The 67,871-nt window shown below is 46.3% G+C and overlaps 4 protein-coding genes across 4 annotated transcripts; 2 read left to right on the top strand and 2 right to left on the bottom strand.

Moving 5' to 3' along the window:
* Window positions 1–10,409: 10,409 nt before the first annotated feature.
* Window positions 10,410–14,903, bottom strand: LOC100655852 (metallothionein-2). The gene is made up of 3 exons (XM_003416299.4): window positions 14,794–14,903; window positions 14,188–14,253; window positions 10,410–13,460 (listed from the first exon to the last, which is right to left on the bottom strand). The coding sequence occupies exons 1-3, from the start codon at window positions 14,819–14,821 to the stop codon at window positions 13,369–13,371; spliced, it is 186 nt and encodes a 61-aa protein (XP_003416347.1). The 5' UTR covers window positions 14,822–14,903; the 3' UTR covers window positions 10,410–13,368.
* Window positions 14,904–20,095: 5,192 nt separating this feature from the next.
* On the top strand, window positions 20,096–21,887 carry LOC100656139 (metallothionein-2-like). Its single transcript, XM_003416300.4, has 3 exons — window positions 20,096–20,212; window positions 20,812–20,877; window positions 21,667–21,887. Exons 1-3 carry the CDS (start codon window positions 20,185–20,187, stop codon window positions 21,756–21,758), a joined length of 186 nt encoding a protein of 61 aa, XP_003416348.1. The 5' UTR covers window positions 20,096–20,184; the 3' UTR covers window positions 21,759–21,887.
* A 4,678-nt stretch (window positions 21,888–26,565) lies between these two features.
* LOC100656426 (metallothionein-2-like) lies at window positions 26,566–34,478 on the top strand. The gene is made up of 3 exons (XM_003416301.4): window positions 26,566–26,704; window positions 27,311–27,376; window positions 27,863–34,478. Exons 1-3 carry the CDS (start codon window positions 26,677–26,679, stop codon window positions 27,952–27,954), a joined length of 186 nt encoding a protein of 61 aa, XP_003416349.1. The 5' UTR covers window positions 26,566–26,676; the 3' UTR covers window positions 27,955–34,478.
* LOC100656710 (metallothionein-2-like) lies at window positions 34,471–35,419 on the bottom strand. The gene is made up of 3 exons (XM_003416302.4): window positions 35,279–35,419; window positions 34,911–34,976; window positions 34,471–34,707 (listed from the first exon to the last, which is right to left on the bottom strand). The coding sequence occupies exons 1-3, from the start codon at window positions 35,304–35,306 to the stop codon at window positions 34,616–34,618; spliced, it is 186 nt and encodes a 61-aa protein (XP_003416350.1). The 5' UTR covers window positions 35,307–35,419; the 3' UTR covers window positions 34,471–34,615.
* Window positions 35,420–67,871: the final 32,452 nt, after the last annotated feature.

Genomic DNA, 67,871 nt, shown 5'->3' on the forward strand with positions numbered 1-67,871 from the left:
CCCCTGAAACTTGGCTGTCACTGCTCTTAAATATTATTCATCTTAATAATTTCCATGGAACTTGGCTTCTGAATAACCATGTTAGCGGGGCCCAGATGCCAGGGAGGCAGGAAGTGGCATAAGCCTGGCAACTCAAGGAAAGTCAGCACGTGGAGTCACCATAAGCAATACCGTGACACAAAGGTTCACACAGGGACCACCTTGCTCCTGACAGTCAACTGGAAGTTCCCACTCTGGACCTGTTGCATCCAATTTGTATTTCTAACAAGCTTCTTGGGTGTTTCTTCTGATCAGACAAATTGTGAAAACACTGCTTTGATACAAGATGCCCCCATTTTATGGCACCCCAAATGTGTCTAACTACCTCCAAGAGTAATGAAAATTTCAAAAACAGCTCGAGAAATAATCCAAATGCAATCATTATGAATTAGAAATACATTCCAAACAGGACCTTCAGCACTAGGAAAGGTGGGAAAGGTTGGGGCAAAGTGAGTGTTCTGAAAATTCAAGCTAAGGTATGCCCTAGAAAAACTGTCAGGGTGCTGCTGTACTGGCTCATGCTAACGTCCAACTACTCTCCCAAGGGCCTGCTGTATACCTTTCCCACTGTCTTTGCTGTGAGCTCCGGAACTGCTTTCTAGCATCTGAGGAAGAGAAGTCTGAATGTTTTAACCTTTTGCTATTATTGCTGGTTGGCTAGAGAAAAGCAGCCCTGGTGGCGCAATGATTAAGAGCTCAGCTGCTAAGTGAAAGGCTGCAGTTTGAACCCACCAGCCACTCAACAGGAGAAACATGAGGCAGCCTGCTTCCGTGAAGATTTACAGCCTTGGAAACCCTGCGGGGCAGTTCTACGCTGTCCTATAGGGTCGCTCTGAGTCAGAATCGACTGCACAGAAATGGATTTTTTATTTTTTAGACAATAGCCTGTTGCCAGTCGAATTGATTTGGAATCGACTCGACTGGCAACAGGTTTTCGTCTAAAAACAAACAAACCCGTTGCACTCCAGTCGATTCCTACTCAGAGCGACCCTATAGGACAGAGTAGAATTGCCCCACAGGGTTTCCAAGGAGCGGCTGGTGAATTCAAACTGTCAGCCTTTTGGTTAGCAGCTGAGCTCTTAACCACTGAGGCACCGGGCTCCGAGTTTTTGACTAGTGAAGCGGAACTGGGTTTCCTCCAGCTTGCAATGAAGAGAAATGACCACCAGGTGTCAGCAAAAATCCAGTAAAACAATCCCGTGGCCATCGAGTAGATTCTGACCGCAGCGATCTTACAGGACAGAGTAGAGCTGCCCCCATAAGGTTTCCTAGGAGCCACCGGTGGATTCGAACTGCTAACCTTTGTTTAGCAGCCGAGCTCCTAACTACTGCGCCACCAGGGCTCCAAAACTCCAGTAAGTGAAAGCAATTCCTTTTAAAAATATTGGAATACTCAGACTTGCAGATTTGAAAAAAGCTGGAATCTGTGACACTAGGGGACAAACTAGGGGACAGAGGTACTTAAAATTCTGGGTAATCATAGCTAAATTATAGAGAAAGCATTGCCCTGGAGCTGGGGCCCTGAATTCGAACTTCTAGCCTCCTAGACTGTGAGAGAATAAATTTGTTAAAGCCATCTGCTTGTGGTATTTTTGTTATAGCAATACTAGGTAACTTAGATAAGTACCCAGGAATAAATCTGACAAACAATGTTTAAAATCTCTACAGGAAACCTTATAAAGCTTTACTAAGCCCTGGTTACGGTTGCTAACCGAAAGGTAGGTGTTTCTAACCCACCAGCAGCTCTGAGGGAGGAAATGTGGCCATCTGCTTCAGTGAAGATTATACAGCCTTGGAAACCCTGCGGGGATGCCCTACACTGTCCTATAGGTCGCTGTGAGTTGGCATGGACTCGAAAGCAATGGGTTTTATTAAAGAAGATCTAAATAATGGAGAGATATTGGATGCTGGGCTGACCTGTATTGGCTTACAAGAGTCAATTGTTTAATTTTCAGGAATTTTGCAAGCTGGCTTTTAACCTAGCCATTAAAAAAAAAAAAAATTGTGTTGTGCATTAGGTTAAAGTTTACGGAACAAATTAGTTTCCCATTTGATAGTTTGTACAATAAAGTGTTTCATGACATTGGTTTCATTCCCCCAGAATGTCCATCCCATTTTCCATCCTAGAGTCCCCATTTCCTTTCATCCTGGATTGTTACCCCTTCCTGCCTTCTCATCTTTGCTTTGGGGACAATGTTGCCCTTTTGATCTTGTATAATTGCTTGTTCTAAGGAGCATGTTCCTCTCTGATGTTGTTGTTTATTTTATGGGCCTGTCTATGGTCTGACTGAAGGGTGGTCTCTGGGAATGGCTTTATTTCTGGTTCAGAAGGGAGTCTTAGGGCCATAGTCTCAGGGGTTCCTCCAGTCTTTGTCAGACCAGTAAGTCTGGCCTTTTTGTGGACTTGATTTTTTTGTTCTGCAGTTTTTCTCCCTCTCTGTCCGAGACTCTGTTGTAATCCCAGTCAGAGTGGTTGGTAGTGGTAGTTGGGCACCATCTAGTTCTTATCATCTCATGAGAAGAACATCAAAACAAATCCCATTTGAGGGGCATTCTGCAAAATACCCGACCAGTACTCCTCAAAACTGCCAACGTCATCAACAACAAGGAAGGTCTGAAAAACTGTCAAGCCAGGAGGAGCCCGAGGAAACATGAAGACTAAATTCAATATGGTGTCCTGGCTGGAATCCTGGAACAAAAAAAAAGGACATTAGGTAAAAACTAAAGAAATCTTCATCAAATGTGGACTTTGTTGCTATTATTTGCCATAGAGTTGATTCCAACTCATGTGTGTGCAGAGTAGAACTGCTCCATAGGGTTTTAAGGCTGTGACCTTTTGAAAGCAGATTGCCAGGCCTGTCTCATCTGGGTGGGTTCATACCACCAACCTTTCAGCATGTAGTCAAGCGCCTAACCGTTTGCACCACCCAGGGACTCCAAGTGGACTTTAGTTAGTTAAGGAAAAAAAAAAAAAGGGCTCAAGATGTGGGCATTTCTCAGAAAAGGAGACACATGTGGCAGTACATGTTTGAAGAGATGTCCCACATCATTAGTGATAGAGAAGATGCAAATTAAAGCCAAGATGAGATTCCATTTTGTACCCACTTGATTAACAGAAATTGAAAAGCACAGTGGTACCAAGAGAAGACGTTGAGTCCACAGGCTCTCCTACAGCCTGGTGGGCTGTTGTAAGAATTGGGCTTTTACACTGAGCAAGACGGAGACCAAAGGGGGATTTGGAGCCGAAGATCCCTCTGGCTGCTGGGCTGAGAATAGACTGCAGGGGGGCAAGGGCAGACCAGGTAGGAGGCTAGGGCGGCAATCCAGGGGAGCCAGATGGTGGGTTGGAGTTAGCTTGACCGCACACTGCCTCCTCGTCACTCAATGTTGAATTTGTTTTTGCACTTGATCCTCCCACCACACTCCTACCTTTGACTGAGAACCCCAGGAGGACAAGGACTGTCTTATCCATCTGTTATTCATCATTATTATCTAGACCTTGGCAAGGCCCAGCACAGTAGAGGTAGCCAGGAATAAATAAATGAGCAGCCCCAATCATGTCGTCCCTTGCTCCTTAACCCTCTATATTGTTGTTGTCGTTAGGTACTATTGAGTTGATTCTGACTCATAGTGGCCCTATGTACAACAGAACAAAACGCTGCCTGTGTGCCACCCTCACAATCATTGTTATGCTTGAGCCCATTGTTGCAGCCACTGTATCAGTTCTTCTCGTTGAGAGTCTTCCTCTCATTTGCTGGCCCTTTCCTTTACCAAGCAAGATATCCCTCTCCAAGGACAGGTCCCTCCTGATAACGTGTCCAAAATATGTGAGAGGAAGTCTTGCCATCCTTGCCTACAAGGAGCATTCTGACTATACTTCTTCCAAGACAGATTTGTGTGTTTTTTTTGGCAGAGCATGGTGTATTCAATACTCTTCACCAACACACCATAATTCAAAGGCGTCAATTCTTCTTCCATTTTCTTTATTCTTCGTCTAGCTTTCACATGCATATGAGGCGATTAAAAGCACCATAGCTTGGGTCAGGTCCACCTTAGTCCTTAAAGTGATATCTTTGCTTTTTAACACTTGAAAGAGGTCTTTGCAACAGATTTTCCCAATACATCATTTGGTTTCTTGACTACTGCTTCCATGGGTGTTGATTGTGGATCCAAGTAAAATGAAATCTTTGACAACCTTCTGTGTCTCCCCATTATCTGAATAACGATCAAACAAGGCTGTCTTTCCTATATCCAGGCCTTCATTTATATTCGCCCCTCCTCCAGGAGAGACAAGGGCCTGCATTGGGGTGGGGGTACTGTAAGGGGATCAAGGGTGCCAGGGACCCTGCACACGTGCCTTCTTTGGGCACTTTCTCACTAGGGGAGATTCCCTTTGGAGATTTTGGCTTGGTTTTTTCATCTCTACTTAACCCCATGTGACCCATAGGGATATAAGGACTTACTTCTGACAGGCGCAAACTTGGAATCCCTGCCAGGAAAGCAACAGTTTCCCAGGCCTGAGAGTGACAGGCCCCAAGGGCAGGAAACGCCTACCCGCCCAGAGAAAACCTCTCCCATGAGCATCTCACAGGCCCAGGCAAGGACCATAGCCTAGGATGGGAAGTGACATCCAGTGCCCAGGTACTAGTTTTCTCTCAGAGTCTTGGGTACATTGCCAAGGAGGAAGCTCCTCCACCCCACCAATATCTTCCCCACCAAAGGGGGTCTCCTTGATTGCAAGCAATAATTTATATAAGTGTCATTCACTGGAAGGGTGAAAGATTTCGACTTTTTCCTGGCCCCCTCCCTCCTCCACAGTGAAAGACTGTACTGGGGACCCAGGCTTGGGGAGCAGGTAGGAGCCAAGGTAATGCCATAAGGTTGGGGCACAAGATCCATAGGCCTCATAAAAAACATGTTGGGGCCCAAATAATTTAGCTGGGGCATGAACGTTCTGTATTTGGATTCCCTTGACACTTATCCCACCCCGTGTCTCAGAATCCCAAGGGGATCATCCAGCTGGCAGGGACTTCCTGAACACAAAGATCTGACCCTCCAGCTTTTATAGCTGGCGTCAGATCTCTGGACTCCCTCCCACCAAGGCTGGGCACAATGGGAGTAGGGGGAATTCTTCAAAAGGAAATTACGGGGTGCGGAGATGGATGCCAGATGGCCAGACTTGGCCAATGTCCACCACAAACCTGAATCCACCACCAGCCACTCCTCTGGGTGAGGATTTGCTCATATGGGGGAGGGGGGAATTCCTTCAAGACAAAGTAGACTCCAGAGGGTCTGGTTATGGCTGTGATCTCCACCTCTCAGCCTGGGATGGCTATGATGTATCGGACAGGCCAGCTTTGCAAGGCAACCTCTGCACTCCCCAGGACTAGGACCACTGAGTCCTTCATTTCACCCAAGGAGCTTTGATGACAGCACCCGCTGCCCTGGCCTCTGCCTCCACCTCTTCTCTTGAGGACTTGAGAATCACCAAGTCTACCCAGCATGGGGAGAGGCTCAGAGGGGGATCTCTGACCCCAAAAAGTCCCCACTGCTGGCCTCAAGACAAAACACCAACGAAGTACGTCCCTGGGAAATTTGTGACGTACTTCAATCTCTCTCTACTCAGATCCCTAAAGGGCTTTAAAAAAAAAAAAAAAAAATTTTTTTTTTTTCCCTGTAAATATAAGTGTTCTGTTGCAAAAACACTGTTGTCTGCAGAGGGAAGGAGAAAGTCCACCATGGAGGAGGGAAGGGGCCAGACCAGAGCTCAGTGTGGCCCTGGGACAGGAAGGGGGACTGGGGTCAGCCAGCCTCCCTGACTTCTCAGCTTTGCCTAGCTGCCCAGGACAGGAGGCGGGTATGGCCTTTAGCCAGCCAGGGGAGGTCCGAGTTACCACCCTGAAAGGTGGCTCGGTGAGTATTGTGATGTCACGGGTGGAGCCAGGTGTGTGCCTCACGGCCCTGGGAGGCAGCGTGATTCAGGTTCTGCCTCTACTTCCCAAGGGGCTCTGAGCAGACTTGCCCCGCCACACCTGCAGACAAGCTTTCCAAGAGACCTCAGATAACCCCCTCTCCTACTCCCCCCATACAGGGCTTCCAGAAACAAGCTGGTCCTGAGCCCACCTAGGAAATGCTCCGTCATCCCTGACCCTCCCTCCCTCACATCCTGTGACCCGAACCCACCCCTAGATTCCATCCAGTCTTCCAGGGTGCAAGAAGCGACGCCCAGTGTTTGTTGATGGGGACACATCCTATTGGTGGGTGTGCTGGGCATTTCCAGACCTACTCTCCATCCTTTCCTTCCTCTGCCCCCAGCATGGGAGTGGGTGGGTGGGTGCTGTAGGGCAGTATCTGGCTGAGTTCAGCCAATGGGAGCACTGGCAGGATATGGGCAAAGGGAGCCAGGAGGTCACGGATATAGTAGGACTTTGTCCTACTGAAGGTCACGGCTCCTGCTGGGGTACCCTCTCCTACAGCTACAGCTGCTCTCTGTAGGTTCCAGTGACTGCTCCCCAGTCTTCAGGCCTAGGCCTAGTAATGGCCCCCCACTGTTGCAGGCCTGGGAATTCTTCACCTCTCTTGTGGCTTTCCCTTAAATCCTTCCTACTAACAACCCGTGAGTGGCCATTGAGTTGATTCCGACTCATGGCAGCTGCGTGTGTTTCAGAGCAGAACTGTACTTCATAGGGTTTCAGTGGCTGTGACATTTCAGAAATAGATTGCCAGACCTTTCTTCTGGGGCACCTCTGAGTGGATTCAAACTACCAACCTTTTGGTTAGTAGCTGAATGCTTAATCGTTTATGCCACCTCCCCCCCTCCCCAAAAATAAAAACATAGCCGTAGAGTTGATTCTGACTCATAGCTACCCTATGCAGACTCCTTAATCCTTTCTACTGCTCTGTGAACAATCCCTTTATTAATCTCTTCCCCAGTTACTTACAGATTTCCTGCTGGGACCCTTACTGGTGCAGGAGGAAACCCCACAAGGCAAGTCTGGGGGGTATGCTGCATTCTGTGGGGAAGGTGGCCAGGCAGTGCTCCTCCCCACCCCCAGCCAGCTGGACTTCCTGGGACTTCGGGCCTTGAGTGAGGGGTGAAGAGCTCAATGGCCAGAGTGGAATTAATTCACAGTAGCAGTGGTCAGTGGCAGTTGTGGGGGTGTCTGAAGACAGTAGAAGCAGTGGTGACAGTCATGCCACCTGAAGCAGCCCAGGTTGACGGTCTTACAGCCTGTCCACCCAAGACTCCTGCCAATTTTCTGAGCCTACATCTTTATCCTTTCAGTTCATTCCATGGGTCCCCAATATCCTGCCAGTAAATTTCTTTTCTACCTAATTTAGCCAGAGTACATTTCTCTGTTGCTTGCACCCACAGAACTGAGACAGGGTTTGCTTTCAGAATTCAAACAGAGGTAAAGTGTCATTGGAACCCTTCTCAGCAGACAGTCAGCCTCTCAGGTTCCCTAGAAGACTAAGATGTACAGCTGTTCTCACAGAAAAACAGATACGTAAGTTGGTGTAATCATCCTCATTGCTACCATTTAGGGTGGGTTCTTTACTGTTCTCGTGACATCGTTCCAGTTATAGCATGAGCTCCAGAGACACCTTGAACTTATACTTCTCAGATGTCATGGATTGAATTATGTCCCCCCAAAAACATGTGTATCAATTTGGTAAAGCCATGATCTCCAGCATCGTGTCATTGTCCTCCATTTTTATTGTAATTTCATGTTTAAAAGGATTAGGGTGGGATTGTAACATTACCCTTACTCAGGTCACTTCCCTGATCCAATATAAAAGGAGTTTCCCTGGGATGTGGCCTGCACCACCTTCTATCTCACAAGAACAGAAAGCAAGCAGAGAGTGGGGACCTCATATCCCCAAGAAAGCAGCACCAGGAGCAGAGCGCGTCCTTTGTACACAGGGTCCCCATGCCTGAGAAGCTCCTCAACCAGGGGAAGATTGAGGACAAGGACCTTCCTCCAGAGCTGACTGAGAGAGAAAGCATTCCCCTGGAGCCCATGCCCTGAATTTGGACTTGTAACCTACTAGACTGTGAGAGAATAAATTTCTCTTTGTTAAAGCCATCCACTTGTGATATTTCTGTTATAGCAGTACTAGATGACTAAGACAGAATTTGGTACCAGGAGTGGGGTGCTGCTCTAACAGATATCTAAAATGTGGAAGCGGTTTTGAAACTGTGAATGGATAGAGGAGCGGTAGTGACAGAGAAGCAGCAGCAGCAGAACCAGAAGACCAGTGCCAGACACAGCTGGAGCCTACCCACAGAGTGAGAGAGTTAAGTGTCTGTATGCAAGAGGCTTTCTGGCAGAGTGAGGTGCCTCTGGGCACTTATTGGCGGAGCTACAGAGCTTTGGAACACTTGCCCCAGCAGAGCTGATGCAGGTGTGAGGTCCGAGTTGCTGAGAGGCCAAGAAATCAGGAAGCTGAAGAGACAAAGAACGTAAGAAGCCAAGATGCTTTGGTCTCAAAAGGTATGGCCGTGACCTCAGGTGTTTCAAAGGGTGGAGCCTCTGGTGTTTCTAAGGGCGGTACTAGATGACTAACACATTGGTAGAGAGGATCTGATTGGGTCACTTTGCCTTCATCCAAAACTGAGCATCCAGATCAAGCAGGGTGTCATGCCAGTCCCCTCCTGAAGAGTTAGCACGTACTTGTCCAGTCCACCCACCAATGAGCCAACCATCTGTGGCCAAGAGGCAACCATGTGACTGAATGATTGAATGCCATGAATGAATGACTGAATGGGGCTTACTGCTGGGCTGTTGGTCACACTTTATCACGCTCCCTTCCAAGACTTCCAAACCTCTGTCTTATCTTGTCTCACACATGGCCAAGTCACTCTTCTCCCAAAAGAAGAGGTGTTCAACTCTGTAGCTGTCTGCCCCCTGCTCAGCAGCTGCATCTTGAAGTGGTAAATAAACACTTCCTGAATTTAACAGAGACTTGAATAAGACCTCCTCCAGCAAAGGGATTGGGTCTTCTTTATATGTTATCTTCTCTCTCTGTGCCCAGCACAATGATTTACAAACAGCATTGACGTTAGCTGCCATGCAGTCAACTCCAACTCATGGTGACCTTATGTACAACAGAATGAAATGTGGCCTGGTCCTGCATCATCTTCATGATCTCTGGCATGTTGAGCCCATTGCTGCTGCATTTGTGTCAATAATATTGATGTGTTGTTATCAATATATCAGGCAATATTCTGTTGTGATCTGTATCATCTTCATTGGCTAATTTTCAAGAAGTATATCACCAGGTCTTTCTTCCTAGTCTTAGTCTGGAAGCTTCACTGAAGCCTGTCCACAATGTGTGAGGCTGCTGGTATCTGAAATACTGGTGGCATAAGTTCCAGCATCATAGCAACAGGCAAGCCAGTACAGTATGACAAACTGACAGATGGATGGTCATTACATACAGTTGGGGTCTAATAAATGCTCATTGAATTGAGTAGAGAGCATTTATGGAGCACTTACAGATTGTCAGATACTCTGCTTGGCCCACAGGGAAGTAGCACTCACTCAGCACTTGATATGTGCCAGGGACTGTGCTAAACACATTTAACCTCATAACAACCCTATGTATACATGTATAGGTGTTATTATTATTTTGATACTTCATTGTGTTTTTGGAAATCCCAGTGGTGTAGTGGCTAAGAGCTACTGCTGCTAGCCAAAATGTTGGCAGTTTGAATCCACCAGGTGCTCCTTGGAAACCCTGTGGGGCAGTTCTACTCTGTCCTACAGGGTTGCTGTAAGCCAGAATCAACTCGACCACAGTGGGTTTGGTTTTTTGGTATTGTGTTTTTGGAGAAAATTTACATAGCAGATTAGGTTCTTATTCAACAATTTCTATACATATTATTCAGTGACGTTGGTTAGACTTTTCATATTGTGTCAGCATTCTCATTAATAACTTCACAGTTGTTCTATTTCCATTAATCTAGCTTCCTTGTCCCCCCTTGCCTTCTCATCTTTGGTCTAGGGTAAATGTTGACATTTGGTCTCATTTATATGATTGTGTACAGTACTCACATGTGATATTGTTTATTGCATGAGCCACTCTCTTTTGGCTGATAAGTGGCCACTGGGAGTAGTTTGAGTTCCAAGCTTAAAGGTATCCCAGTGTGGTAGCCTCAGAGGTTATCAGAGTCTCTGCTGGTCGGGTAAGTCTGGCCTCTTTTAGGAATTTGGGTTTTGTCCTACATTTTTCTCCCATTCTACCTGGGACCATCTATTGTGTCCCTGGTCAAAGCAGTCAGTAGTGGTAGCCGGGCACCATCTAGTTCTTCTGGTCCCAAGGTAGGCGAGGCTGTGGTTTGTGTGAAACATCAATCCTGTAGGCTAGCTTCTCCTTTGAGGCTTCGGTTTTTTTTTTTTCTCTCTCTCTGTTTTTCTCCAGACATGTGTTATTGTTTCTTAGATGGCCCCTCGAAAGCTTTTAAGATCCCAGTCACTTCTTACCAAACTAGGCTGTAGAACATTATCTTCGTGAGCTATGTTATGTAATTTACTGGGTTACCCCCCGAGACTATGGTATTAAACCCTCAAGCCCAGTAGCCCAATCCTGCAAGGTGTTTGGTTATGTCTAGGAAGTATCCATAACTCTGTCCCCTATGTGCTTTATTTTATATATGAATATGCATGCAGCACTCACAAACATATTCATACATTTGCCTACAGAAACACCTATCCATGTGCACCCGTATATTCCTCTGTGCTGGCCCATAGGTGTATAAGCACAGATATCTACCTATGTAACCTCTCATGTATTTTTTGGTTGAGAGGTTCTTACTGTTGTTGCAAATTTGTACACGTTGTGGCTTTTACCAGAATCGTCTGTTGGACAGATTAATCTACAGGAGTGACAGTAATAGTGTCTACCCTTATTCTTCTGGGCTTTTTAGGGGTACAGATGAGAAATGTGAGGTGTGGAGAGGCTACATAACCTGCTAGGCAGTCTGGCTCCAGAGCTGACGCTCTTAACTGCTTTACCAGGCTGTTTCACAGTAGTGTACTTGGCACTGAAACTTCTGGAATTAAACAAGCATTCCAATGCAGCCACATCAAATGTAAAAACACAAAAACCTATTATAAATTAATCCGTCCAACAGACTCCATAATGGTCATGGGATGGGGGTAAGGGATGGAGAAAGGATGCCACTTCACACGCGACGTGGAAAATTAAAAGCTGCAAGTCAGATGATTGTGTTTGTCAGGCCCTGTGGAAACATAGTGTACTCTTCCCCCTAGAGGTTTGCCAGCTGAGATGCCCCAAAGCAGAGTTGTGAAAAAACAATGGCTTGGTATATTTGTGGCTTTGACCCCACTGCTTCCAGACCAAGTTGGAAATAAGCACGGCAGCACCCACATCACTTTGGTACCCAAGCCTGAAAAGGTTCATGGCAGGAAACAGCATCTTGGACACCAGCCCACTCACCCATACTGGGGTGATATTTCCACAGCAAGCCCCCCAGAGGGCTTGGACTGTCCTCTCAGAGAGGCTTGGTCTCTGCCAGGACACATGTCATATCCTGCATGGTGAGGCCTGCCAGTTTCCTCCTCCACAGCCAGACAGGAGTTGGATACCTCCAAGTTCTCTCAGCCCTGGGGCAGGCAGCCACAGCTTGGAGGAGCTGGCTGCAAATACCAACTGGGTGGAACTATTTCCCAGCCTTGGACCAGAGAGGACATGGCAGAGGCTCATTTCATTTCACCAAATGATTCCATGGGACTGCCTATTGCAGTGGATTACCGCCTTGTTGTTGTTAGGGGCAGTCGAGTCAGTTCCAACTCATAGCAACACTCTATGTACAACAGAATGAAACACTGCCTGGCCCTGCGCCATTCTCACAATCATTATTGTGCTCGAGCCCATTGTTGCAGCCACTGTGTCAATCCATGTCTTTCAGGGTCTTTCTTTTTTTCACTGACCCCCTACTGTACCAAGCATGATGTCCATCTCCAAGAACTGGTCCCTCAAAATAATATGTCCAAAGTACATGAGATCAAATCTGGCCATCCTTGTTTTTAAGGAGCATTCTGGCTATTCTTTTTCCAAGACAGATGATTTAGTTATTTCTGGCAGTCCATGGTATATTCAATATTCTTCACCAACACTGTAATTCAAAGGCATCAATTTTTCTCCAGTCTTCTTTATTCTTGTCCAGCTTTCACATGCATATGAGCTGATTGAAAATATCATGGCTTGGGTCAGGCACACCTTAAACCTCAAAGTGACGCATTTGCTTGTTAACACTTTAAAGAGGACTTTTGCAGCAGGTTTGCTTAATGCAATACATTGTTTGATATCTTGATTGCTGCTGCCTTGGGCATTGACTATAAATCCAACCTTCTAAAACCAAACCCATTGCTGTCGAGTCAATTCTGACTCAGCGACCCTATAGGAGAGAGTAGAACTGCTCCATATGGTTTTCGAGGAGCAGTTGGTGGAGTCAAACTGCTGACCTTTTGGTCAACAGCCAAGCTCTTAACCACTACAGCACCAGGGCTCTACATCCAACCTTAGGTGCTTATTAAAAATACAGGTTCCTGTGCCCATCTCAGACCTAAGAAATCACAATGGGAGCAAGACCCTGTCTTGAGCACTTTTTCAACCTTTCCAAGTGATTCAGTTGTATAACCAGGTTGGGAGCCATCAGAGACGAATGAGACACAGGGTCTCTGCCCTTCCCACTCCAAAGGGACCTTGGGCCACACTCCCTTTGCACACAACGCCCCAGACACACCTGCCTTCTGTTTCCTGAGCACACCAAACTCCCCCTAAAGGGCCTTTGCACAAGCCATGCCCTCTGCCAGGAATGGAGCTCTCAGGCCTCAGCGGAAGGGCTCTTCACCCAGGCTTTCTGCAACTGTGTTCTCAGGCACACACCTACTCTGATTCTTTTTACAGGACTCCTTATTCCGAAATTATCTGTCTCTCTCCAGTGGTCTGTAAGCTCCAGGTCTGTTTCACTCACCACTGAGACCCAGTGCCTGGCTGTGTGTGCAGTGTGCATGATCAGCAGCTGTTGAGTGAATATCAACCTGAGCCTTAGCTCACTGAGGAGAAAGCCAAGGCCAGACAAGATCCTAGGAAACTTACACCCCATTTTCCACTCTCCTGTCTCTCCTCTTCATCTCCCATACTCCCAACACACCAAGATGCAACTAGACCAGAAGGGTCTGGATGTATTTATTGTCATTTGCAAATTTCACAGAAAATGGAATGTATCAAATGGGTCAGGGTTGCATGAAAAGAAAACTCCAGCTTTGTACAGGTTGCTCTGGGCGGGGCTCTCTCACGTCAGGCACAACAGCTGCACTTGTCTGATGCCCCTTTGCAGATGCAGCCTTGGGCACACTTGGCACAGCCCACAGGGCAGCAGGAGCAGCAGCCTGGGAAAGAGAGAGGAAAATGAAAGGTTAGATCAGACCAGGCACCTCCCTTTTCCAACAACAGGCCTGGCACAAACTCTGCCCCAAACCGGAGGGACCAAAATATTGGAAGGCATCCTCTGTTCCGAGACACCAGGTAGGACATTTGGGTCTGGGTCCCACTAGGAAAAGGCTGCTCGGTCCCCTCTGAGCCCAGGGTCTACTCAGGAAGTGACAGTGAGCAGAGCACACAAGCCTCAGGGGGCAAATGAAGGCCAGTGCCCTAGAACCATATGCCAAATGAGCAACTCCTCAAGATCAGAGAGGAGGACAACCACTGACAAAGAATTGTCTGGGCCCATGGAGGCCCGGACTGCCTCTACAGAAAGGGCTGCGTTAGCAGGTCAGAGAAACCATGCTTGGTCCAGAAGTTCATGCTTCTGATCGTGGGGGGCTAAGAAAGTTGCATAGGGTGGAGTGCGGTGGGAGAGAGCCAGCACCCAGAGATTAGTTTCTACTTGCAGCTCTGCTAGTATCTGAAACTCTCTGGATCTCAGTTTCCTCCTTCTAGAATGAAAAGTTCAGATTCAACCACCTCTAAGGCTCTTCTAGCTCTGATTCTGAGTCAGGTGCTCAGAGGAAGGGATGGGCAGAAGCCTGGTCATTGACCTGCTCCTGCCTGCTGAGCTCTGGGTCCAGCCCCTCCTCAGCCCAGGCCCCAGATTCCCAGGGAAGGCCCCACACTCACTCTTCTTGCAGGAAGTGCATTTGCACTCTTTGCATTTGCAGGAGCCAGCGCAGGCACAGGAGTCTCCTGCAAGGAAGACAGAAAGACAGGCAGTGAGCAATGAGTGTGATGCAGGAGATCCAGGAGTCAGTCAACAAACGCTCCCTGCACCTTGCTCTGTGCTGGGCTCAGCCCTGGGAGCTCCTGAAGTTTAGCCCCCTCCTCTCTCCCCTCATGGTGGACAGGGTAGTGTGTCCCCCTGTTTTTATCACAAAAGGCCCCCAGCCTCCAGACCTAGCCCAGGCAAGTTTGGCCAGTCCAGGAAGCTCAGAGGCCTGGACACAGCACTGGAGCCCAGCGAGCAGCCCCTGACCACCTGGTTGATGTCCAACATGATGGCTTCAGCCTCACTCCTGAGGTCTCTGACCTGGCGGGACACTGGGAAGATTCAACTGCTCTAGTTGCAGGGAGGTGAAGGCGCTTGGCAAGGGAGAAAGCACTAGACTTAAAACTAAGGATCCACCTTAGCTCAGACTCAAAGTGCTGCCTCCTCCACCCCCAGGGACACTGAGTCCCGCCTCTGACAAAAGGCCGGCACCAGGAGCCCAGAAGCCAGGCGTCCCTTACCAGCGGCGCAGGAGCAGTTGGGGTCCATTTCGAGCGAGGCGAGACCAGAGGTCGGAAGGCAGATGACGAAAAAGATGCGAGGCCGGTGGAAGGCTTGCTGCAGCGCACGAGGCAGCCCGCCACTTTATAGGCCGAGGGGCCGGCCCGGGCGCAAAGGCCCCGCCCCGTGATCACGCCCCTGAGTCCGCACCGCCCCCCGCGCCCCGGGCGGGCTGAGCGCAGCGAGCGGGCCGGGCGCACTGCTCCCTGCGTTTGGCTAGGTGCGCACTGCCGGCCGAGCCTTTGCGCCCCCTCCCGAGAGGGCCCGTGCGCCGTGCGAAACTCGGGGTCCCAGCTGCCTGCACGTCTCTTCCCAGTTTTCCCGTGACTGTCTGTTGTTGGCTGCTCCCAGGTGTTCCCGGAATTCAGCCATGGGATCACTTGTCCTCCCACCCCCCTGCGCAGTTATCCTCAGGTTCGCCCTTTCCTGGAACCCGTGTGCAACCCCAGCCTCGAGCACACACGTACCCGAATCGTGCGGTAGTGGGGGATCCGAGCGGGGGTGTGTGTGGTATGCAGAGGACCGGCTGTGACTTGGACTTTGCCTCCCTCTCCCTGTCCCTTCGCAGCACTCTCCCTGTCCCTACCCCGGGCCTTTGCCCCATTTCTCCAGTGCACAGTACACCCTGCTCGGCCTGCCTTCCTTGGTTCCATTCACCCTGCCAGAAGGAGTCTAATGGGCTCCCCTGTAGCCGGCCCTGCTTTACTTAGAACTGTTCAGAGGCTCACTACAGCCCAACCCAGACCGGGACAGTGTTTCCCAAAGCGTGGGATGCTCTCAGGGGAATCATTATTTTAGGTGATAGGCAGTCTCTGCAATAAAAAGCATAACAATTTTCCTGACAATTGCATAGCATTTATGTGAAGAATGTGCCAGGCTCTGTTTTAATCACTTTCACTCTTTGAACTCTCACAACAACCCTGAAGACGAAGTACTATTATTTACGAGCCCATATTAACGAATGAGAAACTAAGACACAAGGAGTGTAACTAACTTGCCCAAATCACAGAGCTAAAAAGTGTTGCCTCTGGATGTGAGTTCAGTCAGCCTCCCAAGGGTAAGAGAAGTTCAAGGATAAAGCTACCATTTGGCCCAAGTAGGCCTTCAACACCTCTGTACACCTTGTAACCTTTTAAACAAGAGTCAGCTATCCTCAACTTCAACTCAAGACAGGGACAAAAATGATGTAGAAATGAATGAGTGAAAAAAAATGCACGCACACACAGAAGTTTTGTGGTTACCCTCCATGTGTGAAAGTAAGATTAATTCTCATTTTCAGGAATGAGAGAGTTTGCCTTCCATAGGAATAGATTTTTGAAAATATGAATCATTTGAAGGAAAAATATGTAAAACCCTGGTGCCGGTTGTAGCAGAAATGGCAGGTGTTCTTCTGTACCTACATAAGGACATGTTTGGGAACCAAAACCCAAATACTTGAGAGGAATGAATGACCCTGTCTAGGTCACAGGTCACATACCCACACTGATGAGGATGCCACTGGATACACAATTAAGCACGCCAGATCTGTGTTTTTTTTTTTTTTTTTTTTGGTCTGGAGGTAGAAAAAAGTATCTGAGCTTAAGTTACAGCTGACCTCACATCCCGGCTACAGATCATTTGTCCCTGAGTACTAAACCCCACCACTCACGGCCTCTCACAGTTGAGAGAAGAAAGGGCCAATTCTATCCTGGGCTTGACAGATGAGAAACAGAAGCCCAGAGCGGTCAAAGACCTATGCAGACAGACCCTGACTCCCAGCTCAGTCTCTTTCCACTGGGCCTCTGGGCCAGGTTTTCAGTGTCCTGGTCCTTCACAGGAAGTGGTGGTGGGGTGGTGGGTGAGGGTATGATGCTGTGGTCAGCTTACGTGAAGGCATATCTCACTTCTGTTGCCTATAGGTTTGTGACAATCTCCCTGCAGTTCAGTCTCCTCCACTGTAAAGGGGGCATAATAATAGCATCTGGCTCATAGGACTAAATGAGTTGGTACATGCAAAACCTTAGAATGGTGCCTGGCACATGAGTGCTCTGTAAATATGAGCTAATATCTATTAGGAGTCCCTGGGTGGTACAAACAGTTATCGACTATTAGCTGAAAGGTTATCGGTTCGAAATCACCCAGGGGAGCCTCGAAGACAGGCTTGGTGGTCTGGTTCTGAAAGGTCACAGCCTTGAAAACCCTATGGGGCAGTTCCACTCGGAACACATGGGGTCACCATGAGTCGGAATGGATTTGACAGCAACCAACACAACAATAACATTTTATTATTATCATTAATAACATAGGGGACATTTTTTTATCTCCTTATTCATGTACCAAAGGACGTCTGCCATTTCTGCTACCATCTGCACCAGTATTTTGCTGATATTTTCCTGTAAATTTTTTTATTACTTAACATTTTGCCTTTAAATGATTCATACTTTCTGAAATATATCCACATGAAAAGTAAATTATCACTACTAAAAATGAGAATTAGTCTTACTTCCAGAAATAAAACATGTGGAAGTATGTTTTTCATGTTCATTTATTTCTGGAGCTCGTTTGCCCCTGCCCTGAGTTGTGCTTGATGGTAGTAGCTCTTATGTAAAAGATTTTTTCTTTTTACAATTTTAAAGCATAATTTATTTAACCAATTTATTTTTTTGAATCTCTTCTGGACAGCTTCTAATTCTTATTAAAAAAAAAAAAAAAGCCAAAGTGAGATTCTCGGTGCATATTGTTTTTTCTCATCTTTTGAATTATTTCTTGAGGAAAATTCCCAGGAGTAGACTATCTGATTCAAAGATGTGAACATTTTTATGGTGCTTGTCCCATACACTGTTCAACACTAGCAGCAATAGGTGAGGTGCCATTTTTCCCCAGCCTTGCATTGGGTGGTGTTATGGATTGAATTGTGTCCCCAAAAAATATGTGTCAACTTGGTGAGGCCATGATTCTCAGTATGATGTAATTAACCTCCATTGTGTGACCTGATGTTATTATCCTTGAATTTGTGATCTGATGTCTTTATCCTATGTGTTGTAAATCCTAACCGCTGTGATGTTAATGAGGCAGGATTAGAGGCGGTTGTATTAATGAGGCAGGGTACAATCTACAAGATTAGGTTTTATCTTGAGTCAATCTCTTTTGAGATATAAAAGAGATTAAACAACCAAGCAGAGAGGGGGACCTCCTACCACCAAGAAAGAGAAGCTGGGAGCAGAGCGTGTTCTTTGGACCTGGGGTCTCTGCACTGACAGCCTCTTAGGCCCAGGGGAAGATTGATGCCAAGAGACATGGAGATCTCCAAGGAATGCTGGACCCACAGATGTTAAAAGGAGACAAGGACTTCCCCCAAAGCTGACAGAAAGAGAAAGCCTTTCCCTAGAGCTGGCACCCTGAATTCAGACTTCTAGCCTCCTAAACTGTGAGAGAATAAATTCCCATTTGTTAAAGTCACCCAGTTATGGAGTTTCTGTTGGAGCATCACTAGATAACTGAGAGGTGGTCTCTTGACTTGTTTTATTTTTTGCTGATTTAATAGGTGTGACATGGTCCCATACAGTTTTTTTTTTAAACTAGTTAAGCTTAACTACTGTTTGGTTTTAAGAAGACTTCAGGTGACATTTTTGACCTAAGTTTTAAAGTCTATCACAGAAGAATAATTCCAGGGGTTCATCCAGCTTCCTTGGCTCCAGAAAGTCTAGAGTCCATGAGAAATTGAAATTCTATTCCGCATTTTCCCTCTTTAATCAGGATTATTCTATAGAGCCTTTGATCAAATTGTTCAGTAATGGTACCCAGGCAGCATCCAGTTCTTCTGGTCTCCCAACAAACAGGGCAGTAGCTTATGGAGGCAATTAGCCACACACTCCATTTCCTCCTCTTATTCCTGACTCTTTCTCCCTCTGTTGCTCCAGGCAAATAGGGACCAATTGCTGTGCCTTGGATGGCTGCTTGGAAGATTTTAAGACCCCCAGGAAAATGCAACAAAATAGGAGGTAGATCTTGTATAAAAGATTTGAAAGGAGTAGAGAGGTGCCGAAGATATACTTATTTCAAAGGGTGGCTTTAGTTTTGAATTCTCTTTCCCTTGGTAGGCAGACTGGATTCACATCGACGGAAACCAATTCCTAACTGTGACCTTGGGCAATTTACACTCTTTGTGTCTTAGCTTCTCATTAGTGATACAGGATGGTAAATAATAAAACCACTTGCCCTTCAGTTCACTTGACTCACGGTGAATCTATGTGTGTCGCAGTAAAACTGATAGCAATATGAGTTTTCAATGGCTGATTTTTGGGAAGTAGGTGGCCAGGCCTTTCTTCCAAAGAGCCTCTGGGTGGACGTGAACATCCAACTTTTTGGTTAAGTAGCTACAGTCTTAACTGTTTACACCATCGAGGTACTCCTCATAAGTAATAGCATTTCCCTTTTTGGGCTGTTGTGGATTCAAAGAACAAAAGTGATTAAAACAGAGCACTGCGCACTCTAAGTATCATGCACTTGTCAGGAAAATTGAAAGGGAAATAATCAATTCTCTTGATACCTTATTTAAATATCGAGACTGCCTATCACCTAAAATAATCACTCTCCCAGGGGCATCCCATGCTTTGGGACACACCATCCTGGACCAGGTTGGGCTGTAGCCAGCCTGTGAACAGCTTTGGGCAAGCAGGGCCTGCGACAGGAGATCCCATTTAATACCTTCTTGCCTGGCGATGGGATGAAGGGAGACCGAGCAGCTGTTGCTGTGTACTAAAGAAATGGGACCAAAAGGCAGAGCTATCGGGCAAGGAGAGCGCTGCGGGTGGGGGGCGAAGGTCACCAATGGCCTGTCCTCTGCACACACCACACAACCCCCGGGGCTGATACCCTGCTACCGCCCGCTCAGGGCACCTGAGAGCGAGGCTGGGGTTGCACACGGGTTCCAGGAAAGGGCGAACCTGAGGATAACTGGACAGGGGGGTGGGAGGACAAGTGATCCCATGGCTGAGTTCCGGGAACACCTGGGAGCAGCCAACAACAGACAGTCACGGGAAAACTGGGAAGAGACGTGCAGGCTGCTGGGACCCCAAGTTTCGCACGGCGCACGGGCCCTCTCGGGAGGGGGCGCAAAGACTCGGCCGGCGGTGCACACCTAGCCAAGCGCAGGGAGCAGTGCGCCCGGCCCGCTCGCTGCGCTCAGCCCGCCCGGGGCGCGGGGGGCGGTGCGGACTCAGGGGCGTGATCACGGGGCGGGGCCTTTGCGCCCGGGCCGGCCCCTCGGCCTATAAAGAGGCGGGCTGCCTCGTGCGCTGCAGGAAGCCTTCCACCGGCCTTGCATCGTCTTCGTCATCTGCCTTCCGACCTCTGGTCTCGCCTCGCTCGAAATGGACCCCAACTGCTCCTGCGCCGCTGGTAAGGGACGCCTGGCTTCTGGGCTCCTGGTGCCGGCCTTTTGTCAGAGGAGGGACTCAGTGTCCCTGGGGGTGGAGGAGGCAGCACTTTGAGTCTGAGCTAAGGTGGATCCTTAGTTTTAAGTCTAGTGCTTTCTCCCTTGCCAAGCGCCTTTGCCTCTTAACCTCCGCGCTGTCCCCTCAACTAGAGCATTTGAATTATCCCAGCGTCCCCTCAATTCATGTTGGACATCACCTAGGTGATCAGGGACTGCTCGCTGGACTCCAGGCCCTGAGCTGCCTGGGCTGGATGGAAGACAGGGAACTTTCGTTACCTTTTTAGGGCTCAGGACATAAGATCATGGCCTCCACGCCTTGGGCTTTGTGGGTTGGTTCTGGAGCCTGGGACCTTCCCTGTGCAGTAAAAACAGGAGGAGGCACTGCCCCTCCCACCACAAGGGGAGAGAGATGGTGACAAGACTTCAGTCTGCCCTGAGGTGGCAGGAGCTCCCAGGGCTGAGCCCAGCACAGAGCAAGGGGCAGGGAGCGTTTGTTGACTGACTGCTGGATCTCCTACATCACACTCATTGCTCACTGCCTGTCTTTCTGTCTTCCTTGCAGGAGACTCCTGTGCCTGCGCTGGCTCCTGCAAATGCAAAGAGTGCAAATGCACTTCCTGCAAGAAGAGTGAGTGTGGGGCCTTCCCTGGGAATCTGGGGCCTGGGCTGTGAGGGGGCTGGACCCAGAGCTCAGCAGGCAGGAGCAGGTCAATGACCAGGTTTCTGCCCATCCCCTCCTCTGAGCACTGGGTTTAGAATCAGAGCTAGAAGAGCCTTAGAGGTGGTCGAATCCCAACTTTTCATTCTAGAAGGCAGAAACTGAGGTCCAGAGAGTTCTTCAACCAGGCAGGGCCAGAACCAGAACGAGAACCTATTCTCCTGCTTCCTAATCTAGCGTTTTTAGCCCTCTTGGGTTCTGAAGTCACACTATAGGGTTGCTATGATTCGGAGTGAACTCGACAGCAACAGCTTTGGTTTTTGCGTTGGGCTCTGAAGCACTTTATGCATGTGAACTTATGGACATGTGTGGTTTCTCTGACCTGCTAGCGCAGTCCTTTCCTATAGAGGCAGCCGAGGCCTTTGCTGGCCCTGCCGGACACTGCTCTGTCACGGGTTTTCCTGCTTGATGATCTTGAGGACTTTTCTCACTTCGCTGTGTGGTTCTGGAGGCTGATTTTCCTTTTCTGGAAGAGTCCCTTGTACTTTGCTTACTGTCCCTGCCTCACCAGGCTTTCTACCCAGAGCTTAGATGGGACAGGGCAGCTGCTTCCTCATGCAAGCTGACCACAAAAATCCTAGCAGGGGTCTGAGGACATAGCAGGCCCTCTAGTATTCAGGGCCCTGCTGCCTGGCCTGTTGTTGGGAAAGGGAGTTGCCTGGTCCGATCTAACTTTTCACTTCCCTCTCTCTTCCCTAGGCTGCTGCTCCTGCTGCCCTGTGGGCTGTGCCAAGTGTGCCCAAGGATGTGTCTGCAAAGGGGCATCGGACAAGTGCAGCTGCTGCGCCTGACGTGGGAGAGCCCTGCCCAGAGCAACCTGTACAAAGCTGGAGTTTTTCTCATATCGTACAACCCTGATCCGTTTGCTACCTCCTTTTTTCTATGAAATGCATGAACGATAATAAATGGTGTTGACTTTATTCTGGCATTGTTTTTCTTCATGTAGGGTGGAAATAAGGGGTAATGTGATCAGCACAGCTGGCTGTGGGACTGGATTGGGAGTCCAGAAATCTGGGTTCTGGGCCCAAATGTTAGCCCCTACTAAACTGAATGCCTGAGGCTAAGGCAGGTCAGGCTACCTCTATGGGCCTGAGTTTCTACAGCTGTAAAATGGGAAGAGCATTGTGCCTGATATTCTAAGGGGTGGAGCAAATATAGCCTACCAGCACTGCCCCAACATGCCCACCGGGAACCATCAGCCTTGGCTTCCCCACTGCCATTGGCAGGTCACTCAAGACCCCCTGTTCTGGGTTGGCTCTGAATCTTTGGAAGTTCCTCCTAAGATCATGCCAAAATCTGCCCCTTCCTATTCCAGCCCTTGGCTCCTTCAAGCCAGCAAAGTGGCTAGGGATTTGGAGGGAATTGCCCGGTCATTTCCCAGCAAGATGGAGCGTAGGTGAGAAATGGATCCAGATGAAGTAGGTCTGCCTGTGCAGGTACAATGGCGGATTCTGCTATAGGGAGGGCGTGATGGTGGTTATTAGGCAGGAGTGGGGCCCAGAGTGACTAGTAATTAATGCTAACAGTCCCCCTGGCTATTTGTTGAGGGAATTGCTATTTGACGTTCAGTTAAAGAGGAAAATGAGTCACGTGGCCCAGGAAGTCAGGACCAGGCTTGCCCACTGAGTTCCTGTGTGAAGAGGGGATTTCGGAAACCAACATGAGGTTTTGCACTCAAGAAGTCTAGATTAATAGCCCACCTCACCGCTTAGAGGCTGTGTGTGTGACCTGGTCGAATGGTACAACTTCTCTGACCCTCCTGTTAACTCATTTGTGGAATGGAGATTATATCTCCATGTGGGGATGAAATGAAATTGAATGACTCCTGGTTAGGCCTTAATAAACTGTGGCCACTGGGATTATTCTGTTCACATTGACATTTTTGAAGAGAATCTTCTTAAATCCCAACAAGCTTTTGGGGAAAGGCCTGTCTGGAAGCATTGTTCTGGGCTGGAGCCTGGGGTGGGAGTAGAACCTTGCTGATCCTGCACCCGGGGGAATGTGGGTGACCTTCTGCACAAACCCTACCAGACAGATACAGTCTTTCCCACCCTTCATGTCGATTATCTTCATACAACCCAGTGAGAGAGAGACAGCAAGAATGCAGGGGTTGAAATGATCGTGCTGTTGTCCAGACAGATAGAGCAACCTGGCAAAGTCACACAGCTCAGAAGTCAGAGGTTGATCCTGTATATACTACAGCTGGCCTCATGCCCTGGCCACAGCGGGCAGATCATCTGTCCCTAGGTGATAAATCCTGCCTGTCACAGTTGAGAACCAGAAAGACCCTAGAGACCATCCAATTCCAACCCTGTCTTGATAGATAGGACACTGAAGCTAGGAGAGGTCACAGAGCTATGCAGACAGATCCTGACTCCTAGCTCAGTGCTCTTTTTTTCCACTGTGCCTCAGTGCCAGGGTTTCAGTGTCCTGGTCATTCACAAAGGAGCTCTGGTGGTACAGTGGTTAAGCGCTCAACTGCTAATTGAAAGGTTAGCAGTTGGAACACACCAGCCACTCAGTGAGAGATGTGGCTGTCTGCTTCCCTAAAGATTACAGCCTTGGCAGTGCCATAGTAGCTCCATAGACACATCCAAACTCCCTGAGGGATCGAATTGCTGGGCTAAAGGCTGTGGGGACCCTGGTCTCAGGAAACATCTAGCTCAAGTGGCATAACCAAGTTTATAAAGAAAATGTTCTACATTCTATTTTGGTGAGTAGGGACTGGGGTCTTAAAAGCCTGTGAACGCCCGTCTAAGATACTCCACTGGTCTCGCCCCTTTGGGAGCAAAAAATAATGGACAAAACTAAAGATAAAAGGGAAAAATTAGTCCCAAGGACTAATGGAACACATCTACCACGGACTCCACCAGACTGAGTCCAGTACAACTAGATGTTGCCCGGCTACCACCGCTGACTGCTCTGACAGGGATCACAATAGACGGTCCCTGACAGAGCTGGAGAAAAATGTACAACAAAATTCTAAGCCAAAAAGCAACACCATACTTGCTGGCCTGATAGAGACTGGAGAACCCTGAGAGTATGGCCCCCGGACACCCTTTCAGCCCAGCAATGAGGTAACTCCTGAGGTTCACCCTTTAGCCAAAGATTGAACATGCCCATGGAACAAAACAAGACTAAAGGGGCACACCACACCTGGGGCAGGGACTGGAAGGTAGGAGGGAACAGGAAAGCTGGAAATAGGGAACCCAAGATTGAGAAGGGGGAGTATTGACATGTTGAGGGGTTGTTATCAAATGTCATACAACAATGTGTGTACTGACTGTTTGATGAGAAAGTGGCTTGTTCTGTAAACCTTCATCAAAAGTTCAATAAAAAAAAAACTTTTCATTAAAAACAAAACAAAACAGCCTTGGGAACCCTATGGGGCAGTTCTACTCTGTCCTATGGGGTTGCTCTGAATCGGTATTGACTCGGCAGCAATGAATTCGGTTTTGGATTTTGGGTGCTTTACAGAAAGAGGTGGTAGTGTGGTGGGTGAGGGTATGATGCTGTGGTCAGCTTGCATGAGGGCAAATCCCACCTCTGACACCTACAGGCTGTGAAGCTTAACCACTCTATGGCTCAGTCTCTTCCACTGTAAAAGGTGGCATGAAATAGCATCTGGATCAAAGGACTAAATGAGTTAGTACACACAGAGAATTAAGAATGGTGCCTGGGATGTGGTGAGTGCTCTATGAACATGAGCTATTGCTGTATTATCATCAATGCCCTAGGGGATGTATGTCTTCCTTCAGACAACTAAGCTTGGCCTGGTGTGCTTAGCCATGTGTCATTTCCTACCTCATCAACTAACCTGTGGCCTAGAGAAAGTTGCTCACTTTTCCCATGAAATTGGGATCAGGACTGTGCACACACACCTGAGGCTCCGCCCTCACACAGGCACAGAAAGACACCTGCACCATATTTTACTGAACATTTTTCCTTTAAATGATTCATATTTTCTGTAACATATTCAAATGAAAAACAAATTCCCTATCACTCCTGAAAATGAGAATTAATCTTACTTTCAAACATAGAAGTTAGCCATAAAACATATCTGTGTGTGTGTTATCTTTTTCATTCATTTCTGTTATCACTTGTGTCCCTGCCATGACTTGAGCTTGAGACTTGCTCTTGTTTAAAATATTTTTAAGCAAAGACGGGGCGGGGGGGGGGGGGAAAGTCAAGCGGTAGAGAGGTACAGTAGACACGCTTGGACCAAAGTTCACCTTTATCCTTGAACTTCTCTTTCCCTTGGGAGGCTTAACTGTGTTCAGATCCGGAGACACTACTTCCTAGCCCTGTGACCTTGGGTAAGTTGGTTACACTCTTCCTATTTTAGTTTCTCCTTAGAATCAACCAGTGTACCTCCAGTCGATTTCGACTCACAGCCACCCCACAGGACAGAGTAGAACAGCCCCATGGGGTTTCCAAGGCTTAATCTTTACAGAAATAGACTGCCACATCTTTCTCCCACAGAGTAGCTGGTGGGTTCAAACCACCGATCTTTTGGTGAGCAGCGAGCGCTTAACCACTGCTCCTCCAGAGCTCCTTTCATTAGTATTACAGGCTCAAAATTAATAGTATTTCCTTTTTAGGGTTGTGAAGATTCAAAACTGATTGAAATAGGACCTGGCACATACTAAAGCCGCCCCTGGTGGGGCCAAGGATTAAGCCTAAACTACTAACTAAAAGTTTTGCAGTTCCAGTGCACCCACAGGCACTTCAGAAAAGGCCTGGATCACAGCTATTGAAAACCCTGTAGAGCGCTGGGGAAGGCCTGCCAGGGGGTCGCCATGACATAGGGTCACCATGAGTCAAAATCAACTCCATGGCAACTGATTTGTTTTGTTTTGGATTGGCACATACCAAATGCTATGCAATCTTGTGGAATACAGAGACTGCCTATCACCTAAAATAATCACTCTCCCAGGGGCATCCCATGCTTTGGGACACACCATCCTGGACCAGGTTGGGCTGTAGCCAGCCTGTGAACAGCTTTGGGCAAGCAGGGCCTGCGACAGGAGATCCCATTTAGTACCTTCTTGCCTGGCGATGGGATGAAGGGAGACCGAGCAGCTGTTGCTGTGTACTAAAGAAATGGGATCAAAAGGCAGAGCTATCGGGCAAGGAGAGCGCTGCGGGTGCGGGGCGAAGGTCATCAATGGCCTGTCCTCTGCACACACCACACAACCCCTGGGGCCGATCCCCTGCTACCGCCCGCTCAGGGCACCTGAGAGCGAGGCTGGGGTTGCACACGGGTTCCAGGAAAGGGCGAACCTGAGGATAACTGGACAGGGGGGTGGGAGGACAAGTGATCCCATGGCTGAATTCCGGGAACACCTGGGAGCAGCCAACAACAGACAGTCACGGGAAAACTGGGAAGAGACGTGCAGGCAGCTGGGACCCCGAGTTTCGCACGGCGCACGGGCCCTCTCGGGAGGGGGCGCAAAGGCTCGGCCGGCGGTGCACACCTAGCCAAGCGCAGGGAGCAGTGCGCCCGGCCCGCCCGCTGCGCTCAGCCCGCCCGGGGCGCGGCGGGCGGTGAGGGCTCAGGGGCGTGATCACGGGGCGGGGCCTTTGCGCCCGGGCCGGCCCCTCGGCCTATAAAGTGGCGGGCTGCCCCGTGGGCTGCAGCAAGCCTTCCACCGGCCTTGCATCGTCTTCGTCATCTGCCTTCCGACCTCTGGTCTCACCTCGCTCGAAATGGACCCCAACTGCTCCTGCGTCGCTGGTAAGGGACGCCTGAGTTTTGGGCTCAGGATGCCGGCCTTTTGTCAGAGGCGGGACTCAGTGTCCCTGGGGGTGGAGGAGGCAGCGCTTTGAGTCTGAGCTAAGGTGGATCCTTAGTTTTAAGTCTAGTGCTTTCTCCCTTGCCAAGCGGCTTTGCCTCTTAACCTCCGCGCTGTCCCCTCAACTAGAGCATTTGAATTATCCCAAATCCCAGCGTCCCCCCAATTCATGTTGGACATCACCCAGGTGATCAGGGGCTGCTCGCTGGACTCCAGGCCCTGAGCTGCCTGGGCTGGATGGAAGACAGGGAACTTTCGTTACCTTTTTAGGGCTCAGGACATAAGATCATGGCCTCCGCGCCTTGGGCTTTGTGGGTTGGTTCTGGAACCTGGGACCTTCCCTGTGCAGTAAAAACAGGAGGAGGCCCTGCCCCTCCCACCACAAGGGGAGAGAGATGGTGACAAGACTTCAGTCTGCCCTGAGGTGGCAGGAGCTCCCAGGGCTGAGCCCAGCACAGAGCAAGGGGCAGGGAGCGTTTGTTGACTGACTGCTGGATCTCCTACATCACACTCATCGCTCACTGCCTGTCTTTCTGTCTTCCTTGCAGGAGTCTCCTGTGCCTGCGCTGGCTCCTGCAAATGCAAAGAGTGCAAATGCACCTCCTGCAAGAAGAGTGAGTGTGGGGCATTCCCTGGGAATCTGGGGCCTGGTCTGAGCAGGGGCTGGACCCAGAGCTCAGTGGAAAGGAGGAGGTCAATGACCAGGCTTCTGCCCATCCCTTCCTCTGAGCACCTGACTCAGAATCAGAGCTAGAAGAGCCTTAGAGGTGGTTGAGTCTCAACCTTTCATTCTGAAGGCGGAAACAGAGCTGCTGGTGCAGCCCTTACCTACAGGCACCTCCTGTGGGCCTGCCAGATGCTGCTCTGTCATGGGTCCCCCCACCCACTCTGGTATTGAAGTCTTTCCTCACGTCATTGTATGGTTCTAGAGACTGATATTTCTTTCCCCCAAGGCCTGTGTGTTCTGCTCGCTGTCACTGCCTCACAGGCTTTCTGCCCTATCCTGGTCTCAGAGGGGACAAGGCAGCCTCTTCATAGTGGAACCCAAACATAGCAGGGCTCCAATACCCTAACATCTCACTTCGCTCTCTTTTCCCCAGGCTGCTGCTCCTGCTGCCCCGTGGGCTGTGCCAAGTGTGCCCAGGGCTGCATCTGCAAAGGGGCATCAGACAAGTGCAGCTGCTGTGCCTGACATGGGAGAGCCCTGCCCAGAGCAACCTGTACAAAGCTGGAGTTTTTCTCATATCATACAACCCTGATCCATTTGCTACCTCCTTTTTTCTATGAAATACACGAATGATAACAAATGGTGTTGACTTTATCCTGGCTCTGTTTCTCCATGTGGGTTGGAAATAAGGGGTGCTGTGATCAGCATGACTGGGTGTGGGACTGGACTGGGAGTCCAGAGACCTGGCTTCTGGACCCAAATGTTAGCCCCTACTAAACTGAATGCCGAAGGCAAGTCAGGCTACTTCTCTGGGCATGAGTTTCTTCAGCTGTAAAATGGGAAGAGGATTGTGCCAGGGGCTTTAAGGGCAAATACAGCCTCCCTTATCTTCTCATGTCAAGTGTGGTTGGCAGAGAGACTGACATTAATCCCTCACATTCATTCTCTGGGGAGTCCCTCCATCACTTCAGTCCCTTATCAGACGTCAGACTTGAATGTTACCCAGCCTGCTTGGATCCCTACAATGGATTCTCAAACTCCCTGAGTTCAATAACCAGTTTTTATTTCCTATCCGTTGTCAACCAAAACTTTTGTAAAATAAAATAAAAGTGAATTACCAAATAATGAAATAAAAGAACACAAAACACAAAGCAAATTTTTTTTAGATTCAACTGACGAACTTCAATAAAAACAGAACAATATAACATAGGAAAGAGAATTACAAAAACTGCAGGGTTTTTTCATTGAAAGTGGACATAGTAGACCAGAGACACTTCACGGATGGCCCCAGTGTGTGGACAATACATACATTCCTTGGGTAGTACTGTGTGATATCCCCACAAAGAACCATCAGCCTTGGCTTGCCCAATGCCACTGACAGGTCACTCACCATACCCTGAGAGATCCCTGTTGTGGGTTGGCTCTGAATCTTTGGAAATTCACCTAATTTCAGGCTGAAATCTGCCCCTCTGTATGCCCCCTTGGCTAGTTCAAGCCAACCAAGTAACTAGGGATTTAGAGGGAACTGCCCAGGTATTTCTCAGCAAGATCGACTGTAAGTGAGAATTGGATCCAGATGAAGTAATTTGTGTCTGCCGTTCAGGGGTGTTATGGATTGAACCATGTTCCCCAGAAATATGTGCTGTAAATCCTAACCTCTATGCCTGTGACTATAATTCCGTCTGAGAGTGGGTTGTCTTTGTTACGTTAATGAGACGGGATTAACGCAACAAGTCAATCTCTTGAGATATAAAAGAGATGAAACACAAGTTAGCAAGCAGAGATGGAGGAAGAGAGATGCCAAGCGACATGAAGACCACCCAGGAGCAGAAGCTCAGAAGAGAGAAGGACCTTCCTCCAGAGCCGACAGAGAGAGAAAGCCTTTCTCTGGAAACAACACCCTGAATTCGGGCTACAGCCTCCTAAACTGTGAGAAAATAAATTTCTGTTTGTTAAAACCAGCCACTTTTGATATTTCTGTTATAGTAGCACTAGATCACTAAGACAAGGGATGTTGGCAGATTCTGCCATTGGGAGGGCATGGTGGTGATTATTAGGCAGGAGGGGGACACAAAGTGACTGGTAATTAATGGTAACAGTCTCTCTGGTTATTTGTTGAGGGATTATCTATTTGATGTTGAATCAAAGATGAAGATGAGCCTTCTGGACCATGAGTCAGGGCAATGCTTGCCCTCAGGTGCTCTGTGTGAGGAGGAGATATCAGAAGCCAGCATGAGCCAAGTACATGGGTTTTGGCCTCGGGCAGTCCAGGTCTGCAGCTCATCTGCCCACTTACCAGCTGTGTGACCTGGGCAAATTGTTCATTCTCTCTGAGTTTCTGTCTCCTCATTTGTGGAAATGAGATTATACCTCCACGTGGAGATTAAATGAGAGTGTAGTCTGGCTCCTGATTAGGACTTTCTTTGATGGGGAATCCTATTAAATCCCAGGAAGCTCCTGGGTAAAAGCCTGTCTCATTTAAGCAATCTGCTCATGGTCACTCAGCTTCAGTGTCAGTCAGTGTGAGGACCAGCCTGAGATGTGACCTTCACTAGCTGCATATCCTTGTCTCCACCTAGGACGTGGGCCCCATTTCTCCAATACATGGGTGGGTGGTCTCAACTGGGCTCTGCCTTCCTTCCTGCCTTCATTCCGTTCTCCAAGTAAGAATAGGCATGTCTGTCCCAGGCCCCTCCTTTGCTTAAAACTATCCTGTGGCTCCTCACAGCCTGCCCATCCCATCATAGTCCAGGACGGTGTTTCCCCAATCATGTGATGCCCCCAGGGGAGAGATAATTTTAGGTGGTAAACAGACAGGGCACTAAATAATATTCCTTTCACCATACTTATTCAAATCTGTATGCTGAGCAAATAACCCAAGAAACTGGGCTATATGAAGAAGAACAGGGCATCAGGATTGGAAGAAGACTCATTAGCAACCTGCATTATGCAGATGACACAACCTTGATTGCTGAAAACAAAGAGGACTTGGAGCACTTACCGATAAAGATCAAAGACTACAGCCTTCAGTATGGATTATACCTCAGTATAAAGAAAACAAAAATACTCACAACTGGACCAATAAGCAACATCATGATAAACGGAGAAAACATTGAAGTTGTCAAGGATTTCATTTTACTTGGATCCACGATAAATGCCCATGGAAACAGCAATCAAGAAATCAAATGACATATTGCATTGGGCAAATCTGCTGCAAAAGACCTCTTTAAAGTGTTAAAAAACAAAGACATCACTAAGAGGACTAAGGTGCACCTGACCCAAGCCATGGTGTTTTCAATCGCCTCACCTGCATGTGAAAACTCGACAGTGAATAAGGAAGACTGAGGAAGAATTGATGCCTTTCAGTTGTGGTGCTGGCTGAGAATATTGAATATATATTCAATACCATGGACTGCTAGAAGAATGCACAGATCTTGGAAGAAGAACAGCCAGAATGCTGCTTAGAAGCGAGGATGGCAAGACTTTGTTTCACGTACTTTGGACATGCTATAAGGAGGGACCAATATTTGGAGAAGGACATCATGCTTGGTGCCCTATTCAAGCATGCTATAAGAGAAATACCACGAGTGGATGACTTTAACAAACAGATGTTTATTCTCTCACAGTCTAGTAGGCTAAAAGTCCAGATTCAGGGCATCAGCTCCAGGGATGTCTTTCTCTCTGTGTTGACTCTGGAGGAAGGTCCTTGTCATAAATCTTCCCTTGGTCTGGGAACTATGTTTCTCCACATAGGAACCCTGACTCCAAAGGAGTTGCTCTGCAACCAGCTGCTTTCTTGGTGGTACGAGGTCCCAAACCTTTGCTTACTTCTCTTTCCTTTAACTCTTGTAAGATAAAAGGTGGTACAGGCCACACCCCAGGGAAACTCCCTTTACATTGAATCAGGGATGTGACCTGAGCAAAGGTGTTACATTCCACCCTAATCTTCTTTGACAGAAAATAATCTTGCCTTATTTATTTATTTTTTTATTAACCACAGGCAGAGATTAGGATTTACAACACATAGGAAAATTATATCAATCACAAAATTGTGGACAACCACACAATACTGGGAATCATGGCTTAACCAAGTTGACACATATTTTTAGGGGACACAATCCACAACACTTGGCAAAGTAGAGTGTTATTGAAAAAAGGGAAGACCCTAATTGAGATGGACTGACACAGTGGCTGCAACAAGAGACTCAAAGATAGCAAAGATTGTAAGGATGGCGAAGGACCGGGCGGTGTTCAGTTCTGTTGTCTCTATGAGCCGGAATAGACTTGAAGGCACCTAACAGCAACAACAAGGCCCTGTTTTAATCACTTTCACTCTTCGAACCTTCAAACAACCTTAAAAGGGAAATATTATTATTATTTGTGAGCCCGTTTTACTAACAGAAAATCTGTGACACAAGTGATTTAAGGAACTTGCAAGTCAGCTAAGCGGTAATGTCTCTCCAGTCAGCATCCCAAGGAAAAGAAAAAGCCCCACTGGCCCAGGTACGTTTTCAGAACCTCTGCTGCTTAAAAGTTTTTCTTTCTTCTTGAAACATTTTAAACAAGAACAAGCCAAAGCTAAACCCAGTAGTAACAAAAGCGACCCAGAAGTGAAATATATATATACATACATATATGTACATTTTTATAGTTATCTTCTATGTCTGGGAGTAAAACTGACTCTCATTTTCTGTAGTGGTAAAGAGTTTGTTTCTCATAAAAATATATTTAAGAAAATATGAATAATTGAAAGGAAAAATGTTCAGTAGAACATGGTGGCAATGACACACCACTAGGCACACCAGGCCAGGCTTAGTTGCCTGGAGGTAGAGAAATGTCCACTAGGGCACTGATGATGTAGTACAATAGTAACTCATGTTTATAGAGCACTCACCACGTGCTAGGCACTATTCCAAGTTCTTTGCATGCATTAATTCATTTAGTCCTATGATCCAGACACTATTTTATACAGTGGAGGAGACTGAGCCTCAGAGAGTTAGGTTTCACAACCTGTAGGTAACAGAGGTGGGATTTGCCCTCATGCAGGCTGACCACAGCGTCATACCCTCACCCATCACCCTACTACCACTTCCTGTGAACAACCAGGACACTGAAAACCTGGCACAGAGGCCTAGCGGAAAAAGCACTGAGCTGGGGGTCAGGGTCTGTCTGCGTGGCCGTGTGACCTCTCTGGACTTCCTTTTCCCATCTGTCAAGCCAGCATCAGAACTGGACCATTTCCAAAGGCCCCAACTATGAGAGAGAAGATGTTGCATCCAGCAACAGCATGCTCTGGTGTGGCCAGGGCGTGAAGCCAGCTGTAGCATAGACTCATCTCTGACATCTGAGCTGTGTGACCTCAGGCAGGCTGCTCAGTCTCTCTGGACAACATCACAATCATTCCAACCCCTGCATTCTCACTGGGTTGTGTGAGGGTAAATGACACGAAGGGTGGAAAAGCCTGTCTGTCTAAGTGTTGAGAAGCATCTTCTCTGGGAGGGTTTGTGCAGGAGGTCATCCACACTCCTATGGGTGCAGGATCGGCAAGGCTCTACTTCTACACCGGGTTCCAGCCCAGAGCAATGCCTCCAGAGGGGACTTTCCCCAGAAGCTTGGTGGGATTTAAGAAGATTCTCTCCATCAAAGTCAATGTGGACAAAATGATCATAATAGCCACTGTTTATTAAGGTCTAACCAGGAGTCAGGCCACTAACTCACTTAATCCTCATGTGGAAATATGATCTGCATTCCACAAATGAGGAAATGGAGGCTCAGCAAGGTTGAGGGGCTTGTCCAGGTTGAACAGCAGGTAAGTGGTGAGATGGGCTGTGCAACTGGGGCCCTGAGACCAAAACTCATGCACTTGGTGCATGTTGGTTTCTGAAATCCCCTCGTCACACAGGAACTCAGTGGGCAACTGTGGTCCTGAAACTGGGCCACATGACTCACCTTCTTCCTTGATTGAACATCAAATAGCAGTTTCCTTAACAAATAGCCAGAGGGACTGACTGTTAGCATTAATTACCAGTCACCCTGGGCGCTTTACTCCTGCCTAATAGCCACCACCGCGCACTCCCCACGGCAGAATCCTCCATCATTCCTGCACAGGCAGACACGAACTACTTCCTTTGGATCCAATTCTCACTCACACTCCATCTTGCTGGGAAATAACAGGGCAATTCCCTCCAAATCCCTAGCCACTTTGCTGGCTTGAACTAGCCAAGGGCTGGAATTCGAAGGAGGGGAGATTTCAGCATAAGGAACTTCCAAAGATTTGGAGTCAGTTCAGAACAGGGGGTTGAGTGACCTGCCTGTGGCACTGGGGAAGCCGAGACTGATGGTCCCCTGTGGGGATGTCTGCGGCAGTGCTAGTCAAGGGGTGTGTGCCCCCCACATTGGGGCCATCCGCAAACTGTCTCTGGTTTACCATGCCCACATGCAGGTTTTATAATCCTTTTGCTATTTATGATCTTATTTTGTTCATCCTAAATTTATTCAAGTATTACTGTTTAATGTAAAAAAGTGGGTTCATATTTTGGGTTGTTCATTTACATCATTTTCTTAGTAATTCATTTTTATTTTACTCACTTTTAGGTCTGCCACAGGTAGGAAATACTGGCTGGTCCTTCTGCACAGGGTGTTTGAGAAGCTCTCTGAAGTGTGGGGATTCAAGCCAGTGGGGAGTTGGATTCCACCACCTATGAGAGACCCTTTGAAGCCCAACATCTGGTGACAGACATCAGGCAAGGAATCCCCAGAGGATAAAAATGAGAAATTCATGTCAGCCTCCATGCCATTGATACTCAACATGAGAACAGAGGGAGGCTGCGTCAGCGCCACACCCTTACACCACCTGGCACAATGCTCTTCTCATTTTACAGCTGAAGAAATGGAGGCCCAGGGAGGTACCCAGTTTGGTAGGGGCTGATATTTGTGTCCAGAACTCAGACCTCTGAACTCCCCAGGCCGGTCTCACACCCAGCCATGCTGATCACAGCATGCCTTTGTTTCCAACCCACACAAAAGAAACCAGCACCAGAATAAAGTCATCAACTTTTATTATTATCATTCATATATCTCGTAGAAAAAGGAAAATAACAAATGGGCCAGGGTTGTATGAAAAACAAAACAAAACTCCAGCTTTGTACAGGTTGCTCTATTTACATCTGGGCGGGGCTCTCGCACATCAGGCGCAGCAGCTGCACTTGTCTGATGCCCCTTTGCAGATGCAGCCCTGGGCACACTTGGCACAGCCCACGGGGCAGCAGGAGCAGCAGCCTGGGGAAGGGAAAGGAAGGGGCAGAAATGAGCACTTGACAGTAGAAATGGGGATTGCCTTACTTCCCAACAAGGGGCACTGTGGCGGCGTCACCTTTCCGTAGGAGGGGACGCCTCCCTCTCTCCCGCATCCCACTTTGAAATCCCCCCAAGCAGGAGTAGCGGGCTGGGGATGGGTAGGGGAACAGGGGGCCTCCACTTACTCTTTCTGCAGGAAGTGCATTTGCACTCTTTGCATTTGCAGGAGCCGGGGCAGGCGCAGGAGCCTCCTGCAAGGAGAAAGAGATCAGAACGGTCCGTGGAGCCCTAAATGCTAGGCTGGGTACTAGGAACCCGCGTTCGAGCCCCAGCTCCACAGTTATTTCGCGGGAACTTGGGCAAAGCATAAACTCTAGTCTCTTTATCGGGAAAACAAGGATCAGAATAACCTAGAATAAAAACAGAAATGTACAGCAAGACCATTTGGGAAGAGGCAGTTATTACCCTGAAATTGAACGGGCAGGGGTCAAAAATTGCTTCTCTAACTACAGTCCAAATAGGTCGTCCCCATCCCGGGACCAGGCATCCTTACCGGTAGCGCAGGAGCAGTTGGAGTCCATGGCAAGTCGAAGTGGTGGCTGGAGTCCGGGGACAACTGGACAAGTAACGCTAAGGGCTTGTAGAAGGCGTGCTGGAGCCGAGCATGCAGCTGGCTGCTTTTATAGCGGGAAGGAGCCGGGCGGAGTGCAAAATATCCGCCTTCCCTGGGCCAGCCCGCACACGCCCAGAGCTGAGTCGCCCCGAGCGCCGCGCGCAGCAGCGGGCCGAGCGCAGCGGCTGTGCACACGGGCCGCAGGGAACGAGTTCCTAGAACTGCGCTAAGTTCGCGCGGTGCCCCTGGGCGTGGGAGGGACTGGCTGCGGACAAGGAACACGGCGTGCCGGGGCGCCCAGGCCGTGGGCCAAGCGCCCTGCACCCTGCCCTCCGCTGTGTGCGCAGCTTCCCTCCCACGTGCCCTTTGCTTGCACCTGTGTGGCTAGTTGCTGTTTTTAGGTGCGGTGGAGTCGGTTCCAACTTATAGCGACCCCATGTGCAACGGAACGAAACACTGCCCTGTCCGGGGCCATCCTCACCATCTTTGCTATCTTTGAGCCCATTGTTGCAGCCAGCCACTGTGTCAATCCATCTCGTTGAGGGCGTCTTCCTTTTTTTTTTCTCTGACCTTCTGTGAAGGATGACCTTCTCTAGAGACAGTTTCGCCCTGATAAAATGCCCAAAGTGAGACAAGTCTCGCCATCTTCGCTTCTTAAGGAGCATTCTGGCTGGACTTCTTCCAAGACAGATTTGTTCTTTCTTCCGGCGGAGCCTTGGCATCCTGCTCAAAAGAAGTGGGGAGGCGGGGACGATTGGTCGAAGGTGGGGGCAGGTTACAAAAACCTCTGTACAATCAGGGCTTAATAATTGTGTTGTTGTTGTCAGGTGCCATCGAGTCAATTTTCCACTCATAGCAACCCCATGAGACAGAGTAGAGCTGCCCCATAGGGTTTTCTAGCTGTAATCTTTACTGGGTCAGATTGCCAGGTGTCTCCCATGTAGCTGCTGAGTGGGTTTGAACTGCCAACCTTTCGGTTAGCAGCTGAGCACTTAACCATTGTGCCACCACGGCTCTTGAATAATTATGTCACCTCATATTAAACCCTTGGACTAGTTATTTATTTCTTAGCCATTGTATACTGAGTGCTTTAGTGTGTGACAGGGCTGTAGTAAGCTCTTTATGTCTTAGTTCTCATTTAATCCTGTAATAACCCAGTGAGGTAATGACTATCCATTACTCTCATTCTAGGCCAGTTGCCATAGAGTCCACTCCTCCTGGAGGCGGCCCCATACGTGTCAGAGCAGGGCTAGGCTCCAGAGCCTTTCCAGTGGCTGATTTTTTCACAAGTAGATCGCCAGGCCTTTCTTCTGAGGTGCCTGAGTGGACTTGAACTTCCAACCTTTCAGATGGCTGCGGAACACTTAGCTGTTTGCACCACCTAGGGACTCTGAGGAGGAAATGGAGACCAGAGAGGTTAAGTAACTAGCCCAAGGTCACAGAGCTTGTGTGTGGCAGAGCCTAGCGATTCTAATTAGAGGCCCCAGCAGAAGCTGGATACAGTCTTAGGAAGGGCATCACCCAAGGGTGAGATGAGGGCTCAAGAAGCCTTGTGCACAGGAAGGTCATAATCACGGGGCCGACTCCACAGGTGATGAGAGAAAAGTGATCCCAGGGTCACGGCCAGGATGAAGGGTGAACTCAGGTGCAGGGGGAGCAGAGAGGAGACCCAGCCCAGCCTGGGAGGAGGTGGGTCAGTGAGGTGGGTATTGCCTTGGCCTGGGGGTGTGGGGGAAGTGTTTGCTAGGCACGGAAATGGGAAGGAATTGACTTCCAGCCTCAGGAGGAAGCAGCCATCTGGAAAGTTGGCATCGTCCTGGAGCACTCAGAAGGGAAAACTCCACAGAACTTTCTTCCCCAGTGGATGCTGGGGGAGGAGTGGGGATGGTGTCCAAATTCCTCTCTGGGGAGGCACTTCCTGCTTTCCCGCTGTCATGTGTCTCAGCCGCTGTGTAACGGTCTTAGATCATCATCCTGGGAACACTCAACGTGAGTCAACAGAGGGGTCACACAGGTTACTGGAAGGTTCCTGGTGGGCTTAGGGAATGCTGGGAGGTGCAGTGGGCAGTTTAGTGAGGAGGTGGGTGGGGGCCAGGCTGTCCTTGCAGCACTTACTGTAAACTCCTGTGGAAATGTCTTCATAGCTCAGCTCAAACGTCACTTCCTCTGGGGAGCGGTCCTGACCCCCATGCTCAGTCAGGATGCTAGTGGAATGTGCCGGTATACATCCTGTCTTCTGCCTTCTGGGCACCCTCTGTGCCTGTCTCTAGTCTGTATGAACTTGTGTGATTCTCGCGCTGCGGTCTGCACTCCCTGCACTCTGCCTACTGCTGAAAACTCTGAGAGCAGTTGTTCCCCTGAATTGTGCCTCCAGCCTCCAGCACAGTGCCAATTAGTTAAGTGAATGAACAAATGAATGAATGAATGAATGGGGCAATCCCCTCAATGGCTCCTCCCTTCCCAGCCCCTACTGTGCAATCAGACCAATAGCAAAATGAAACTAAAAAACAAAAAGCTGCTTTCAGTGTGCCACGACCTGTGCACTCCGTCAGATAAATACACCAAGCAGGGCAGGAATGCTGTGCTCTCGGAAGGACAAAATTCTAATAGTCACTCTGCCACTCACTTGTTTAGTGACCTTGGGGCAGTTATGTGCCAGGGCCTCTCTGAGTCTCAGTTTACTTGTCTGTCAATAGATCAGACTATATAAGAATTCAAGGGTCACATCCAAACTCTCTGATTCTGGAGCCAGGAATCAGTGGGTCTGGCAGCTCTGTGGACTGAGAGCATTAAAGATATGTATGGGTCGCTGCTGTTTTGTTTACAGATGTGTATACATTCTACGCAAAAGCCCTGCTTCCTAATAAACCAGATGGTCACCTACGCACTCAGAGGAAATAAGCCACCTCTATGGAGCCCTGGGAAAACCCTGGTGGTGTAGTGGTTGAGTGCTACAGCTGCTAACCAAAAGATTGGCAGTTCGAATTCACCTGGTGCTCCTTGGAAACTCTATGAAGCAGTTCTACTCTGTCCTATAGGATTGTTATGAGTCGGCATTGACTCGATGGCAACGGGTTTCTTTTTTTAGGTGTTTTATGGAGCCCTGGTGGCACAGTAATTAAGAGTTCGGCTGCTAACCAAAAGCTTAGCAGTTCGAATCTACCAGCTGCTCCTTGGAAACTCTATGGGGCAGCTCTACTCTGTCCTATGCGGTCGCTATGAGTGGGAATTGACGGCAGTGGGTTTGGTTTTGGTTTTGGTTATGAAGAGACAAAGAAGGCCTGGTGGCGAAATGGCTAAGAGTGTTCAGCTGCTAATCAAAAGGTGGTTGTTGTTGTTAGGTGCCATCGAGTCAGATCCTACTCATAGCAACTCTATGCACAACAGAACAAAACACTGCCTGGTCCTGTGCCATCCTTACAATCGTTGTTATGCTTGAGCCCATTGTTGCAGCCACTGTGTCAATCCACCTCATTGAGGGTCTTCCTCTTTTCCGCTGACCCTGTACTTTGCCAAGCCTGATGTCCTTCTCCAGAGACTGATCCCTCCTGACAACAAGGTAGGTGGTTCAAATCCACCAGCAATTCTGCAGGAGAAAAGACCTGGTGATCTGCTTCCATAAAGACTACAGCCTAGGAAAGCCCAGGGGGCAATTCTACTCTGTCCCACAGGGTCGCTATGAGTCAGAATTGGCTTGACGGCAATAGGTGTTTGAAGAAACAATACAGCTTGTTTTTGCCCTGAAAAGACTGGGTCTGGCCCTGGGTTTGTGCCCTCATTTTGGTGGCTAAATCTGCCTTGGGGCCTAAACTGCCTCTTTTGAATCACTCTAAGTCTTCGAGAGGAGGGATGACAAAGCAGGGAAGGTGGAGGAGGCTACGGGCCCAGTCTTGTTCATCTCTGTGCTCCAGTAGTCTCGCTGTACTTGGGACAGAGGTGGAGAGGGAAAATTTTCAAAAGTCAGGAGCCCTGATGTGGTAGGGGTGAGAGAGATGAGGCCAAGGAAAAGTACCCCCTAAAACTAGTGTAAGCCATTATTGTGAAGTAATAATGCAGCCCTGGCCTGTATTAACAGAGGTATACGATAGGGTCTCTGTGAGCTGGAATCGACTCGACAGCAAGGGGTTTGTTTATTTTTTGGTATCTAGAATGAGGGAGGTGATTTTCCATTTTCCTTTTAACTGCTAAGGTAGATATCTAAAGTACTGCTGCCCCGCATCCATTTATCCTTCTCCTGTGATGGTACCCTTGGTTTTCCCATTGGAGAATCACCCCTCCCCACTTTCAGTCCATGGATTTGGGATGGAGTGGGCCCTGAGAGGATATAAAGCTAAGTTTCAAAAGCCTTTTGTCTCTGGGAATAAGGCCATCACAAAGAAAATGGAACCTGATAACATCACTGGAGTACCTGGATCCAGCCATGCCTGAAGCCATCTGTGAGTCAATTAGGTTCTTTCTTTCTTTCTTTTTCTTGTTTTGTTTTGTTTTATTTAAGCCATCCTGGGTAGAGTCCTAACTGGTACAGCCTGGCAGACCACCTTGAGGGATGTTTTTAGTGTTGGGTTTCAACAGTTCGGAAGACAATGATTACAACGGTCCTAAGACTCAAAGCCTCATCATGTGAACAGCAGCTGAGGAACGGTGGGCAGGTTCAATCTGGAAGAGAACCAAAGATGAAAAACCAAACCCATTGCTGTTCCAACTCGTGGCAACCCTATAGGACAGTACAGAACTGTCCTTTAGAATTTCTAAGGAGCACCTGGTGGATTCAAACTGTAGACTTTTTGTTTAACAGCTGTAGCTCTTAACCACTATGCCACCAGGGTTTCCTGTAATAAACAATTACGTTCAAATATTAGGCAGTGGTTGCCCCGATTATCTATAGCTATGCAACAAACTGTGCAAAATATAGAAGCTTAAAACAACAACCATTTTACTGTCTCTCTTGGTTTTGTGGGTCAGGAATTTTGTCAGGGCTCACTTGGGTGGTTCTTTTGTTTCACGTATCACTGACTGGGGTTCCTTGGTGGTATTCAGCTGATAGATGGACTTGTCTGGAGGATTTAAGATGTCTTCACTGCCATGTCTGTCATCTTGGCAGGGATGGCTAGAAGGCTGAGCTCAGCTACAACTGTTGACTACACATGGCATCTTTGGCCTGGTGGCTTCAGGGCGGTCAGGCTCCATACATGGTAGCTCTGGGTGAGAGTCCCAAGACACAGAAGTGGTAGCTGCCAGTCTCTTAAGCCCTGGGCTCTGAAACTGGCACATGTCACTCTTACTACATTCTATTGGTCAAGCAGTCACAGAGTCCATCCAGATTTAAGGCGAGGAGATGAGACCCCAGGTGTTGATGGGAGAAGTCAACAAATTTACAGCCATCTCTAATCTTCCACAGTAGTAATGGGAATAATACTGAGCACCTACTATGCACTAGGCTTTGTGCTAAGTACATTACGAGTTTATCTCATTTAAACCTCAGTACAGCCTGACTAGCAGATGCTGTCATTATCTTCATTTTATAGGTGAGGCAGTGAAGCTATATGACCTGCTCAGAGACACACAGCTTCTAAACGGCAGAGCTGGGATTTGAACCCAAGACTTTCTGAGTCTACACCTACATCTTTCTGCCACAAGAAGAGATTAGGCTTGTTCTCTGTGGTCCCAAGGGCAGAAGTGGGCTGGTGGGTACAGGTAAGATTCTGCTACAGGTAAGAAAAGCCTTCCTAGCATTTAGAGCTGGTCATGACTGCAACGGACCACCTGGGGAGATTAGGGAGTTGCCGGAACCACAGCTATAGAAACAGAAGCTGGCGGATTCCAGCACTAGTTAGGGGGATGGTGTCTTAGTCTTCTAGAGCTACTATAACAGGAATACCACAAGCAGATGGCTTTAATGAAAAGAAGGTTATTCTCTCACAGTCTAGTAGGCTACAAGTCCAAATTCAGGGTGTCAGCTCCAGGGGAAGGCTTTCTCTCTCTCTTGGCTCTGGAGGAAGGTCCTTGGGATGAATCAGTCTTTCCTTGGTCTGGGAGCATCTCAACGCAGGAACCTCAGGTCCAAAGGACGTGCTCTGCTCCTGGCACTGCTTTCTTTCTTTTTTTTTTTTTTTTATCGTGCTTTAAGTGAAAGTTTACAAATCAAGTCAGTCTGTCACATATAAGCTTATATACACCTTACTACATACTCCCATTTACTCTCCCCCTAATGAGTCAGCCCGCTCCCTTCTTCCAGTCTCTCCTTTCGTGATTGTTTTGTCAGTTTCTAACCCTCTCTAGTCTCCCATCTCCCCTCCAGACATGAGATGCCAATACAGTCTCAAGTGTCCACCCGATACAAGTAGCTCACTGTTCATCAGCATCTCTCTCCAGCCCATTGTCCAGTCCCTTCCATGTCTGATGAGTAGTCTTCAGGAATGGTTCCTGTCCTGGGCCAATAGAAGGTTTGGGGACCATGACCACCGGGATTCTTCTAGTCTCAGTCAGACCATTAAGTCTGGTCTCTTTATGAGAATTTGGGTTCTGCATTCCACTGTTCTCCTGCTCCCTCAGGAGTTCTCTGTTGTGTTCCCTGTCAGGGCAGTCATCAGTTGTGGCCGGGCACCATCTAGTTCTTCTGGTCTCAGGATGATGTAAGTCTCTAGTTTATGTGGCCCTTTCTGTCTCTTGGGCTCATAGTTATCGTGTGACCTTGGCGTTCTTCATTCTCCTTTGATCCAGATGGGTTGAGACCAATTAATGCATCTTGGATGGTCGCTTGTTAGCATTTAAGACCCCAGAGGTCACACTTCAAAGTGGGATGCAGAATCTTTTCATAATAGAGTTTATTATGCCAATTGACTTAAGCCATAGTCCCCAAACCCCCGCCCTTGCTCCACTGACCTTCGAAGCATTCAGTTTATCCTCGAAACTTCTTTGCTTTTGGTCCAGTCCAGTTGAGCTGACCTTCCCTGTATTGAGTATTGTCCTTCCCTTCACCTAAGGTAGTTCTTATCTACTAACTAAATAACCCTCTCCCACCCTCCCTCCCTCCCCCCCCCCGTAACCACAAAAGAATGTGTTCTTCTCAGTTTATACTATTTCTCAAGAACTTATAACAGTGGTCTTATACAGTATTTGTCCTTTTGCATCTGACTAATTTCACTCAGCATAATGCCTTCCAGGTTCCTCCATGTTATGAAATGTTTCACAGATTCCTCACTGTTCTTTATCGATGAGTAGTATTCCATTGTGTGAATGTACCGTAATTTATTAAACCATTCATCTATTGATGGACACCTTGGTTGCTTCCAGCTTTTTGCTATGGTAAACAGTGCTGCAGTAAACATGGGTGTGCATATATCTGTGTGTGTAAAGGCTCTTAATTCTCTAGGGTATATTCTGAGGAGTGGGATTTCTGGGTTGTATGGTAGTTCTATTTCTAACTTTTTAAGAAAATGCCAGATAGATTTCCAAAGTGGTTGTACCATTTTACATTCCCACCAGCAGTGTGTAAGAGTTCCAATCTCTCCGCAGCCCCTCCAACATTTATTATTTTGTGTTTTTTGTATTAATGCCAGCCTTGTTGGAGTGAGATGGAATCTCATCATAGTTTTAATTTGCATTTCTCTAATGGCTAATGATCAATAGCATTTTCTCATGTGTCTGTTAGCTGCCTGAATATCTTCTTTAGTGAAGTGTGTGATCATATCCTTTGCCCTCTTTTTGATTGGGTTGTTTGTCTTTTTGTGGTTGAGTTTTAACAGAATCATATAGATTTTAGAGATCAGGCGCTGGTCGGAGGTGTCATAGCTGAAAATTCTTTCCCAATCTGTAGGTGGTCTTTTAACTCTTTTGGTGGAATCTTTAGATTTTTTTTTTTTTAGATGAGCATAGGTGTTTGATTTTTAGGAGCTCCCAGTTATCTGGTTTCTCTTCGTCATTTTTAGTAATGTTTTGTATTCTGTTTATGCCTTGTGTTAGGGCTCCTAACCTATTTTTTCTTCCATGATCTTTATCATTTTAGTCTTTATGTTTAGGTCTTTGATCCACTTGGAGTTAGTTTTTTGCATGGTGTGAGGTATGGGTCCTGTTTCATTTTTTTTGCAAATGGCTATCCAGTTATGCCAGCACCATTTGTTAAAAAGACTGTCTTTTCCCCAATTAACTGGCACTGGGCCTTTGTCAAATATCAGCTGCTCATATGTGGATGTATTTATATCTGGATTCTCAATTCTGTTCCACTGGTCTATGTGTCTGTTGTTGTACCAGTACCAGGCTGTTTTGACTACTGTGGCTGTATAATAGGTTCTGAAATCAGGTAGAGTGAGGCCTCCCACTTTCTTCTTCTTTTTCAGTAATGCTTTCCTTATCCGGGGCTTCTTTCCCTTCCATATGAAGTTGGTGATTTGTTCCTCCATCACTTTAAAAAATGTCATTGGAATTTGGATCGGAAGTGCATTGTATATAGAGATGGCTTTTGGTAGAATAGACATTTTTACTATGTAAGTCTTCCTATCCATGAGCAAGGTATGTTTTTCCACTTATGTAGGTCCCTTTTAGTTTCTTGCACTAGTACTTTGTAGTTTTCTTTGTATAGGTCTTTTACATCTTTGGTAAGATTTATTCCTAAGTATTTTATCTTCTTCGGGGCTACTGTGAATGGTATTGATTTGGTGATTTCCTCTTCGATGTTCTTTTTGTTGATGTAGAGGAATCCAAGTGATTTTTGTATGTTTATCTTGTAAGCTGAGACTCTGCAGAACTCTTCTATTAGTTTCAGTAGTTTTCTGGAGGATTTTTTAGGGTTTTCTGTGTATAAGATCATGTCATCTGCAAATAGAGATCATTTTACTTCTTCCTTGCCAATCCGGATGCCCTTTATTTCTTTGTCTAGCCTAATTGCTCTGGCTAGGACCTCTAGCACAATGTTGAATAAGAGCGGTGATGAAGGGCATCCTTGTCTGGTTCCCGTTCTCAAGGGAAATGCTTTCAGGCTCTCTCCATTTAGAATGATGTTGGCTGTTGGCTTTGTATAGATGCCGTTTATTATGTTGAGGAATTTTCCTTCTATTCCTATTTTGCTGAGAGTTTATGGGTGTTGGACTTTGTCAAATGCCTTTTCTACATCAATTGATAAGATCATGTGGTTTTTGTCTTTTGTTTTATTTCTATGATGGATTACATTAATGGTTTTTCTAATATTGAACAAACCTTGCATACCTGGTATAAATCCCACTTGGTCGTGGTGGATTATTTTTTTTTATATGTTGTTGAATTCTATTGGCTAGAATTTTGTTGAGGATTTTTGCATCTATGTTCATGAGGGATATAGGTCTGTAATTTTCTTTTTTTGTGTTGTCTTCACCTGGTTTTGGTATCAGGGATATGGTGGCTTCATAGAATGAGTTAGGTAGTATTCCATCATTTTCTATGCTTTGAAATAGCTTTAGTAGTAGTGGTGTTAACTCTTCTCTGAAAGTTTGGTAGAACTCTGCAGTGAAGCCATCCAGGCCAGGGCTTCTTTTTGTTGGGAGTTTTTTGTTTACAGTATCAATTTCTTTTTTTGTTATGGGTCTGTTTAGTTGTTCTACTTCTGATTGTGTTAGTTTAGGTAGGTAGTGTTTTTCTAGGAATTCATCCATCTCTTCCAGGTTTGCAAATTTGTTATAGTACAATTTTCGTAATAATCTGATATGATTCTTTTAATTTCAGTTGGGTCTGTTGTGATATGGCCCATCTCATCTCTTATTTGGGTTATTTGTTTCCTTTCCTGTATTTCTTTAGTCAGTCTGGCCAATGGTTTATCAATTTTGTTAATTTTTTCAAGGAACCAGCTTTTGACTTTATTAATTCCTTCAATTGTTTTTCTGTTCTCTATTTCATTTAGCTCAGCTTTAATTTTTATTATTTGTTTTCTTCTGGCTGGCACTGCTTTCTTGATGGTATGAAGTCCCCATGTCTCTCTGCTCACTTCTCTCTTTTATATCTCAAAAGAGATTGGCTTAAGACACTGTCTAATCTTTTAGACCTCATCAGTATAACTGCCACTAATCCATTTTATTACATCGTAGTGATAGGATTTACAACACATAGGGAAATCACATCAGATGATAGTATGGTAGACAATCATACAGGTACCGCCATCTGTCTGCTCCTAGTTTTCTCTCTTCCTTCTACTGGCCTTGCTTTTGTTTGGGGGTGTATTTGTTATTTGTTGCTGCATAAAAAATTATCCCAACAATTTAGCAGCTTCAGACAACACACATTTATTATTTCAGTTTCTGTGGGTCAGGAATCCAGGCATGGCTTAGCTGGGCCCTCTGGCCCTGGGTTTCTCACAGGCTGCAATTAAGGTGTCAGCTGGGGCAAGAGTCATCTCAAGGTTCACAGGGACAGGATCTGCTTCCAAGCTCTCTCACGTGGCTGTTGTTAGGCTTCAGTTCCTTGCGGGCAGTTGTACCGAGTCCTTAGTTTCTCAAAAACTGCTGACTGGAGGCCTCCTCATTTCCTTGCCATAAGCAGCTCACAAGATGATAGTGAGGTAGAGAGAGGGCAGGAGAGAGTGCCAGCAAGAAAGAAAGTGTGACCAAGACAAACCCACAAGTCAGAGTCTTTTGTAACCTAACCACAGAAGGGACATCTCATCACTTTTGCCGTATTCTGTCATTAGCAGCAAGTCACTAGATCCAGCCCAGACTCAAAGGGAAAGGATCACAGAAGGCATGGATACCGGGAGGTGGGATCATTTGGGGCCATCTTAAAAGCCATCCTGGGGGCAGAGGCAATGGATGTTGTCGGGTTCCAGGGTCTTTGAACATGCTGCTCCCCTTGCCTAGAATATTCTATCCATTCCTCTCTTCTTTTCATCTGCTGTATCTCAGTTTGAAGGCCATTTCCTCAGGAAAGCCTTCCTGGACCCAAAATAAGCCGAGTCCTTCTGTTCCCAGCAAATGCTCTCCTTTGCTGTAGCATTTATTACAATTACCATTGCTAGGAACAAAGCAGCAAACTTCAACAGCCTGTATTTTTTGCCAGGCACTAAGTGCTTTAGAAAGGAGCCCTGGTGGCATGATGGTTAAGCACTTGGTTGCTAACTAAAAGGTCAGCGGCTCAAACATACCCAGTGGCTCTGTGGGAGAAAAGACCTGGCTATCTTCTCCTGTAGAGATTACAGCCTACAAAACTCTATGGAGGCGGTTCTACTCTGTCATATAGGGTTGCAACGAGTTGGAATCGACTCCATGGCACGCAACAAGTGCTTTACATATGTGAACACACCTAATCCTTCCCGTAAGATAGAGACAGTGGCTATTCGCATTTTACAGAAGGAGAGACTGAGGCTCCGAAAGGTTAAGTTACATTGTCCAAAGTCACTCCCTAATAAGTGGTCAAACCAGGCAGTATGGCTCCAGAGCCTGTGCACATAACCAGTCTGCTACGTGGCCTCTGACAGTGTGCATGCTTTGTTTAGTGTTTGTCTCCCTGCTAGGCTATGGGCTGAGTCTGTTGTGCTCACTGTCCTAGTTCTGGCACCTGGCACAGTGCCCGGCTCATGGTGGGTGCTTAATAATGCAGAGGAATGGAGAAAATTGAATCCTGCCAGCAGCTGGGGAGGAGGCTCCTTGAAGGGCAAAGCCTGCCTTGTGGAGAGCCAGCTTGGAAAGCCTGCATTCAGGAAGAAGCTCAGCTCCTTCTGGCTTCACCCTTTCCTCACCAATCTGGCCTCAACTTCCCTCTTCCATCTCACCTGTCCCCATGCCCTGCACATCTGCACTCAGATCAGGCCCAACCATCCCACAGCCTTCTTCAAACACACTCCATACTCCAGGTCTTTGCTCTCCCCCTTCCATCTCCCAAAGCCCATTTTGAATGCCTCCTCCTCCAAGGAGTCTTCCCTGATCCCCCAACCTGGTAGATTCCCTTCTTAAAGCCCCCAGAGCATTTTATTTGTACCCCTCCTCCCTCCTTGAGCCTCAGTCCCCTGTCTCTAAATGAGGAGAGCCTGGCTGCCATGATTTGTAAGTTTCTTCCAGCTCTGAAGTCCCCAGGATTCCATTCTAGGCATTCGTGAGATTGATCATCCCCGTTAGTTCCTGAGCTCCTTGAAGGGCAAAGATCGTGTCTTTTCATCCACCCTCAGTGTCCAGCACAAGGCTGGTGGATTTTTGGTGGTCATAAGGGTTTGTTGATAGGAAATGGTTTGTAGGGCTGGGTTGAGAAAGCAAGTTCAGTGAATATGTCACCCATACCTGCTCAAAATCCCATGGAAAGACAGAAAAAGTTGTTCATTAAAAGGCTGAAAAATGGAAAACAAAAAAGAATACCACCAGAAAAAGAAGAGCAAAATTGAAGAGCATACACTATCTAATTTCAAAATCTTCTATAAAGCCACAGTAATCCAGACAGTATGGCATTTGTGCAAGGATAGGCATATTGATCAGTGGAACAGAACTGAAAGTTCAAAAGCAAATGCTTACAGTTATAGTCAGTTAATTTTTGACGAAGGTGTCAAGACAATTCAGCTTCTCAATAAATGGTTTTGGGACAACTGGACACCCACATTGAAAACAAAACCCCTTAGATCCTTCTACTGTACATAAAAATTAACTCGAAATAAACCACAGACTTAAATGTAAGAGCTAAAACTATGAAACATCTAGAAGAAAATAAAGGAGAGGATCTTTGTGACCTTCAGCTAGGCTAAGAGTTTTTAGATACAATATCAAAAGCATAATTCATCAAAAAAAATCGATAAATTGGACCTTGTTATGGATTGAATTGTGTCCCCCTTAATATATGTGTTATAAATCCTAATCCCATTAGGAACCCTGGTGGTACAGTGGTTAATGCTTGGCTGCTAACCGAGAGAGGTCAGTGGTTTGAACCCACCAGTGGCTCCCAGGAAGAAAGACTTGGCAACATGCTTCTGTAAAGATTATATGCCTTTGAGTTGACTTCTATAGGGTTGTTAGGAGTTGGAATCAACTGAAAGGCACACAACATATGGTTATAATCCCACTTGGGAATATGGTTTTCTTTGTTTTGTTAACAAGACATTATTATTGTCGAGTGTGCTTTACATCAATCTCTTTTGAGGTTTAAAAGAGCAGGTTAAGCAAACAGCAAGCAAGCAACAATGGGAGAAGAGAGATACCAAGCCACATGAAGATCTCAGGGGAGCAGAAGCTCAAAGAGACAAGGACCTTCCTCCAGAGCCAACAGAGAGAAAGCCTTTCCCTAGAGTCCGCGCCCTGAATTTGGACTTCTAGCCTTCTACAGTGAGAAAATAAATTTGTTTGTTAAAGCCGCCCATTTGTGGTGTTTCTGTTCTAGCAGCACTAGATAACTAAGACAGGCCTCATCAAAATTAAAAACATTTGTCCTTAAAAAACATTAAGCAAATGTAAAGACAAGTCCACAGGCAGAGAAATATTTACAAAGGACTAGGGCTGCAGCTGCAAGTGCCTTGAAGTAGGGCTGCTTCCTAGGCAAGAAGCTAACTATACCTTTCACCCTTTATGTCAGAACACCAAAGGGCCAGATGAGGTTGGTTGAGCTTCACCTCATCTGCAAAACTGAGGCTAACAGTGGACGCAGCTATACTGCCCAGTGGGGAAGGGAGGAGGCTCTGAAGAGAGGCAGTCTTGCAGAGGACAGTGCTCAGAATCTGTGGAATCTGACCTAACTCCAGGTGCTTAGAGTGAGAAGAACTGATATTGCCAGTATTCACTTGCATATTTTAAAATGAGTCAAATGGAAATGAATGCATTCACTTTGTAAAACATCAATGCAGATAAAGCTAAAGATCCCCTTGACACTCCTGGCAAGGCCCACCCCCCTTTCATGCATCTACATTTATTTAGATATAAACCAGTTGCCGTAGGGTCCGTTCTGACTCGTGGTGACCCCATGTGTGTCAGAGTAGAACTGTGCTCCATAGGGTTTCCAGTGGCTGAGTTTTTGGAAGTAGATTGCCAGGCCTTTCTTCTGAGGCTCAGAGCAGCAGAGCACGTTTACCATTTGCACCACCCAGGGGCTCCAAATATGGAGTTTTTATTTTCCTTTTTACATAATTAGTATTATGCTATATGAACTATTCAATAATTTGCCTTTTTCATTTAATGATAAGTTGTGGATGTGTTTCCATAGCTGTACCCTCAGCATGACCTAGAGCCATCCTTTTTATCAGTTGCTGTCTTAGTCATCTCGTGCTGCTATAACAGAAATAGCATAATTGGATGGCTTTAACAAAGAGAAATTTATTCTCTCACAGTCCAGTAGGCTAGAAGTCCAAATTCAGGGTGCCAGCTCCAGGGGAAGGCTTTCTCTCTTTGTTGGTTCTGGAAGAAGGTCCTTGTCATCCATCAGCCTTCTCTTGGTCTGGGAGCATCTCAGCACAGGAACCTCAGGTCCAAAGGAAGCGCTTTGCTCCCAGCACTGCTTTCTTGGTGGTATGATGTCCCCATATCTCTCTGCTCACTTCTCTCTTTTATATCTCAGAAGAGATTGGCTTAAGACACTACCTAATCTTGTAGATCTCATCAATATAACTGCCACTAATCCATTTTATTATGTCATAGTGATAGGATTTACAACACATAGGGAAATCACATCAGATGATAAAATGCTAGACAATCATACAATCATACAAAGGAATCGTGACCTAGCCAAGTTGACAGATATTTTTTGGGTACGCAATTCAATCCACAACAGATGCCAGTTATGTACATTTTTGAGGTCCCTGGGTGGCGCAAATGGTTTGCACCTGGTGGTGCAGTAGTTGAGAGCTACGGCTGCTGACCAAAAGATTGGCAGTTCGAATCCACCAGCCACTCCTTGGAAACCCTATGGGGCAGTTCTACTCCGTTCTGTAGGGTCTCTATGAGTCAGAATCAACTCGATGGCGAAAGGTTTTTTTTGTTGCTGTTGTTTACTAATCTAAAGATTGATGGTTTGAGCCCATCTGCCAGCACTGCAGAAGAAATGCCTGGTGGTTTGTTTCTGTAAAGATTACAGCCAAGAAAACTATGGACCAGATCTACTCTGTAACACACTGGGTCACCACGAATTGGAATTGACTCAGTGACAATGGGTTTGGGTTTTTTTTCGTATATACATTTTTAAACTACTTCCTTGCTGAAGAACATATAGTTTGTTTCCAGGTTTCTGCTTTTAGAAACGATGATAGTGATTTAGAAAATAATATTGGAATCATTATTCCCCATCCTTGAGCACAGAGAATGCGACACAGCTGGAGCTAGGCCCACAAGGACTCACAAGGACACATCAACTGGGCCCTGAGATAAAGACAATAATAGGTAGGATAACCTTGGAAAATATCTTTTAGGGAACCTTTCCCATAAGCCAGAACACAAAAGACTTTCCACTCTTATCTTTTTCTATTAACATTTAGAATAGAAAATGAGGGTCCCACGAAGACCCTCCTGTCTGTCGTTACTGAAACCTGTACCAATGATTGTTTAGAGGGACGATTCAAAATGTAAGCTCACAGTTTCTAGCCAACCTGTGAAAAGGCGAAGCTTTCAATGGCTTTGCCCATTTTGTAGTGTTAATATATACTGATGACTCTGTAAAGTTCTTCAAACTCAGGCAGACATGGCTGTGGCAGCAGGCTTGTCCGTTTTCCCATTCTTGCCTATTCTGAAATATTCTCTGAACTCGGACAAACATGGCTGTGGCAGCAAGCTTGTCCGCTTCCCACTTTTGTCTTTTTGAATATATGCTGAATGAAACTTTCTTTTTGCTTTTGATGTTTTTTACCCTACGACAATACAGTGAACTACTTAGTTTGAAGATAAAAATATTTTAAATTTGAGTAACACTGTTAAAATGCCCTTCAAAGTGTTTGTACCAATTTATACTCTCCCCAGTAGAAGATGGATGTACACAATCTTTTTCCTACATCTAATTACAAAAAAAAAAATTCTTTTGCACTTTTGCCATACCGACGGGCAAAATGTTATATTTATTTGCATTTCCCTGATAGCAATGAGGCTGAGCTTTAGTGTATTTGTTCTTTGGCCCCTAAAGTTTATTTTTGCATAAATTGTTTATTCATATCACTAGCCTCTATTTTAATTGACCTGTCCTTTTATCAGTTGTATGAGCTCTTTGTATATTGTAGATCTTGAGCTTTTATCTTTTATGTATATAGATATATATAGCAAATATTTTCTCTGCCAATCTTGTCTTTTAGCTTTGTTCTTGATGTGCTTCTTGAAACACAGAGCAGATTGGCCACGAGAAAACAATGCATATTTGTGTTTAAGGACCTAGACTTTAGAGTCAGACAGCCTGGGTTCAAATCCTGGCTCTACCACATTCTAGCTATATGACATTATGAAAATTACCCTAAGCCCTATTTTCCTGTCTATAAAATGGGTATCATAATTGTATCTTTCCTTTAGAGTTTGTCATGGATTGAATTGTGTCCCCCAAAATATGTGTCAACTTGGTTAGGCCATGATTCCCAGTATTGTGTGGTTGTCCTCCATTTTGTGGTTATAATTTTATGTTAAAGAGGATTAGGGTGGGATTGTAACAGCCTTACTAAGGTCACATCCCTAATCCAATGTAAAGGGAGTGTGGCCTATACCACCTTTTATCTTACAAGAGATAAAAGGAAATGGAAATAAGCAGAGAGTGGGAACCTCATACCACCAAGAAAGCAGTGCCAGGAGCAGAGCACATCTTTGGACCCAGGGTCCCTGAGTGGAGGAGCTCCTAGTCCAGGGGAAGATTGAGGACAAGGACCTTCCTCCAGAGCCGACTGAGAGAGAAAGCCTTCCCCTGGAGCTGACACCCTGAATTTGGACTTCTAGCCTACTAGACTGTGAGAAAATAAATTTCTCTTTGTTAAAGCCATCCACCTGTGGTATTTCCATTACAGCAGCACTAGATGACTAAGACAGAGTTGTAAAGATCAAATAAGATAAAGTACTTAAGAGGACTTGGCATGAAGTAATCTCAAAATTTATCACTCCTTTATATGTGTTATTTAAAAGGATTGTCTCCACGCCAAAGTAATCAACACTTCTGTTTTCCTCTTCCAATTTCTTTTATAGCTTTGAATTTTGCTCTTAGGTATTTAAGTCAATTGAAGCATTTTTTATCTGATACACAAAGGGGTAGCCAGTTGTCCCCACAGCCTCCAACTACTTTTCCCACTGATTTGATCATCTCTTAATTTTGACTCACAGGGTCTGTTTTTGAACCCTCCTTTCTGCTCCACTGATTTATTCCTGAGCCTCCACCTCTTTCTAGAGTTTTAGACAAGTAGTTCTAGCAGGCTGGGGCAAGCTTCTTTTGTTGTTCTTTTTCAAAACTGTCTTGGCATTTCTTGCACCCTTCTTGTCTAAACTCAGGCTGTTAGGTTTGAAAACAAATCCTGGTAGGCTTTTGAATGAACTGTCCTGAAAAACTAACTTTGAGAAAAACTGGATGTGTTTACAACACTGTGTCTACCTACCGGGGACCTTCTGTCTCCCCAAATTCTATTCCTCCCTTCTCAGCCAACCCAGGTAAATCTGAGAGTTCTCTTTCATCAAGGACTGGACACAACTCCCACAGATGAAAGCTCCTATTACCCCACTTTCCCTTGAAGGAAGAAAGGCTGGACACAAATTGCCAAGTGAGCAGATCTGAAAAGGAGCCAAACAACATGTGTCCAGGGAGGCAGGCTATTCAGGGAGGTGACCTTGGAAACGCAGCTGACAGTTTGCCAAGACAGGCTTCTGGGCCTCCTAAATTCTCCTCCAATGACTCTGAAAACAAGCAGCTTTGGATGAGCAACTAGAAAATTCTGGGAACCACAGGCCTCTGGAGCTGGGGTCCAGTTCTAACTCTCCCCACTTCCATTTTACAGATGAAGAAAGTGAGGCTGAGAGGCTGAAGAGACACACCTCGATGGGGCTGGCTTCCTCTCTTTTCCCAGAGCTGAACACGATGTAGCAGGAGGATCAAGTGCCATGTCAAGGTGGGAGGATGCACTCCACCCTCAGGGTTCTTCTCAGTCCCAAACAGACCAGTGCCCACATCACGGAACTTTGATTTTCAATTTGATGGTTCCCTGAGATGCTCCCCTCCCCTAACACATACACATCCCTCCCCCTTTACCAAGAGACTAGTCCTTGGCTCAGGCTATTCATGGAATTTATTGTCACTTGCAGGGGAAGGGGACACACAGGCAGGTTTCACCGCAGGGCGAGGTTGCACTGGGCACCAGCACTGGTCTACACTCGCTTCACACCAGGGGCAGGTCCTCACTGGCAGCAGCTACACTTCTCCGCCTCCGCCTGGGCCCCTTCGTCACCTTTGCACACACAGTCCTTGGCGCATTTCTGGCACTCGGCAGGGCAGCAGGAGCAGCAGCCTGCAGATAAAAATGGAGAGTGGGGGTTAGCCCCAGTCTGAGGGCCCCTTCAGCCCCACCTGCCCCTCCCAAAAGGGAGGGGAGACAGGAAGGGGGTGCTGCCTAGCTGGGGAGCCATCATGGTTCAGCCAGGGCTGGTGGAGGCCCCCTTCCTAGCCTCCCACCTGATGTGACTCAGCATCTGTGGTTTTACCACTGGGAAGCAGTGCTTAGTAACTAGCCCACAGCCCCTGGACTAGCCCACAGCCCCTTCACTGAGTGCCAGGGAGTGCCCACCCCACCCCCTCCTCTGCCCTGGGTGATGGTGGGGTTAGGCCCAGACTGGGGCATGCTGGGCCTTAAGAAGAAAGCTTCCAGGGTAAATGGCATCTGAAAAGGGCTTTGAAGGACAGACTTGCAGGAGCAGAGATGGTGCAGGTGTAGGGGTCCACGAGATCCACGGGGAGATGCACGCCAGGCTTACATACAAGGGCAGAAGGGAGCCTCCTTCTGCCTCCTGTCCTCCTTGCGTATTACCCTGGGCATGCCGGGGAGACTTTGAGCTTAAACTGAGAGGATCCATAAGGCCTGCCAGAGGCCAAGGGACCTGAATCCAGAACTGCTCCAGCAGCACTGACGGCTTCCCCAGGCACTGCGGGCCTTGAAGGGAGGGATTGAACCAGGGTAGGGGTTCTCTATCCCAGTCGCCCAAAAGAATCTTCTGGGAGTTTACAAAAACACTTCGCCTACTGAATCAGTCTCTGGGCATAGGGCCCGGACATCTGTATTTTAAGGCCTTCCCAGGTGGTTCTCTCCAGCAAAAGTCGAGAAGCAATGGAATAAGGGGCCTGGGGACTCTCCATATCCTGTGTGGCCGGACGCGGACTCAGGGTCTGAGTGGAGCGGGGGTGGGGGCGGCGGCGGTGGGGGAGCCCCCATACTCACTCTTCTTGCAAGCGGTGCATTTGCATCCCTCGCACTTGCAGGAACCAGAGCAGGTGCAGGAGCCGCCTGGAGAGGCAGACGCCACAGAGAGGATTAATTAATGTGGTAAAACTCGGGGGACCCCAGGCCTAAAAGGAGGAGGTGGGGTGCCAAATCTCCGCGCCGTTTGGGACATAGTTGTGCCTTCCTTCACGACGTTAAAAATGGAAAACGAAGGGCCCTTCCCCAAGTGTCCTTGAGTAAAGGCGTAGGGCACGGGATTCTCTGCAAGAAAGGCGCGCGTTGTGCCGCAGGATGGGGGCGGGGGCTCACCAGTAGGGCAGGGACAGGTCTCAGGGTCCATGGCGAGGCGAGCAGTCGCTGGAGGCGATGAACTGGCTTCTCCCGGCAACTGGACGCACGGCTAGCGACAGCAGGTGGCGAGGTTTTTATAGCCCTGAGGCGGGGGCGCGCAAGCAAAGCCCGCTCGGCGCGCGCCCCTGCACGCGGCCCCCGCTCTCGGGTTTGTGTGCACAGGCCCCTGCGCACTGCGGCAGCGGCCCCCCCACCCCTGTCATGTCCGCGATTCGGGGCGCCCCAGTCCGGTCCCGTATGTGCGACCCCACTCCCACCCCTCTGCCACGTGCACAGCCGTGAGCGCGCAGACCTCCCCAAATCCCCGCTTGCTATGTGCTCATAGCCACCCCTCTCCCCTCCTGAGTATGGCGGGGGACGCTCCCTGCCCGCCCGTGAGCGCGCTGCCGTGTGCACGTCTGGGGACTCGTCCGCCGCTGCAGCCGCCGCCTAGGAAAGGGCGAGCATCCCACTTCTGAAAGTGGAGACAGAAAGAAAAAGGGGCTTTGCGTATTTCTCAGTCCTTCCCTGCCTCTTATTGCCCTTATTCTAGAATTGTTAGGGACACCAGATTCTTCCAAATGGAGTGCTGAGCTGGGGGCAGATTCAACCCCTTCCGTTGAGTCCAGCGCTGACTATTGTATAGTTAGCGTGCCACAGGAAGAGGTCGTCTTCAGTTCCGCCCCCCGGCCCCCGCTCAGCACCTTCTTATCCTTGACTATTATCCCCACGTTTTTTTATTATACAAGATACGGTGAGGTCCCAGAATGAGCCCAAGGCAGAGTGGAGCTTAGAACTCATGTACCAGAGTCCACTGGTCTTTTCATCTGCTGTTCTAGGACTTGAACTCAGGTTTCTCATCTGTCCAACCGGGAAAGAATCATAATAACACTTAGATCTGGAAGGGCCTCATCAACTGGCTTTGTTAGAGGAGTGGCCCTGAGACTGCCTCCTGGAAAAGGTGGGTCTCATGAGCTTCCGGACTTGGGTTTTGCTGAGATGAGGTTCCTAGGACTCTCAGGGAGAGGCTGAGCACTGCTCTGGCTGTTCCCCATGCAAAGCTGAGGCGCTGCTCTAAATCTCAGCTGGAGATGTGCTTTAAAACGCTGGTTGGAGCCCCCTCCCCCGGAAAATGTTAGCCACCTGGGGCCTCGCAGTGGCCTCAACTGAGGAGTTGAGCTAGCTGGTTTTTCTAGGCTCCTGAAGGTCTGACACATGTTGGTCCATGAAATCTAAGTCTGAGTAAAGTTGAAGAAAGTAGAATGAGGATAAGGAGGAGGAAGGGAGGACAAAAAGGGGGAGATAAAATTATCTAATCATTTAACTTTTTTTTTTTTTTAATCATTTAACTGGAAGCCTAAATTGACTCTCAGCAGTAGCTTTATGGAATTTCAGATCTCAGCGCCCATCTGCTTTAGCACTACCTGTTTTTTTTGTTTTGCCTAAGGACACTCCGGCCTCATACTTCTCTGGCCTAGGTCCTGAGGTGCCTCTAGCCCTCAAGGCTTCTATATCTAGGATCTTCCATGCCAGTTGTCATGTATATCCCAACATACCCCAGTAACTCAGCCAAGGCTACCTCCTCTCCCTTCCCCCTTAATCTTCTCAGGTTTGGATATCAACCTCCCTTCCAAGGGTGACCAGGATATTGTTGTTGTTCGCTGCCAGAGAGTCAGCCCCTGACTCATGGGGACCCCATGCACATTGGAACAAAACATTGATCAATTGGTTGTGGATTGGCCCATTGTGATCCTGAGGGTTTTCACTGGCTGATTTTCAGAAGTAGATCACCAGGCCTTTCTTTCCAGTCTGTCTTAGTCTGGAAGCAACACACACAGCCAGCACTGATAAATGAATGGTGGAAACCACAACATGCTTCTAAACATGCTCCCCTCCCCAACTCTTCACACAGCCAGGCCCCTCTTGCTCTTTAGTTCTCACCCTCCATGACCTCAGAGGAGGTTTTCATGTACATGTGTCACTCCAGGAGGTCCCATTCACCCTCACCTTTATTTCCCTCCAACCCTTTGTTAATTCTCACAACCCGAAATGATTTTGTCTGTGTTCCTTGTGCCTGGGGTGCTCCTCCCCTAGATATCCACATGGCTCATGCCCTTCTTTCTTTACTTTTAAGTCTTTGCTGAATTTTACCTTCTCAATGAAACCTATGATCGCCTTTTTTAAAATTATAACATACTCCTCAACCCCCGGTACTTTTTTTTTTTTTTTAATTGTACTTTAGATGAAGGTTTACAGAGCAAACTAGTTTCTCATTAAACAATTAAGACATATTGTTTTGTGACATTGGTTACCAACCCCACAACATGTCAACACTCTGCCCTTCTCGACCTTGGGTTCCCCATTATTAGCTTTTCTGTCCCCTCCTGACTTCTCGTCCTTGTCCCTGGACTGTGATTTAGAAGGTAATTTTGGAGCCAACATTCCCTGTACTAGAATGTGATCCAGCTGCAGCTAGACTCCAAAGGACCCACAAGGACTCACAAGGACACATCAGCTTGGCCCTGAGGTATAAAGACAATAGCTAGAACAATTCTGGAAAACATCTTTTGAGGAATCTTTCACATAAACAAATCATAAACAGCACAAAAGATCCACGTACTTTCCACTCTTATCTTTTTCTATTAATGTTTGGTGAATAGTAATATTTGTTATACCAGTGAAGACCCTCCTGCTGTCGATACTGAAACCTGTGCCAATGATTATTAAGAAAGATAATTCAAAATGTACAGTCACAGTGATTTGGCAGTTTTAGACACTCTGTGAAAAGGTGAAGCTTTCAGTGGTTTTGCCCATTTGTAATGTTATATATAATATTAATACATACTGATGATTCTGTAACGTTGGACTCGGGCAGACATGGCTGTGGCAGCTTGTTTGTTCATTTTCCCACTTTTGCTTTTCTGATGTGTGCTGAATAAAACTAAATGTGCCCGTTTAGTCTCATTTTGTATTATGGGCCTGTCTAATCTTTGGCTGAAGGGTGAACCTCAGGAGTGACTTTATCACTGAGCTATAAGAGTGTCCGGGGGCCATACCCTAGGGTATTCTTCAGTCACCGTCAAACCAGTAAGTCTGGTCTTCTTCTTCTTCTTTTTTTTTTTTTTTGTGAGTTAGGATTTTGTTCTACATTTTCTCCAACTCTGTCCAGGACTGTCTGTTGTGACCCCTGTCAGAGCAGTCAGTGGTTGTAGCTGGGCACCATCTAGTTGTGTTGGACTCAGTCTGGTGGAGGCTATGGTAGTTGTGGTCCACTAGTCCTTGGGACTAATCTTTCCCTTGTGTCTCTGGGTTTCTTCATTCTCCCTTGCTCCAGATGGGGTGAGACCAATGGAGTATCTGAAATGGCTGCTCACATGCTTTTAAGACCCCAGATGCTACTTACCAAAGTAGAATGTAGAACATTTTCTTTATAAACTATGTTATGCCAGTTAAGCTAGATGTTCCCCGAGACCATTGTTCCCACAGCCCTAAGCCCAGTAATTTGGTCCCTCAGAGAGTTTGGATGTGTCTATGGATCTTCCAGGACCTTGCCTTGGACAAGTTGTGCTGGCTTCCCTGGTGTTGTGTACTGTCTTACCCTTCACCCAGGTTATCACTTATCCATTGTCTATTTGGAGTTTTTACCTCCCACCCCTCCCCTTCCTCATTACCATCAAAGATTGTTTCCTTTTGTGTGTAGACCTTATAATGAGTTTTTATAGTAGTGGTCGCATACAATACTTATCCTTTTGTGATTGATTTATTTCACTCAGAAAATGCCCTTGAGATTCTTCCATGTTGTGAGATGTTTTGAGGATTCGTCGTTGTTCTTTATCATTGCATAGTACTTCATTGTGTATATGTACCATAGTTTGCTTATCCATTCATCTGTTGATGGGTTATTTCCATTTTTTTGCTTTTGTGAACAATGCTGCAATGAACATCAGTGTGCATATGTCTATTTGTGTGACGGCTCTTATTTCTCTAGGTTATATTCCTAGGAGTGGGATTTCTAGATCATATGGTATTTCTATTTCTAGCTTTTTTAAGTAAGAGCCATATTGTTTTCCAAAATGGTTGTACCATTTTGCATTCCTATCAGCAGTGCATAAGAGTTTCAGTCTCCCCGCAGCCTCTCCAACATTTATTACTTTCTGTTTCACGCCAGTAATGTCAGGGTGCGACGGTATGTCATCGTGGTTTTGATCTGCATTTGTCTAAGTGATCAGGAGCATTTCCTCATGTTTCTGTTAGCCACTTGAATGTCTTCTTTGGTGAAACGTCTGTTCATATTCTTTGACCATTTTTTAATTGGATTCTTTGCCTTTTTGTGTTGGATTTTCCTTAAGATTTTAGAAATTAGAACTCCCCCCCGCCCCAAGTCTGTAGTTTCTCTTTTACTCTTTTGGCAAAGTCTTTTGATGAGCATTAGTGTTTACTTTTTAGAAGATCCTGGTTATCTAGCTTATCTTCTGGTGTTTGTGTACTGTTAGTTATGGTTTGTATCCAGTTAATGCTGTGTATTAGGGCCTCATATAGATACATACAGAGTTGATCCTATTTTTTCTTCTATAATCTTCATAGTTTTTGGTTTTACATTTAGGTCTTCCATCCATTTCGAAATAGTTTTTGTGTATGGTGTGAGGTATGGGTCCTGTTTCATTTTTTTGCAGGTGGACAGCCAGTTTTGCCAGCACCATTTGTTGAAAAGACTGTCTTTTCCCCATTTGATGGACTTCGGGCCTTTGTCAAAAATCAGGTGACCGTAGGTGGATGGATTTATATCTGGACAACCGCCAGTACTCTTGATCCCCCTTACCTTGCCTTTTTTTTTTCCACAACACTTAACACTTTCTAACACACTAAATAATTTTCTAATTTGTAATGTTTATGTGTTGCCTGTTCCTTCTCCCCTCTGCCTTCCTCCCCCCACTAGAATTTAAGCACACTTAAATCAGGGGTCATTGCTTTTGTTCACTGATGCATCTGAAGTGTCTAGAACTGTGCCTAGTACACGGGAGATGCTCAAAACACATTTGTCGAATGAATGAATGAATGAGTCTGAGGTCAGACTAGTTGAGTTCACAGTCTGACTCTGCCACTTGCTACTAATGTGGCAAGTTACTAACAAGTTATCAAACATTTCTGCACCTTAAGTTGCTCAAGGGTAAAAGGGAAATAATAGTAGTTCCTACTTCGTAGAATTGTTGGGGGTCTAATGGGATAGCACTTGGAAAACACTCATAGCAGGGTTCTATCCATGTTGGCTCTTAAAATTTAGCCTGAAACATGGCTGCCTGGGGCTGGCACAGGACTGCAGGTTTCAGCTTAGACCAGATGAGTCAGAGATATCAGTTCCCCACCCTGGGCCCTGAATCCAATCGCAGTGCTTCCTGGGAGAAGAGCGTTCAGGAGACATTTATCTTTTCAATTAAACTGGAATTTTCCCATCTGAGCCAGCAGGCAAGACAAGGTAGGCTGAGGGATGGAAATCACTTCAGGTCATACCAGCTAACGGATGGGAAATTTCCAGATGATCTTAGAAGAAAGCAAGGAGCCCAGCAAGTACCACACCCTGGTTGCAACTGGTCCAGGGCCGGATTAGGACTGTTGCACGGGCCTGAAAGAGTTTCCCAACTTACTCTCCTGTGACTGAACAATTGGCCAGGATTTTAGGAGCCTGGGTAAACAGCAGTGTACCAAAAGGTTTACAAACACACTTATCTGTGCATAAAGTTGTTTCTTGGTGAGATCTGGATGTACCAGCAGGATGAATGTTAAAAGAACAATTGTGTCCACAGGGCTTACCTGGCTCTGGAGAAAGGACACTGGTCTGGAAGCCATATGTTCTGGTTTCCAGTTTCAGGTCTTGCAATAATTAGCTTTATGAACTCGAGAAAGCCTCTCCCCGGCTCTTGTTGCAGTTTTCAAGTGGGTTGACCAGATGACTGCTAATGGCTGATTTAGATAATGTTTACCATTTATTGGGTGTTTACCATGTACCTATAGATGCCCTGGTGGCTTAAGCACTTGGCTGCTAACCAAAAGTTAAGTGGTTCGAACCCACTAGCCATTCCTTGGGAGAAAGATATGGCACTCTGCTTCTGGAAAGTTTACAGCCTTGGAAAGCCTATGGGCAGTTGTACTGTGTCCTAAAGGGTCACTATGAGTCAGAAATGACTCGACAGCAGTGGGTTTACCATCTACCAGGCCCCATGCTGCTAAACGCATCATGTATTATCTTTCATTGACTCCTCACAATTTCACAGGTAAGGAAACTGAGGCTCAGAGAAGTTAAGTGATTTGCCTTGAAGGCACAGCCAGGATTTGAAGCTAAGCACAAAGCTATTCAGCCTGCTCTGATATCTTTAATTCAATTTACCATCAATTCCAGTTTTTGTTGTTGTTAGGTGCCATTGAGTTGGTTCCAACTCACAGAGATCCCATGTACAATAGAACGAAACACTGCCTGGTCCTGAGCCACCCTCACAATCTTGTTATGCTTGAGCCCATTGTTGCAGCCACTGTACCAACCCATCTCATTGAGGGTCTTCCTCTTTTTTGTTGACGCTGTACCTTACCAGGAAACCCTGGCGGCATAGTGGTTAAGTGCTATGGCTGCTAACCAAGAGGTCAGCAGTTCGAATCCGCCAGGAGCTCCTTGGAAACTCTATGGGGCAGTTCTACTCTGTCTTATAGGGTCGCTATGAGTTGAAATCGACTCAACGGCAGTGGCTTTTTGGCTTTGGCTACCTTACCAAGCATGATGCCCTTCTCCAGGGACTGGTCTCTCCTGATAATGTGTCCAAAGTATGTGGGATGAAGTCTCACCATCCAAGCTTCTAAGTAGCATTCTGCTTGTATTTCCAAGACATCTTTGTGCATTCTTGTAGCAGTTCATGGTATATTCAATACTCTTCACCAACACCACAGTTACAAAGGCATCAATTCTCCTTCATTCTTCCTCATTTATTGTCCAGCTTTTGTATTTATATGAGGTGATTGAGAACACCATGGCTTGGATCAGGCACACCTTAGCCCCCAAAATGACATCTTTGCCTTTTAACACTTTAAAGAAGTCTTTGCAGCAGATTTGCCCAATGCAATATGTTGTTTGATTTCTCGACTGCCGCTTCCATGAGTGTTGATTGTGGATCCAAGTAAAATGAAATCCTTGACAACTTCAGTCTTTTCTCTGTTTATCATGATGTTGCTTATTAGTCCAGTTGTGAGGATTTTTGTTTCCTTTATGTTGAGGTGCAATCCATGCTGAAGGCTGTAATCTCTTTAGTAAGTGCTTCAAGTGCTCTTCACATTTAGCAAGGAAGGCTGTATCATCAGTATATCACTGGTTGTTAATGAGTCTTCTTCCAATCCTGGTGCTGCATTCTTCTTCACATAGTCCAGCTTCTCAGATTATTTGTTCAGCATAGAGATTGAAGAAATTAGGAGGCTAAAAATCCAAATTTAAGGTGCTGGCTCTAGGGGAAGACTTTCTTTCTCTGTTGGATCTAGAGGAAGGTCCTTGTCTCTTTTGAGCTTCTGTGCCTCAGCGATCTTCGTGTGGTTTGGCATCCGTCTTCTCTCATCTCTGCTTGCTTCTCTCTGCCTAATCTGTTCCTTTTATATTTCAGAAGCGATTGGCTTAAGACACATCCTACACTGATATGGCCTTTTAACACAACAAATAAAATCCGTTTCCAAATAAGATTATAACCACAGGTATAGGGGATAGGATTTTCAACACATACGTTTTTGGGGGGACACAATTCAATCCATAGCAACTTCCCAATGGTCACTGGATCGTTGATGCATGTGGGGTCTGACTCTTGATTTGGCAAAGTGCCCCTCTCCATTCCTGTCTTATCCTTGACCCACTTGCCCCAGGGTTTATGATGATTTGGAGACACCTCCTGAGAACCCATGCCATGGGCACCATCTGCCTTATTGTAAGCTGAGGAGGCCCAGAAACAGCAGGGTCTTCTCCAAAGTCAGAGCAAGGTTGCCATGAAGCCAGAACTTGAACCATGTCTTTTGACTGCCAGTTTGATTCCACTGGTCAAGCTTCCCCGAATGAGACAGTTTAATAAAATAACCCTGAATCACAAAAAAGCAATTCACTTTTCAATCTTTCTTACTCAGCTTGGTGCTAGGATGTCTTCAGTGTTTCTCCTACACTTGCCAATCTTCCCTTTTTAACATAGAGAGGATAGAGGAGTCAGGCAAAGGACAGGGGAAGGATCCTCAGTGTAGCACAGTACACAGCTAGACATTTAATTACCTTGCTTTATTGTCTCTGTATTTATCTCCATGGTTACCTTCGGTTTATGGGAAGTGATTCAGTTTCTCCTCTGCGGTAGTGAAACAAGATTTCCTTTTAAAATAAATTTAGTATAATAATAAACCAGATAATCTTTGATTATAACTAAAATTGCACCCACCACAAATCTGTCAGTTTGTCATATTGTGGTGGCTTTTATGTTGTTGTGATGCTGGAAGCTATGCCACCAGTATTTCAAATACCAGCAGGGTCACCCATGGTGGGCAGGTTTCACCTGAGCTTCCAGACTAAGACAGACAAGGAAGAAGGACCTGGTGATCTACTTCTGAAAAAACTGGCCAGTGAAAACCTCATGTATAGCAACAGAACATTGTCTGATCTAGTGCTGGAAGAAGAGCCCCTCAGGTTGGAAGGCACTCAAAATACAACTGGGGAAGAGCTGCCACCTCAAAATAGAGTCGGCCATAGTGATGTAGGTGGATAAAGCTTTCAGGACCTTCATTTGCTGATGTGGCAAGACTCAAGATGAGAAGAAATAGGTGCAAACATTCGTTAATAATAGGAATGTGGAATGTACAAAGCATGGATCTAGAAAAATTGGAAATCATCAAAAATAAATAGAACGCACAAAGATAAATATCCCAGGCTTTAGTGAGCTGAAATGGACTGGTATTGGCCATTTTGAATCAGACAATCATATGTCATACCATGCTGGGAATGACAAATTGAATAGGAATAGGGTTGCATTCATCGTCAAAAATAACATTTCAAGATCTATCTTGAAGTACAACCCTGTTAATGATAGGATAATAGCCATATGCCTACAAGGAAGATCAGTTAATACAACTGTTATGCAGATTTATGCACCAACCACTAATGCCAAAGATGAGGAAATTTTTACCAACTTTTGCAGTCTAAAATTGATCAAACATGCAACAAAGATGTATTGATAATTACTGGTGACTGAAAAAAAATTTTTTTTTTTTTGGTGACTGGAATGCAAAAGTTGGAAACAAAGAAGAGGGATCAGTAGTTGGAAAATATGCCCTTGGTGATGGAAACAACACTGGAGATTGCAAGATAGAGCTTTGCAAGACCAATGACTTACTCATTGCAAATACCTTTTTGAATAACATAAATGGTGACTATACACTTAGGCCTCACCAAATGGAAGACATAGGAATCAAATCAACTACATCTGCTGAAAGAGACGATGGAAAAGCTCAATATCATCAGTCAGAACAAGGCTAGGGGCTGACTGTGAACCATCAATTGCTTATATGCAAGTTCAAGTTGAAGGTGAAAAAATTAAAACAATCCATGAAAGCCAAAATATGACCATGAGTACATCCCACCTGAATTTGGAGACCATCTCAAGAATAGATTTGACACATTGAACACTAATGACTGAAGACCAGACGAGTTGTGGGATGACATCAAGGACATCATACATGAAGAAAGCAAAATGTCATTAAAAAGACAGGAAAGAAAGAAAAGACCAAAATAGATGTCAGAAGAGACTCTGAAACTTGCTCTTGAATGTAGAATAGCTAAAGGCAGTGGAAGAAATGATGAAGTAAAAGAGCTGAACAGAAAATTTCAAAGGGCTGCAAAGACAAAGTAAAGTGTTATAATGAAATGTGCAAAGACCTGGAGTTAGAAAACCAAAAGGGAGAAACAAGCTTGTCATTTCTCCAGCTGAAAGAGCTGGAAAAAAAATTCAAGCCTTGAGTTGCAATTTTGAAGGATTCTATGGGCAAAGTATTAAATGACACAGTAAGCATCAAAGAAGAGGGAAGCAATACACAGAGTCACTGTGCCAAAAAGAACTGGTCAATGTTCAACCATTTCAGGAGGTAGCATATGATCAAGAACTGATGACATTAAAGGAAGGAGTCCAAGCTGCACTGAAGACACTGTTGGAAAAACGAGACTCCAGGAACTGATGAAATACCAATTGAGATGTTTCAACAAACTGATGCAGTGCTGGAGGTGCTCACTCATCTATGCCAAGAAATTTGGAAGATGGCTATCTGGCCAACCAACTGGAAGAGGTCTATATTTGTGCCCATTCCAAAGAAAAGGAATCAAATAGAATGTGGAAATTATCTAACAATATCATTAATATCACAGGCAAGTAAAATTTTCTGAAGATAGTTCAAAAACTGTTGCAGCAGTACATTGACAGGGAACTGCCAGAAATTCAAGCCAGATTCAGAAGAAGACATGGAACAAGAAATATCTTTGCTGATATCAGATAGATCTTGGCCGAAAGCAGAGACTACCAGAAAGATGTTTACCTGTGTTTTATTGACTGTAAAAAGCCATTTGACTGTCTGGATCGTAACAAATTATGGGTAACATTACAAAGAATGGGAATTCCAGAACATGTAATTGTGCTCATGAGGAACCTGTACATAGACCAAGAGGCAGTCTTTCGAAAAGAACAAGGGGACACGGCATGGTTTAAAATCAGGAAAGGTGTGAGTCAGGGTTGTATCCTTTCAACATACTTATTCAATCTATACGCTGAGCAAATAATCAGAGAATCTGGATGATATGAAGAAGAGGGCATCAGGATTGGAGGAAGCCTCATTAACAGCCTTTGATGTGCAGATGACACAACCTTCCTTGCTGACAGGAAGGAGGACTTGAAGCACTTACTAATGAAGATCGAAGACTACAGTCTTCAGTATGGATTGCACCTCAACAACAATGAAAATAAAAATCCTCACAACTAGACCAATAAGCAACATCATGGTAAATTGAGAAAACATTGAAGTTGTCAAGAATTCCATTTTACTTGAACCCACAATCAACACCCATGGAAGCAGCAGTTAAGAAATCAAACAACATATTGCATTGGGCAAATCTGCTGCAAAAGACCTCTACAGAGTGTTAAAAAGCAAAGATGTCACTTTGGGGACCAAGGTGTACCTGACCCAAGCCATGGTATTTTCAATCACCTGATATGCAAGGAAGATGGAAGAAGAACTGATGCCTTTGAAATATGGTGCTGGTGAAGGATATTGAATATACCATGGGCTGCCAAAAGAATCAACAAGCCTGTCTTGGAAGAAGTACAGCCAGAATGCTCCGTAGAAGCGAGGATGGTGAGACTTCTTCTCATATACTTTGGATGCATTATTAGGAGGGACCAGTCCCTGGAGAAGGACATTATGCTTGGTAAAATAAAGGGTCAGTGAAAAAGAGGAAGACCCTTGATGAGATGGATTGGCACAGCGGCTGCAACAATGGGCTCAAGCATAACAACGATTTTGAGGATGTCGCAGAACTGGGCGGCGTTTCGTTCTGTTGTACGTAGGGTCACTGTGAGTTGGAACCGACTCCACAGCACCTAACAAGAACAACAAAATTGTACGGGCGATTCTAGAGGGAGAGCAGCCAGGGAAACATTGCCCTACACCAATCCCTTAAAATGTAAAAATAGAACTGTTCTGTACACTCTGATTTATAAATGGCATTTTCCTTGCTTATCCACAGCTTATGTCCATCTTTCCATGAAATTAATTTTACTTTTACATTTCTTAAATGGATTCATTAACAATTCATTTAATCAGCCTTCTACTTTGAAACACTTTTGTTGTTTCCACATCTTCAATATTATAACCCATGCTGCGATGAACGTCTTGGTAGCTTTATTGTGTGTCCATTCTTGACTTTTTTCCTTAGGACACACCATTCCTTAAAAAAGAACTTATGAGTCAAAGGATGCATACCTTTTTTCTTTTAAAATGTGTTTTTTAATATTAAATCACACTACTTAAGCAAATTTTGGGAAATTAAAGAAAAGTAGAAAGTAGGAGAATCTTAACTTTCATTTGGAGCTCTGCTGATGCAGTGGTTAAGAGCTACTACGGCTGCCTAACCAAAAGGTGGGGAGTTCAAATCCACCCGTTGCTCCTCGGAAACCTTATAGGGTAGTTCTACTCTGTCCTATAGGGTTGCTATGAGTCCTAATTGACTCCATAGCACTGCCTTTGATTTCGGTTTCATCTCTCCTCTGAATATACTCCTTATTACCATGTTTAACATTTTAATACATTTCATTTTGTTCTTTGTATCTATGTGGTTTCTTTAAAAAAAAAATACCACGTAATTTATTTGTAGCCTATTCTTTATTTATGATTTTACCATAACGGTTTCTTGTGTTTTTGCATTTTTAATGGCTGGATCATATCCTGTTATGGGCATGAGTCATAGCTTACTTGAACATCTTCATAGACTTAGACATTAGGGTTTTTCCCATTTTTTCACAATTGCAAATAGTACTGCCATCAACCTTTTTGTGAGTGAGGTGGTTCTTCTTTTTTTAACCACATTTGTGGTGAATTCCTTAGAATAGATTTCCAGAAGTGAAAGTATTTGGTCAAATGGGAGGAATTTTTTTTTTTTTTTGCGTAAGTTAGTACCTAGAAGATGGAAGAAGAAATGATGCCTTTGAATTATGGTGCTGGTGAAGAATATTGAATATACTCTGGACTGCCAAAAGCATCAACAAGTCTGTCTTGGAAGAAGTACAGCCAGAGTACTCCTTAGAAGTGAGGTTGGCGAGACTTCTCCTCATATACTTTGGACGTATTATCAGAAGGGCCCAGTCC

Source organism: Loxodonta africana, chromosome 21, assembly GCF_030014295.1.
Source record: "Loxodonta africana isolate mLoxAfr1 chromosome 21, mLoxAfr1.hap2, whole genome shotgun sequence".
Classification (NCBI taxonomy): domain Eukaryota; kingdom Metazoa; phylum Chordata; class Mammalia; order Proboscidea; family Elephantidae; genus Loxodonta; species Loxodonta africana.

What these genes read in the sequence shown, in the direction of transcription:
- LOC100656426 (XM_003416301.4), top strand. Translation starts at nt 26,677, where the DNA reads ATGGACCCCAACTGCTCCTGCGTCGCTG. An exon ending in CAACTGCTCCTGCGTCGCTG is followed by an intron (nt 26,705 to 27,310) that starts GTAAGGGACGCC and finishes TCTTCCTTGCAG; the next exon opens with GAGTCTCCTGTGCCTGCGCT. An exon ending in ATGCACCTCCTGCAAGAAGA is followed by an intron (nt 27,377 to 27,862) that starts GTGAGTGTGGGG and finishes TCTTTTCCCCAG; the next exon opens with GCTGCTGCTCCTGCTGCCCC.
- LOC100655852 (XM_003416299.4), bottom strand. Translation starts at nt 14,821, where the DNA reads ATGGACCCCAACTGCTCCTGCGCCGCTG. An exon ending in CAACTGCTCCTGCGCCGCTG is followed by an intron (nt 14,254 to 14,793) that starts GTAAGGGACGCC and finishes TCTTCCTTGCAG; the next exon opens with GAGACTCCTGTGCCTGCGCT. An exon ending in ATGCACTTCCTGCAAGAAGA is followed by an intron (nt 13,461 to 14,187) that starts GTGAGTGTGGGG and finishes TCTCTTTCCCAG; the next exon opens with GCTGCTGCTCCTGCTGCCCT.
- LOC100656139 (XM_003416300.4), top strand. Translation starts at nt 20,185, where the DNA reads ATGGACCCCAACTGCTCCTGCGCCGCTG. An exon ending in CAACTGCTCCTGCGCCGCTG is followed by an intron (nt 20,213 to 20,811) that starts GTAAGGGACGCC and finishes TCTTCCTTGCAG; the next exon opens with GAGACTCCTGTGCCTGCGCT. An exon ending in ATGCACTTCCTGCAAGAAGA is followed by an intron (nt 20,878 to 21,666) that starts GTGAGTGTGGGG and finishes TCTCTTCCCTAG; the next exon opens with GCTGCTGCTCCTGCTGCCCT.
- LOC100656710 (XM_003416302.4), bottom strand. Translation starts at nt 35,306, where the DNA reads ATGGACTCCAACTGCTCCTGCGCTACCG. An exon ending in CAACTGCTCCTGCGCTACCG is followed by an intron (nt 34,977 to 35,278) that starts GTAAGGATGCCT and finishes TTCTCCTTGCAG; the next exon opens with GAGGCTCCTGCGCCTGCCCC. An exon ending in ATGCACTTCCTGCAGAAAGA is followed by an intron (nt 34,708 to 34,910) that starts GTAAGTGGAGGC and finishes TCCCTTCCCCAG; the next exon opens with GCTGCTGCTCCTGCTGCCCC.